We start from the raw sequence: 60,948 nt of genomic DNA on the forward strand, positions 1-60,948 counted from the left end.
ATTCGAACGAGAATTGAAGAAGAGAATTCGAATTCGATATTTACAAAATTGACATTGTTAAATGAATTTTTATATAAAGGAATGTAAGAAATATATAAATATAGATAGAAAAGAAACTATCGTTCGATTGACATCGAAATCGTTTCGACATCGGGCTAAAAATAAACCATTCAGACTTTTGGCGTGAGCGTTAAATTTTAATGAATAGCGGTCGAACGGGCGGATCCGTTTCCCGAATTCTAATTTCAAGCCAGCCTACCTACAATTCGAAACGAGTTCCCCTCTTAATTATTCGCAATAATATTAATTAAATTCAATTCAATTCGAAGTGGGGAGTGGAGGAGTGGTGAAACATTGATTCGTCGAACGGCCTCGGATTAAGTTTACCCGTAATTTTCGTTTTCCCTTAACGAGGAACGATAGAGCTTGTTCGAACAATATCTTTTTGTCACGTTTCGTAATATAATAAAATTCGACTCTCTTGCGTCGATGTGTGTTTCCATTAAAATCAACCGAACACACGTGCGCGCGAAGAAAGGAGGAGCGCGCACGATGAAAATCAGAGGGGACAAAGAAAGAAAAAAAAAAAAAAGAGAGAAAAAGAAAAAAATGGAACGAGCGCTTTTGGTCGCGCGACGGATAAAATGAGAATACATACTCGAAATGTGGTAATAACAGCGAACCGGAAATATAATAATTTTCGACAGAAAGCAGGCCGTCAAAATCACACGGTTGGCCTGGATCGCTACGTCGCGATGTAATTTTATTTCACGAGATCACGAGAAACGTCGGAACGAACTATATATTTATCGTTTTATCAAATGAACGCTCGGTCAAAAATTGTCGAGCCCCTTCGATCGAGTGCGCAACCCCGATATTTAACCAAACAATTCGTCTCATCGTGCGCGTGCACGTGTTCGAAACGTCGTTCGTTTCTCCATATTTCGCCATTATATTTCCGTGTGACGATCACAATGTTCCTTTGTTTCTTTGATTTGTATTTGAATGTATCTAACTGCGATTCGATCAAATTTATTTCGAAAATTCAAAGGAAATTCAAAATACAAAGGATATTTCCCCTTTTTTTATTCATCAAAGGAGGGGGGGAGAGGGGGAGAATAACTATGAACGGAATTATTTCGTCGATGAATCCTTACATTGTGTTATGATGTTTACGATATCTTTTTCCTTCAAAGCGATTGAATTTATTTAAAAAAGAAAAAAAGAAACAATGAGAAATCGCGATAGGCGAACAAAAAAGCAAAATGAGTTTCCGTTTCGTTCGTTCGAAACGCTTCGAAAACAGAAAAAAAAGAAAAAGAAAAAACTAAAAAACTAAAAAATGACCGATTAAAAACGTAAACGTAAAACGTTTTTTATTCACGAGATTCGTACGAATTCTCGGGGAATGGAGGGAAGGAAGAGGTACAAAGGATTAAAAAAATGGAGAAGGTACGCAGTTTACTCTTTCTCTCTCTCGAGAGAGAGAGGAAAGAGAAATGAAACAAGCGTAGCAGTTAAAAAGTCAACGGAGCGAGGTCTATCGAGGCTTTCAACGATTCGAACAACCACCATCCAACTTTTCGAATGGCCTAATTCCATGAAAAACTTTGGGAAGAGGGATGGATGAGGATTATTAAAGAAGCGCGGCATCCTCGCTTCCCTTCGAGAAAATTCTCCCGATGGAATTCTTGACCGATCCACGCCGTATTTCGGGTGTCGAGACACGTGCTTACTCCCCCTCCTCCCCTCCATTAACTCGCCGAATGCGGAATAACCCGGTTCCGCAGTAAATTTCGATCGTAAATCCTCCACCGTGCTCGGATTGAAACGCATTAGCTCGATTTTTCATTCCCGGGATACGGCAACTGCAATACTAATATCGATATTTACCCCGATTCATCGGGATGAATTGGGTATCATTGGCTCACATTTTCATTCGGGTTTTTAATTAGCTTTTTTTTTTAATTAATGTAATGAATTCTATATATATATACGTATATATGGAAATTTTGTTGCAACATTATAATTTGTTTTTTAACGAGAGAAAATAATGAAACGTTCAAAATACTTTTCGAAAATTCCTAATTTTCTTAGATCGGATTGCTTTTAGCATTTTGCTTTGCATGACGCTGATAAAGATTCTCTTTTTTTCTCTCAGATCGAAATTCAGAAATTTCGTTTGGCAGTAAAAATTTTACTCCAGAAGAGAAAGAACAAGAGAACTGTTTCATGGGTTGGGTCCATGGGTCGCGCCAACGTATCGCAGTTGACCAGCTCAATTACCTTTGGAAACATGACGAATTACCGCATGAAGGGTAATTACCAGTGGGTTATGAATCATCGTCTTAATCGCTTTTGGTGGCAACATCGAGATTAATATCGGTGTGTCTCGGTTAATAATAATTCCGAACGGGTAAGAAGCATTGTTTCGCCGCGTGGCACGTAACTAAACGCAGCAGCCGGGCTGGCGAATAATAATTAATTCGGTGAAATAATATTTCGCTGACTAGCCGTTAATGCTTGCCTCGTGAAACTTACAGGAGCTTTTATAAATTATCGCGCGATAAATCTCGTCGGTTGCATGTTACAGAGAAAAGTACTCTATCTTTTTCGTTTAGTTGGAATAAAAATTGAGAATGGCAAGGGGGGAGTGAGGAGGTGGAAGGTAAAAAAGAAAAAAAGAAAGAGGAAAAGAGAGGAGAATCAGAAATGATCGATCACTTTCGAACGATTGATACGAGAAAGTGTACAACGACGAGGAATAGCCACGAAGCCAGGATGGAAAGAAGGTGTATTTGCAAACACTGAAAAATGATCGCAACTCGATCGAACTGGCCGGAACTTGGTAATAAATTTGGAGAAATATTACGTAAATATAAAAATGAAAAATGGTATATTCCATTTATTACGAGTGCATTGAACGAATTCATCTTTAACAGTGTAACTAAATCTATAATTACAATTCTTATACAATGAAATTGTGAAAATATAAACTATGTCTTTTATAAAATAATATAAGTTGCAGGAAGAATAATAATGAAAATTTCTTTGCTAAATTAAATATTAGATAATTTATCAATAAAATATTGGTATTAAAATCTTATTAATGCATTTCAAACTCGTGAGAATTACTATCAACAACTTCTTAATATTCACTCAAACACAATTGGATTGCGTTAAACAGAAAATTAAACATAAAATTCTAAATCGATACCCAAATATCATTATTATTCTTTGTCTCCGTTATAAATTATTTGGTGATAAATTATAAATTTATTCGACTGTTCCCTTGCGCTAAAATAACAAAGAAATTTATTAATATTTACTGACATGACGCGCAATCCACATAAATTTCTCTAAAATCAGATTTTATTTCTCGTTAATTTACAAAATAAATCTGTAAATCGATCGTAGATACAATTTCCTCGAACTTTCCACGAATTCTTCCTCTTCTCGTCAAATTATCAAAAATATTCATGGAACATTCTAACATGATACGAGGACGATAATATAATATAGTTTCGAAAATTCTACATATACACTCGATCCAAGATTTCATCTCGAATAAATTATTGAGTAAAGAGAAAATTTTAAGGGGTTTGGCGATCAGGCCAGATTCATAGGGTGACACGTGTCCCGTTCCGGCGAACTTACGAAATTTCGGTTTCTCGGTACACAATTCTGGATCATACTTCCAGAAACTATAATTCCCACTTCCGCTTTAACAACTTCACCAACTTCTTACCGAACAATGATCTGTCCGGGGAATTGCAAATTTCGCGTGCTATTAATATCCAGAGGTTTCGGCAATCAGCCGGTCGCTCGTTGTGCACCTATTCGCCAAAGTTTTGATATTACATAGCGTATTTAATCGGAGAAAGGAGTCGCAAATTAGGGGCGAAAACGAGATATGTGCAATTGGTTCGCTAGCAACAGTCATTTCCAACGTGTTAATATCCCATTTCTCTCACGTCGAAATATGACTCTTTACGATTTCTCGACGTGTACGCTCGAGATATGTACAATTATACTGAGAATCGGTTGAATTTCGATCGTTATTTATCGCTGATTAACGGAAGTTGACTCGCCGTGAGGAGAACGGATCCAGGTGAGATGATCCAGATGAATCGTCCCACGAAATGAAGACCACGGTGTAAAAATTGTCACGACTGGTCTGCGGATGTTACAGTTACGAATTGCGCGGGCGAAACAGGATCCTATGTATTTTTAAACGTTCCATGAATTACATATTATACGTAGGATGCGGTTGGCCAGCTCAGTATTGAATATTTATGTAATTAAAATCGTTGTTTATCGGGGACCGGTATAAATAATAAAGATTAACCTGTTCGTCGTGGATGCGTGATGGGATTTTGTATAATTCATGCATGCACGAATGGTCGTGCGTTTTGGTTTTCGAGAATGAAATTTGATCAAAGATTTGCTCGAAAAAGATATCTTTTATATTCGTGGAATTTGAATTTATATATGTTTAAACAGGTATGAAATTGTTCGAGGGAAAGTTTTGTAATGATGTTTTCTCGGAACGAGAAAAGTGGAATAGGTGTTTGAAAAATAATATTTTTATGTCGACAAAGTAATGAAAAAAAAATCTTGTTACGGTATTATTATTATTATATCGTTTGTGCAAATTTTCGTTTACACGATGGCGTATCTTGCAATAGGAAGGAAACTTCTCGAGAAAAGAGTTTATTGTGATTCGCAAAGAGTAGATGGCTATTTGCAATCTATTTGGAAGTAGATTCGAATGCAATAAATATTAATGAGCCCGACAAACTTCGATGAATTTATTGCGCACTTGCTGAAGAGAGTACTAACTTTGTCATATAATGTCATCTTTTCAATACGATGAAAGGCAATCGAAAGATTCGTACGCAATGGAACGTGTTTTTGGATAGTTTTGGTCAATGCAAGTTTTATTTTATCAGTTACATTAATTATGATTACATTTATTGTTACATTGTAACTGTATAATATTTGATGAAATACAAAATCCATGGTTAAATTACATTTTTCATGATTTCTTTTCGTTGGTTAATTTTATTGCCCGCAAGAAGAGTGGAATGTACATTTACCAAGAGTTCCAATTTAGCGAGTTACGTACTGAACAGCGGAAAGATTTCAAGAAACACGATGTCGAGTACCATGAATAAACATAGCATTTATTTAATTCTTCAACGTAGTATTTCTTGATAAATATGTACCAAAATTATCTGAGTTAATAGTAGTTTAATATTTTCTTAATTTATATTAGATTGTAAATAATTAATATTTTGAATTATGTTATTTAAATTTGATTTGTATTTTACATATAAGAAATAATCATATTTATTATGTAATAAAAATTAAAAAACATAATTTAAACAATAAAATATAAAAATTATTTATTTATTTATTTTTATTATTTAAGAAAAGAAAATTATTAAGATATAATATTTCATAATTCGTCAAAACAAAAAAGGTATACGATGTTTAATGTTTGAATTACGTTTGAATTATCGCGGCTTAAGTAAATGGAGATCGTATATTACGTATTGCTTCAACCAATAGGAAAGCTCCTTACTAAATTTGATGCGCGAGGCGTCATAGTGGTGTCAAAAATCGTGGTGAAAGGACGTGTCGTGCGGTCCAGTGTAATTTCAACTGCGTAATTACTTTTATTAGTGTTAATTTATCGTTTATGAAGTACTACCAGTGTTATTTGAGTAATCCACGTCTATTTAATGATTTATTGGACATCGCCACAACAAAATCAAGTAATTTTTTCTTATATTCATTGGTTATTTGTATCGGTAGCTTGTATCGGTAGCTTATGTTCGAGATAGATTCTTTCGTAATATAGATTCGATTATTGTTTTATTTTAATCTAATTGACTTCAATTCCGTGTATTTATATTAATCCTTCGATTTTTTTGTGTTTTTTTTATATATTTAGATATCAATTGGCTTTGAAGATATTTTGAAACAATAGAGGCTTACATTATAGACGCCATGTTAATTAATAATGGACTCTTCCAGATTAACGTTTGAAACTGATGTACGTATACCTTTATATTATATTTCTTTATACATTGGATTATTGATAATATATAAAATTAATAATACAAAATTACATGTATATATAATATAAATTACATATATTTCCATAGTTTATTAAGAATATTAAGACGAAAGTAGGAAAAATTTAAAAAATTGAAATTTTTTATATCGAATATATTAAATTATTTCTCTATTTCAAACAGATTAAAGTTATAAATAAGTGTAGATTCGTTAGATTTTGTTGTATTTGAATAAAAAAATCGAAGAAATATTCAAATTTTAGTGCATTTTGCTCGCGAAGACTCTATAATATCATTTATATCTTGTGTTCATAATTTTCGTTATTCTTACGAAAGAGACGCCATGACACATTTTTATCTCGATACGTTACACTTGCCTTTCGACACGTATTTACGTATATATGCTCGAGTATCAAAACAAAAACATTTTGTTCGTAGTGCAAAAAGGTAAAAAGAAAAATAAGAAAATATTATTTTGTTTCTTTTCTAGGACAATTTCACATACGCAATACTAATACAACGCATATTAATAACAAAGCAGATTCTTCGCATCGACTGGTGAGTCACACATTTTTATTTTTCTGTTATTCAATCATATCATAGAATCAAAGTCGATAATTGGTATACATAGAATTTTATGTATAGTGATTATGAATATTATATTCATGAATAGTAATTTCATTTTTCATTATATTTTATTCATTAATTTAGATAAAATTTTCTTGCATGTATTATAGTTATAGGTTATATATAGATTGTATATAGATATAACATATTAATTTTCTAATTTATAGTATTAATGTAATATTAAATACAGAGTATGAAATATAATATTCATTATTAGTGATTATGATTTAAAATATATTCACTGTAATTAACTAGCATAAATTTTGAGTAAAGTTAATGTGTATAATCAACATGCATTCAGTATGAATATTTGCAAAATTAAATATTCATATAAATATTTATATGAATATATTTGCTTGTTATGATGTGAATGTTAGAATAGATGGAAAATCTATTCTATTATAACATAATTGAATTATTTCATTTGAATATTTTAGTATAGAAGTTAGATGTTTTTTAATTCCTTTATAATTATTATGTGACTTAATTAATAAGTCAAAATTGCATCATTTTATATGTATATATTGTATAATATATAATATATAGTATATATATATATAATAAATGTGATATTCATATTAATATATTAATATATTAATATTAATATATTGAAAATCAATTGTTATTAAAACTATTTATTTCTTGATAAGTAAAAAAATATAAAATAATAATAATTAATGATATGTATGTTAATAAAAATTCAGTTCATTTTTCTTTTTTTTTAATTAATTATATCTCATAAAATTTTACTTTAAATCTCTACGTAGATAGGATTTATCAATTTTCAATATTCAATTTATCAATTTCTTTGTATAAGAAGGATTTCATTATATGAAATCTAATTTTTCTAATTATATTTAGATAATTAGGTTTTAAAAAAATTAGATTTTTAATAGATAGATTAAGTAAAATTTTCAGTTTAAATAGGATACGTTTTTAAATTAAGTTAGATTTGAAACTAGATAGGATTTTTAAATTATATAGATATAAATTAGATAGAACAAAATGCAATTATGAATTATATAACAAATTAAGTTAATTAGTAGTCTGCAATTATATTTTTAACAAAAATTTATTAAAATGATTTATTACTTTGGATAAAATAGAATAATAGATTTTTAATCTGTTTTTTGAATAGAATATCCTTTTATAATTTATAATCTCTCCTCTTCCTTTATCAATGAATTGATTAATTTAATAGTAAATCGCATAGTATATCATCGATTTTCAAATCGTTCATTCCCGTCTTCTTAAAATTCAATTCCTGTCAAACAGCCAAAATCTAGAACGTACGAAAGTAAGTTTAACTCGCAAAATTTTATACAAACCTCCATGAAAACAATTTATCTCGCAACGTTTCGAATAACTTTTCGACGAGAAATCGGCCGGTTTCCATGCCAAACCATGTCAGTATACTATGCGAAAATGACGCCGTTGGACGCGTTCACGCTTGTACAAAGTTTAACGAAAAATATCCACCGACAACCTCTCGGTAAAATTCCCTCGGTTTGCTGTCCGCTCCGTCAGAAATCGTTGCGTATTCTCCCTATCTCCTCGTCGCACTGACAGCCCACGAGGATTGTCCCGGAAGTTGCGAGAAACGTGGTTTCCGTGCGAGGTTATACGAACTGACCTGTAATTTTTTCATGGAAACGGTAAATTAGAGGCGACGCATTGTCTGATACGTTGACTCAGCAACAATTCGGTGTTCCGTATATTATATTGTATTCTATATATTATAATGCATCGCGCTTCGTGAATTTGCATTTTACGCGATTATTTTTCGTGAAATATCGTTCTGCTTTGGCCGTTAATTCCCCGAGAATACGGTTTGACATTATAAAAAAAAAAAGAAAAAAAAACAACGTGCCGATGATTTGTGAATTTTTTTCATCGCTGACATTTCTTTACATCGAATCATTCCTGGCGTGGAAAAATCAAAAGATCAATGGGTTTATTGCAACATTGATAAAAATATAAAAGTATTCTATATATAAATTCCGTGTATCAATAGCTCTTTCTCTCGATACGCGATTCAATGATAGAAACATATTCGCGCGTGTATGAACCAAACGAAAGCGAAAAGAAATCTGAATTGTGAAACGTTTTCGCGTGTGTCTCGAGAGCGGAAAAGGGTTGAGTTGAACGATAGTTTTGCGAAACTTTTGAAGCGGGGGACCGTACCTGCGATGCCACGTGCAGAAGCGTTGCACGATTGTTTGTAATTGGGCAGAAAGCCAATAACATTCCGTTGCTGAAACCGAGTGAACTTTCGACTCGGTTTAGAATCTCGATTCCGAGTATAGTATCGGTGCATCCGCCAAGGTAATGAATAAGTAACGAAACAATGTGATCGTTGTATATCGTTGTTGTATTGTTGTTTCTCCCTTCGCGTACAGTCCCACTGGCCCACTTTTCCAATTTACGCGCTTAATTAAATTTTAATCCGATCGTTTTCTTCGAACGTGGCATATTTGAATGGAATTCGTATCAGGGAATAGTGGATGTTTTATTCTTGATTCACGAAAAGTTTCGAGATCGCGAGTTGCATTCTCGTTTCATCTTTCTCTCTCTCTCTCGTTCGATTAAAAAAAAAATTATACCGGCGATTATTGCGATTGATAGGAGTTCATTTACAAATTAAAAAAATCTCAAATATTATACCTCCATAATATCACATTCACGCAAAATTTGTACCCGTATCTTCTTGCAATTCTGCAGATTTTCTTAAAGTCCGGAGTTTTTAACAACAAGCTCGAGCAATCGAAATCTTTGTCCCTCCATTTTGTATTGGATCAGTTGCGCTTCTATTTGTTCGTCCATTGCGAACAGCTACGAATTAACTACGCTTCTTCCGATCCTTTGTCACGATAAATCGTTTGCCTCGGAGAAAATCCAAGATCAAACGTTGGACTGGAGGCCAACGATCGCGAAAATGTTTAAACCTCGTTGGCTCGAACAGATCCTTGTACCTCAAAGCAATATACTGTCTGGTGGAATTTCTGGTTGTCCTTGATCCCGCAGATTGCAGCACAGGGATTAATTGCACCTGGATTAATGGTTTCTCTAATCCCTTATTCGTACGTGGCAGTGATTTTACCAGTCCGTGCGGCTTTGAAAACCCGTTTCTCCGTCGTGTCTCCTCCCACCTCATTTTTCATTCTCTCACAATTAATTCCATTTCATACACCTGTCCATTTTATCTTCACTTAACGTAAAATTGTTATTTGAAATTTAACGTGATCGCACGTGATGAATGGATAAATGAGATTTTTTTTTAAAATCGTCTTAGTTAACAAAGTGATAACAAACTCGCTATCCTTTGAAACATATTCTTGTCGCATGCATATATATATATATAGGAAGATTACAGACACGTATCGTGTTATCATCCGTTCTTCTCCGGTATTCATCCCTGTTTCCCAAGTCTGTTTCGCCGACAAAGCACGATTAATAACAATGATTGACCATAGTCGAATTACGTTCGTGTGTTACGGGCATTCTCATGGTAAACAGCCGTATGTGTTTGTCAATCGTAGCGAAAATTGACCCACTTCCCGTCGCGCAATTATCTGCAGCTCCGTCACTTTGTGCCGCGGTCGGGTGATCGCGATAAAACACTCCATTATAGGTTGAAAGTAACGAACTGGCGCAAAAACTGAATAACTCTCTGTCTAAATTCGATACGCGCGACGAGGTCGCGCTATATTATTTTATAACGTAAAAAATTACTCTTAACGATATCCGGTTATTGTCTGTCGCGTTATTCTTTTTTTTTTTTTTTATAGGTTTATAGTTTGATGAATAAAATCGCTCTATATATCGAGATAAAACGTAGGTAGAATTTTTGTATCTTGGTAATTTTTTCTTTTAATCTTTTTTGAAAAAATATTAAAAAATATTTAAATTACTTTAAAAGGTATAAATATGCAAAAAGTTTTAATCGAAACTAGTTAGAATTTTAAAATATATTCGAAAATATATTAAATAGAATTGCAAATAGAATTTAGATAGAATTTCTCTTTCAAACGTTTAAATTTCTCTCCTTCTGCGTATATTTCTCCCAATACGACGTGAAATTTTTCACGAAAGGGTAGAAAGATATAACCGTATTAATCAATTACATGGAATATTTAGAATTCGTTCACCATATTACTCCGAATCCTCGAAACGAATCATTCCTAATTTTAATTTCAACCGCGCACTAACACCTCGTAATCTCATTAAATCAACATCGTTGAAAGCAGGCTCTCTATAACAGCACGCAGAAAAAAAAATTCTCAAAATTTAAAAAATTCTCAAATTATTTCCTCTTCGCCTAAATTTGCTAGTTAAATTAGAGAAACTTAAACCATTCCTCCGTTCCTTAATTTCATTTTAAACGCGAAAAATCCTCCTTTCTATCCCCGTAGTTTCCTTTTTTCCATCCCGGAAGTTCTTCCTATCTTTCATTCTCCGCCAGAAGCGAGTTGCAAAGAGCAAAGAATGAGAATAGAGGAAAAGTGAGAGAAAACACGACGTGGAAAACAGCGAACGAGATATCCGCGAGATGTTGCTCGATGCGACGTTGGTGAAATGAGCTTTTTAGAGGATGGTCGTGAACGGGTATGGAACCGGACAAAGAAGCCGGCGGGGGCGGAAGCTTTGAGCAGATGAAAGAAAACGTCAGTTACGGCGCCGGCCGCAAGCACCACTTATTCTTTTTTTTTTTCTTCAATTTCTTCTTCAACTTCTTCAACTTCTTCTTCCCGAGTTCTCTTCGTTCCCTTCTTTTCCACTTCTTCTTATTGTCGTCTATTCATATTTCCTCCATTTTCACCTACATCTTGACCTCCCACCGCATTGCTCTTTCTCCACAATGCTGTTGCCTGTTAGAGTTTTTCTCCCTTATTTCTGCTATTCGCTGGTGTCTTTCATCTTCTTCTCTGTGCGTTATTTCATTCTTCTTTTTTTTCCTCTCTTTTCATTTCTTTTCTTCTTTTTTTTCTTGATCATTCGATCCTTTTTCTTCCGTCTTTCATTTCCACTTTTGACTTCTTCTCTTATCAACAAGCACGTATACCTTCGATTCGCGCTTCACCTCGCTTCTCCTTGCTCATCCTGCTGTACGTATCGCGGTTATTAAATCAAGACGCTCGCTCTCGATGTTTGCATAACAATTTTCCGAATAAAGCGGAAGTCGTGTTTGGTATTTGGAACGGGGTATTATGATATGCTCGTGGCTCGAGGATTAATTGTTATGGAATTTATGTAATTTTGATAAATGTTTAGAAATTACGAGTTTCTTCTCTTTTAATAAACTATCAAATAAACTATTCAAATTTTCATTTATTAATTATATATTAAATCTTTCATTTGCATATTTCATCACATTTCATCGCGATGAAGTTTTTTTTCCCTAAAACTAATTTGCATTTCGATTTGGAAAGAAGGATGATATAAAGACGATGTGATATACTTCATTTCAATTTTGCCCTTCGTGTAACACGAGTTGGAATCTTAATTTTCAAATATACTCTCCTTTCGATCATTCGAGCGCCCTTGAGTTCCAGTTTTTCGCTCTGTGTCCAAGTTTTAAATGATTACAGACCCATCTATCTGTCCGGGTCGAATATCGACCTGCCCTTTGAACTACTTTCGCGATTCTCAACTCGGCCCCCTTAAATTACACGGGTTTAAAGTTTGAAAACTTGGATGGCTGCGAATCGCGTGGATCTCTCCCTCTCTAATCCGATTCTTTGACATTCGACGCAAACCGTTGGAATCGAAACACCGCCACTCGATTTTCGCGTCTTTTATCAATTCTCGACTTTTGCCCTCGCCCTACCTTTTCGACGATCCAACTTTCCAACGACAACTCTTCACTCTTATTCCCCTTTAAGCGTTCCTTCCTCCGCGTTTATTGATAGACTTGAAAACTCCATTAGCCTTCCCTATCAATAACCGAACGATGTACTCAGCCGCGGTGAATAATGAATTCCCTCGCTCCACCTTCTTGTCCGTGCACTTAGCCTTGAAACTTGGCCGAGCAAACAGTGTATTCGCACCACCTCCTGCATCCACCATCCGACCATCCTGAAAACCGTGACGTCGATCGACCAAAATGGTGTTCCAAAGTACGCGAAGAATAGAACGGATCGTGGATTTTGAGACAACAGTTTCTTGTTTTCCTTTCCAAAAGATAAACTTGGGTCCTTTTTTTCTTTTTTCTTTTCCCTTCTCTTCCTCCCTCCCACTTGGATGCTTCTAAAGGTTGTGATTGACAACAATTTCTTATTTAAAGATGGACCTGTGTCGCTTCTTTTTTTCCCTTCTCTTCCTTCCATTTGGATATTTTTAAATTCGCCGTGGTGATTGACAACAATTTCTTATTTCGCAAAAGATACACTCTTTTTATTTTCTCTTCTCTTTCTCCCTCTCACTTGGTTTAAACGTGGTGATTGACAAGAATTTCTCATTTTCCTTTCCAAAAGATAGACCTGTGTCCCTTCTTTTTTCCCCTTCTCTTTCTCCCTCCCATTTAGACATTTTTAAACGATTCACCGTGGTGGCTGAGAACAATTTCTTATTTTGCAAAAGGTAGACTTGGGTCTTTTTCTTCTTTTTATTTCCCCTCTCTTCCTCCCTCCCACTTGGGTATTTCTAAATGCGACGATTGACAAGAATTTCTCATTTTCCTTTCCAAAAGATAGACCTGTGTCTTCTTTTTTCTTCTCCTCTCTTCCTCCTTCCTGCTTGGACATTTCTAAACGATTCACCGCGGTGGTTGAAAGAGGTTGGCGTAATTTCCTCGGGCACGAGCTTCGACTTCAATAAGCAATCTCGATGGGGGGAAAAAAGTGTAAAGCAGCGGGGGTGGACATGCCGGTAATTAGATGTCGCGCTCGTTGTCGTCGCGATAATTAGCGCGAATTGTTTTTCATCCTGTGGCAATTATCGGAGTTGGTCTGTTCGTTCCTTCCTTGGAGGAGTGGGGAACATAAACAGGGACACGTCGCCTTCTTCTCACAGGGGGAGGGGGTGCAAGAAAATCGGGGGAGGCGCGTGTACATGTGTACGACACAGGCGGTGATAATTGTTGCCGGTCGAGAAAAAGTTTTCATGGAGATAATTATAGTTTTACTGGACCTGGTTTCGACAAACTTCCAGAGAAAGAGTTCTTCTATTTTTGTTTCCTTACTTATTATTTTTCTTTCGATCTTCGAGGTGAAAATTTGAGGTGGCGCGAGACTCGCGCGTTCGAACACGTAATCGAAGAAACTGTGGAAATTTTTGAATTTTCATTCCCCAATCTTGAGTAAAGTAATTCCGTTAGATGGGATTCGGTGAAAATAGAATTATTCAATAACAATTATCCTTGATCTTTTTTTTCTTATTCAGAAAATGAACATTGATTTTCCAATATCAAACCAATTCGATTCCTCCACACAGAAGAGTATCTCTAATATCTTCAATAATACGGATACAATATGTTTTTCTTTTCTTTCTAATGGAAAAAAATTTCAACTTCTCACGATATTTAGGGGAGAGAGAGAGAGAGAAGGAGAAATTATTTTTTCCAAGTTTATTATCTCCGAACGGTATTCTCTTCATCCACTTTCGCAACAAATAACGATTTATAAGCCGCGTTATCGAACGTTTTACGAGGGTGTTGGTAATTTCTCGGGAACAAAGATTAACGGTGGTTCGATCGTTCAGACGAGAAGTTTTTCTCCCTGCCGCGTTAAGGTAGTTCTAAAGTCGTCGATGCTGTTATTTAAGTTTTAAATTGCCCCCTCCTCCCCCCTCCTTTCTCTCTCTTTCTCTCTCTCTCATTCAAACTCGATCATTCATTCGCTCTCCTTCTCCTCTTTTTCATCCACGGGGCTTTAATTCGAAGGGAAGTTTTTCGATTATACCGAGTCGCCAATCGACGTAACACATTACGCTCAATAGGGGGTGGAAAGTTTTACGCGCCGCTGTTTGCGAGTGTCCTGGAATAACGATATAAAAGGGAGAGAAGCTTTCTTCCTCTTGCTCGGCCAAGGAATAACATTGTTTCCGTTGACGCGGTCACTTTTGTTCGTTTATGCGTGGATATTTCATTCTTTGATTAAAATTATCGAATCGACGAGGAAACGAAGATAATTAATTAATTGATCTTAATTAATCTGTTAATCTGTTATCTGCTTGATCGATTAAATTGGAGTTTTTGGAATTTTCCTTGAATTCTTGATATTGATTTTTCAAACAGAGAAAGGATATTTAGAATATCGAATGAAATTATGAGAAATAAATTAACGAAGGGAGGGGAGGAGATTATTTTTAATTAGCATTACATGTAAGTTTCGCGAAGATGCTTTAATTGTGCAAAGACACAAGAAGTAATTTTCCTAAGAAAACCAAATTCTTGATTTTTTCTGCAATTATTTTTTTTACGGTATTCAAAAGTTCTACGTGTTATCTTTTTTCAAACAGAAATAGATTTTGGAAAACTTGATCAAATCTGTTCCTTTAAATCGAACGTTTTTCTTTCTCCAATTGTCTTTTTTACGGCGTTATTCCTTTTATTTGTTTACGTTCAATTTTTGTCCAACTCGAAGATTTTTTGATCTCGAATCATGATCGAGTAAGAATATTAGGATTGTAACAGTCTTCCGAAAAGATAAATGGACTGTTTCGTAAACAGCCCGTGAATCGGTAAGCTTCATTAATTTAGTTTTTCCTCTTCCATCGAGATAAGCCAATAAAACAAAACGACCGCGATCCAATTCGAGGGGCCGTAACTCCTGTATTGTAATTGCACATCCAACCGTGCCAATTTGATTGGATCAAGAACGTAATCCATTTGATAAACCAATATATCAATCCGAATCCTCGGTTCGTTAAGAACACAATTTTTTCATGCGCAAACATCCCTCTTTCCAATATCAATATCTTAATACTCGAATCGACGAGGAACCCAAAATACTCTTTTACTTATTTCCATCATCTCGTCGAAAAACTGATGAAACGCAACAAGCATTTCAAGACTTTCGTCTCTCGTTCAACTTTTCGTATGCAATCAAAATTTCCTATCAATTTGAATTCTCGTTTCGTAAATTCTAAATATCATTCAAATATAATTCAAAAAATAATCCAAACTCCCCCTTCTATCCATCCATTGTTCAACTTCACAAGCTAAATTCTCCATAACGCGTGATACAATCAGTTCCCGCCGAGCCATTTTTCGAAGTAACTCGAAATAACCGTTTCTCCTCCTCCTCCTCCTCCTCCTCCCCGATATCAAGTTCCACGAGCGTGGAATCTAAATCGTGGCGTCCATTACACCCCGAGATCCCGATCCTGCTGCACTATCTTCCCTCCGACAATCGCGAGGGGAAACAATACGAAGAAGCTACTAAAAACCTATCTCTCCCCAACCCTTGTCTCCCAAGGGAGGAGACCAAGATCTCTCGAACCTGCTTCCTTCCTGAATCCCAGGTTCTCGATGTTGGAAGGAAAACGTCGCGGGGACGTTCATTCACTCTTCCTAACCTTTCTAAATCGGTGAGAGAGAATTAAATGAAATCGAGTGGAGCAAGCTTTTTTTGCCGAGAATTTTCATTTTCGTGGTGGTGTAATGCTTTTGTGGAGAATGGAAGTTGTGTAAGAAGCGTCGATTCCTTTCCTTAAGGCCCTCCCCTAAGTAAAGAGGAATTGTTTAGCAATCGGCAACTACCTGATCGGATCGGAAGGCTTAACTTTTAAATCCTCCTCCTCCTTCTTCTCGTCTTGGCTTTCACTAGGACAAACAAGGGAGCGAAATTTTTCTCTTCTAGATTAATTTTGATGGAATTTTTTGAAATCGATATTCAGGTTGAACTTCATTGATTGTATCAATTATTTTTTTTGTATTCTTGTATTCTATTATTCTTGGTACAAGAATACCTTATATAAGTTTTTCTCTTTCCGTTTCTCGTCGTCGTATCAATCAAGGTGTTTAATTATTTTTTCTAAGAAGATTTGTCAGTTAATTGAGATGGAACGATGTGATTCTTGGAAAAATATGGATTATACATATTTTTCTTTGTTAGTCATCATTCATGGATGAAGACAGCTCTCAGAGATATTTCAAAGATTAATTGTACAAATATTTCTTTTTTCGCTAGAAAACATTACGAATTTAGAATAGAAATAGGCTTTACGAAAAATTTCAAATAGTTTAAACCTCTATTCACCGTCCTCTTCAACGAGAATATCAAATCATCCTGTTAACAATAACAACACCGAAGTTGACGTATTACAAACTAACCAAAGCTCGACTTTAAACTTAACGCTTCCTTAAAACATCTCTTCCTTCCTCTTATATTCCTCCCCATATATTCAAATATTCAGCGATCGATAATTAAACGAATCGAACCGCGCAAAGGAACTCGATTTTCAAAGAGTCCCGAATTAATATCACGTTGGGGATGCGCCACCCCCAGTGATATCACCACCAAGTAGGGGAAGGAGAAACTTTCTCCCCTACTTGCCGTGAATAATTAAACTCGAATAAGGGAGTGGAGGGAGACGAATAAGGGATGGAAAATCGGTACTCTCGCCGTCGGAAGCTATTAAAACGTGGGCTAGCGTGGAAGAGTATTCAAAATTACGGGAGCAGCCGGCGGCACGCGAGAGGAAAAGAGAGAGAGGAAGCCTGTTCCAATGGTGGACGGGGATGAGAAACGTTTCTCGATGGGCGGCAAATGCGAAATCGATGGGCAAATCGGTTATCGCGGCCGACTCGAATATTCGATTGAGAGGGATCGGGCGGGAACAAAAAGGAGGAGGTTATATTCGTCTCGAGGGGCAGCATTGCGTGTGCATTCTCGCGCCACGGGGACCGGAAGTTCGCGTTATCCACGCTTCGTTGCACGATTTCACCCGTTCGTGGCTCGTTCGTTGGAAAAACTTGAAATCCGGCCGGGGATCGATACCCTCCCCCTCCCCCATACCCACCGCCATCGTGAAAATCTGCCACCGACACTGCCGTTCTCCGAAGAAAAAAAGAGAAAAAGAAAAAGAAAAGGGAAAAATCGGCACAGATGGAGACGAAGATTTACGTGTTCGTCGGACGGGTCGAGGGAGGGGATGAAGTTTCCGATAAGAACGCTCGCGGCCAACTTTTCACGCGTCGACGTTTAATCGTTGCGCGATAAAAAGAGGACAGATAGGGGGAGGGAGAGAATAAAGGGTGGCGTGATAAATTTCGAGATGATGATGGAAACGTTGTCTCGATACGCCGCGAACTTTGTGACGGATAAGCAAACGTTGCCTTTGAGCTTGGGAAGGAGGGGGGTTGCATCGGTGTTTAAAGTTGAACGGAACAACAAGCCCTCCCTCCCTTGTCGACTGTGTTGAAAGGGTGGCGTTTCAAACTTCGACTCGATGACAGACGCGTCGTCCCTGCCGGGCGGATTTTCGTTTCCTCGTGGAAAATCGTTTCTCTCTGGTGGAAGTTCTGGTCAATGGTCTGGTGAACTGTCACCGGTATTGTTGTCACGCGCAAACGGATACCTGTTGATCCGTTTTCGTCGAAAACGGAATTCCCCTTCCTCGAATCGATTCCTTAATTCCTCGTGCTCGTGCTGCCACGCCTCCCCATTGAAACATTAAAAAATGCATGCCTCCGTTTCTCGTGTATTACTCGCTGTAACGATTCCTCGCCCTTCGAGTTTCTGTTCGCGTCTCGAAACGAGCGAGCTTACTTGTTGCACCTTCTGTGCGTCTCCTCCTGGAAATCCGTGCACGGTTATGAATCATAACCACTATGAATTACGAGAAAGAATGTAATATGCACGTTGCAGAGATAAACTGGAGCACCGGTTCTCGGAATCTCGTCGCTTTTTCTCTCTCTTTCTCTCTCGAGAACGGATGTCGAACGTCGTTGCCACACCGTGTGACGAAGATTGGTTTGAATGAAAAATTTATTACTTCCTCGAGTTCTTTGAATATCGACAGAACCACGTCAAAACGGGCAAACATATTCGATCAAAATTGATCCTTGAGTATTTGAACCAAATTTTAAATTTTTCTTTTTGGAATATACATACATATCGTGGAAAGAGAGGAAAGATATATATATATATAAAATAGGAAAGATAAATGTATATAATATTAATGCACGAGTCTCTCGACGCAAATTCATATCGGCGCGCTTTTTCGTGCAATTTTACATGGCGGGCCTTCCATTTATCACCGAGGAAAAGACTTCCGTCGCGAAATCCCATCTGTTCATACCTGATCATCATCGATCCCATTTCGAACAGGATAGAGGCTGTGCTCGATTCGATAGTGTTTCGTTAATGAGCTCGCGAAATGAAATGGGGTACCCTTCGTCTTTTTATTCCGCACACGTTCTTATGCATTCTTCCACGCGAATTTCGTGATAAAAAGAGACGAAACAACTAGACGCGTTGCTCTTTTCGCGCTAAAGCTTTCGTCGGAGATTAATCAACCTCGAGCAAGCGAGCGAGAGAGAGAGAGAGAGAGAGAGAGAGAGAGAGAGAGAGAGAGAGAGAGAGAGAGAGAGAGAGAGAGAGAGAGAGAGAGAGAGAGAGAGAGAGAGAGAAGAAAAAGAGAAAAGAAAAACCAGAAGAGATTATTCGATGGAATAAATCCTTTTGTATCCCTCGCCTTTTTTCTCCCCTCTTCGTTCAATTAGCGAACAATTTCCTTGGCGAACACTGGATCCACTCGTTATCCCTCCCTCCTCCCCGAAACGAACGATTAAACGTCCTCCTCCTCCTCCTTCTCTTTCCCTCCCTCAGACGTTCAATTAATTAATCAGCGAATTATACCATTAACGAGTTTGTCTAATCGGTCGACCGACCGCGTCGACCGCACCTGGAAAACTCGTTTCCAGACCAGGAATAATCTCGGGGAGGAGGAGGAGAGGATGGATCGCGGACGAATTTTTGCCGGATTTCCCCGGAAAAAGAGATTTCCCCGTTTTCCTTGCCAGATCTCTCGAAAATTACTGTTTAAACCCGGCTCGATCTCGCGAACGAGGGATTCTTTTATCCATCCCCGATAGTCATTTTTATTCTCCCCCTTTCCCAGAAGCTGGATGGAAAATTGAAAGAATGATCGTGAAATGAGCGCAAGAATGTATATATGAATTTGTAGAAAAAAAAAAGAAAAAAGAAAAACATTCGTCGAGGCTGTTTCAAATTGTAGAGGAAAATGAGAGGATAAGACAAGTTTTGAATCGAAGAAATTAAATCGTGATTAATTAAACTAGTATCGTTCTAATTGTACAGATTCTCAATGAATATAATTGTTGGATATTCTAGAAAAATAAAAAGATAAAGTCTGTCTATTCTAGCAATTGAATTGAGAGTGAGATCATTCTCTCTTCCTCGAATTTATAAATTTCTCGTAATTTAACAAATAGGGAATATTTCGATTATCTAGAATCTTCAGAGAATTCTGCGAATACACTGAACCTATTATTCTTGTATGATCCGTTCGTTTTCCGTTTCAATTTAGAATAGAATTTCACTTATACCAAAGTTTCTCCGTTCCTTTTGACCGCCTGTTTACATTTTCGTTTTTTTCCGTCCGTTTCTTCGTTGTTCGAGAAAACTTGGAGAGTCGGTTCTACAGTCGATCAACGAGGATTAGAGAAAGCAGAGGAAAGAACGGAGGTGTACATTTTTCCTGGCTTAGGACGAGCTTTTCCACCCAGCCTTTTACACCCGGTGTCCCGTGCAAATTGAATCTTTGGGCTGATCGATCATCGTTACAAATTGCCAGAGGAGAAACGGCGGATGTCGGGGATCGATCGATCGATCGTTCGTTCGTTCGTCACAACGTTAACGTTCGTTTCCACGCCCAGATTTAAATGGGATGATAATTTGGCGCAACAATCCGCTGTTGTTGCTTATATTTCATTCACGCGATGGAATTTGTGGGATTGATAAGCGACGGGGAAACGTTGGAACAGTTCGATCACTTTCGCGAAAAACGTGAAGATCGGTATAATTTTATGCAGATTTTTATCAAGTTTAGAATTGTTATTCCAGAAGTTTCTCTTTTGTTTGGAGAGAAACCGAATATGTGCATTGAATGCGGAACAAAAGTGGATAAATGATACTCATTTTAGGTGTTAATACGAGTTTAATTAAGGAATTAATGTTTCATTTGTGAAATAATAGAGGATGATTTTCCGAGTCGAGGTTTCAACAAGGAATAAATAATTCGTTCAGCATGGAAATATATAACGATACGTATAAGGGAAACTATTAAATTCATTCAAAACGCGTGAATTTTGAACTGACAAATTATTTTGCATCGATTCGAAGTAACATTATTCGGTTGATTTATTGTCGTTTCTTTTGTACATAAGTCACGTTCTCTTGATCATATAGGGTAATATATGCGAATTACAGGAGCAAAACAAGCTTTTAATTTGAGTCGATATGGAATATTCCGTATCGAGCAAACACTTTCAAGCTTCACGATTCATCCGATTCTATTGAAATTCGCAAAATTCAAAATTTTTATCCTTTTCCATCCCTTAAAATTTTAAAAGTAACCCAATAATAATTATTCGTGTTTTTTCAATCCCAAACTTGCGAATCGAAGTCTGTTTCGGACGAGAAACATTCTCACAATGAAACATATATCTCGAAATCCGATATCCCGTGTTCGTGAATTTTAAATTGATTTAAATCCAATTCCAAAGGATCTTCTTAAGCACTTATGTCCTTAAATTTCCAAATCCGTTCAAGAGTAAGCCAGCAAGTTTCAATAACAAATTCACTCTGACTCTTTCCCTCCCCCCTCCCCTCATGTACGAATCCTAGAATTCTAAATTCATTTTAAAATCGCCTCTTTCGAATTTGCGGGGGAATCGTTCTTATTGTTTCCATCGTTTACCTTCTAAAGTTTTAATTTCTTTCTGAAAAGTTCTGAGACTTCGGTAATTTCTTCGAATAAACTTGCAAGAGAATCATTCTCGATCCACGTCAGACTTTGACGCGTTACTCGAAATATACGTATATTGGAAATCCTTCCAAATAATCATTCGAATTGAGTCTCATAAAGTCGTGCTTCTATGTCAATGTGGCACGTTTTAATTGCTGCTGACGCGGTTAACCGATAAATCTAAGCTGAATCGATTTAGCTGACTAACACGTTTTTCATCATTAATTAATGGCACGAAATACGTTCCGTATCCGGGCCAATTGTTAAAACGAGTAAATTAAATTATATATGATAGATCGATATTAATTTGTAATTTAATATTCGTTATAATTCGTTAATTTATTCGATTTTGTAAGGATTCTATTCTGCGTTGCTCTTTCTTAGAATACATGTTATTTTAAAATTTTTGAGATATCGAAAGCTGTATTATATTCTTCGTCGTGGAAAATTTCAAATGTATCTTTAGATAGATAGGTAGGTTGATTTTATAACCATCATTTATAATTCTATTTTATAGTCGCTGAAGGAAAAGTTGATATTATTATTTTTTTTTTTTACGTTATCCAATGGGTTAAAAAAAGAAGAAGTAAATACTGGAAGAGAAAGTCTTGCAAAGCAATTTGCTCCATTCATTCGCTCAATTCGCTTTTTCTCTTACAGAGAAAAACCCCTTTCCCTTTCGCTAAAAGCTCCACAATTGTATTTCAAACTTCTTCTTAATTCCATCCTGTTTTTTAATACTTTATCTCGTCCATTCAACATCGAGTTACGCTGAAATAACGAAAACTCTTCTGCGTTAAATTTATGTAGAACGAAATAAAACGCTGAACTTTCGTGCTTGAAAATTCAATTTTACTTTCTCCTCCGATTCAATCGCCTATATCCTTTACGTTTCGTTCTTTTTCGTCCCGTTCTTCGTTACGTTCTTCTCCCTTCCCATCCTCTTCCCCTTTGCATCATTAATAATTCACACACGATTTCGAAACGATTTCGAAACGATTTTTCACGTTTATTGTAACTAGAGAGCCGTAGATTCATTTATGAAAATCAGACGAAAGGGATTGTATCGTGGAAGTTTTACAATAACAGAGGGAAAATTTCAACAAACGCGGAGAAGTAGCTGCAACAAATTGGGATCATTTTCTCGGGCGGGAAAAACCATCCCCTTCGCCAGGGCTGCCTCCGCTCTCCGGTCAAAGCGGGGCTCCTCAAAGAGAAATCGAATTAAAGCAGACGAACGACCATTTTCTCTTGGCGTGTGAAACGAAAATAAAAAGCGAGCATTTTCTTTTGTGCGCTAACTTCCCCTCCATCGACGATAAACTTTTCCATCCCCGTACGACCGAGTTCAAGTTTCACCCAGGTTTTTCCAGGGTGAAAAAGTGAATCTCGGCCCTTCGAAACGCATCTTTTTACCACGTGATACGACTTTCTCCATCTTTCTTCGTACAACGACGTACACAGTACAGCCTATGCACCGTGGCTGAAATTATACGCGCACAGCGTCCGCTCTTCCCCGCCGAGGACCACGTTTTGCGAACAAGCATCCTTCTCGCGCGCTCTGCACCCTTTCCCTCCGCGCTCGTTTCACCACCGCGTTCGTTTTGCTTGTCGAAACGTCCTGAAGCACCGTCGTCGGCCATTAAGATCTAATGACACCGTTGCGCCAAAGAGTGGCTCGGATACTCGTCCAACCCTCTCATGCCACCAGACTTGGACTTCTCTCTCTCTTTGTCCACCCCTTTTTCGCCCTCGATGAGCGTTACGGTTCCGTTGTACCTGCTTCTTCTTCTCCCCGTTACCCTTGTTGCTCAATTAAGGCTCGTTTTTTTTACAGTGGACGACATGTTTTTGGTGGACTTTGTCGGGTCGTCGACATTTCGCTAATTTCGAATCGAAATATGTCTTTTTATGACTTCTCCTTCCTTTGTTTTTTTCTTTCTTGTCTTTCTCGTCCTTTCATTCCCTTTGGTTGATGAGATGATACAAGTATTTCGTGTATGTTGTTCAATCAAGATTCGTTTACGTTTTTGGAAAACTTTTGGTCGATGATATTCGAATCAATAAATGGAAACATCATATAATTCGGTAATTCATTAGATCTGCGCGGACAATTTTAATTGATTGACAATTTTCTGGCAGAAAAATGGGTTTTAGATTTTTGAGGGTTATCGGGAGGAGGGAAAATTTTCGTCGGTATTGAATTTGTTTGACAAGCTTTTAATTTTTCTGCCATTCAAATTTGATTTCTCCTCGATCGGCCGATGTCCGACAACGTTGTTGCGAGTGACGGATATCTTGAATTTCTTTTTTCTTTTCAGGATATTCGATTCAACATTCGTAAGAAATTGGAAAAAATGAAGTTATTTCGATTTGGTGTATCGATATGATATTTCAAAGTGATACAATGGGAGGTAACATAACAGAAGAACGGAGATTAGATTACAAACTGCAACGCGAGCGTAATAGAAGGGTTAAAATTACAGATCATCGAGCCGATTTGCGGTGTTGTTAATTTAAATACACGTGTTTTCGGGGGAATTGAATTCACTGAAGTGCGCTCGATCGAAGTAATCGAACGAAATTATAAAAAGTATTCTATATTTTTTATTTTTCCTCGTATAATTCTTTTTTTTTTATATAATACTCTACAACGATACAACGATATTCTATATCAAACGACGTACGAACAATTAACGGATAATCCATATATCGAAGATTTTTTTTTTTCATCAAGCAATTAACCAATTTTCACTATCGAATACCTCGAATATTTTTTCGCTTTTCCCTGAATTCGAAATACGATATTTCTCGATCGATATCGTATCCTTCGCGATGTCAAGTATCCCCAAATTTTTGTACGCATTGACGTACGTTTATCTAATCTTACCACGGATTTCTCTCAAATATTGACGTATACATACGTGTACATATAAATAAATATTTGTACCGTGCGAGTATCGCCGATCGAAGCATCGCCGATTTTTCGTAGGCAACTACCCGTATACTTTCGTTGGCGGCATTATGGGGGTGTGTGCCTTCGCGGTGTCGAGTATCATCGATTTTTCCATGCATTGATACGCGCCTTCGTCGTTTCGAATATCGTCGATATTTCTAAGCGACGTCGTATCCATGGTGTCATATCGCGCTATTTCTCTAGACGTTGACGTGTGCCTTCGTAATAACCGAATATTCAACGATTATTTTACTTTCTTTAGGTTAGTGAACGTATCTTCGTTCGTTTTAATTATAGGCTTGCAAAGGAAACGCGTCTCGATGCAAGCAATTTCGATATTCTTCGCAGGCAACGTTGAACAAGGCAAGTGGCGCGATAATTTGTTACAAGCGCGGCCTCTGCAATATATTACAGAGTAAACTGTGTCGCGAAACGATATCGTAAAACTGGTGTTTAAAGGGGATACACGTCGCGCCAACTTTCGTTTCTTTTTCGTGTCGTTCGAGCCGCGATAACTGCGAATTTTTTAACCGGTTCCGTGTTTGTTGCGTGAATTTTCGGGAGACAGCGTCGTTAACGGGTAACGATTTAAGGATTTTGATCAAGTTCGATTCACGATCGATTTTGCGCGCATGATTTTTAAGCGTTCTTTTTTTAATCCGTGCACTGAATTGAATTCGTACGATGGACAAATGAAAATTAATTTCGACAACTTTGACGTTAACGTATCACGTGTTATTTATATTCAGCGAGGGATCATCGATTTTTCGATCGTGAAACTCAATATTTAATTGTTACGCGTATTCTTCACTACTCGATGGAATGGCGATCGTTCAATTTTTACTTCTCTTCGCAATTTTCTTCTTCGAGCATCGATCTCCCTTTCTCGAATCGAGGATAGATCGGTATCACCGACATCAAGTGAATTTATTTATCGTTCTGTCGACGCGAGGAGGACGATTAGATTATTCTTTTCGAATCACCAATTGCGACGATCACTTCGCGCTGTAACCCAACCCGACGCAAAGCACTAAAAACCCACTTACGTCAACAACCCTTGCAACGGTTTAAACCTGGAACGTTTAATCTGGCGGAGGGAATCGACGCGATGCGACGGGAGAAACGAAACGAAAGCTTTGAAAGCTCTCAAACAATTTCCCCGATCTCACGGTCACTTTGGCAGCGCGATGGCCGGCGTGGCGCAACCCCCCGCCTCTTTTCGCCCTCTTTTCGTATAAAACATAAACCAAGTCGGAAATGGTTCCCGCTTCCCCTTTCATTTTCAATCTCCCTCTCTTTTTCTCTCTTTTCCTCTCCTCTCTCTTCGTTTTCCTATCCGCGATTTTTCCGCTTCTTCGTTTGTCCACCCTTGTTCTCATCTCCCTCCTTCTCCTCTTCCCTTCCCTCCCCCGGCAATGCGTCGTAATGCACTCGAAAGAGAACCACTCGAAGCTTTTGGGGGGAAGCGGATTCAAAGAAGCGAACGCCGTTTGACACGGTGAAAAGTTTCGCGCCGTCCACAACCCTTTTAACCCTCTCTTTCTTCAACGAGTAAAGGGGCGAAATCGAAGACAATTTAATTTCTCTTTCTCTCCTTCTCTGCTCGACGCCTGTTCAACTCACTTCCCTCCCCCCAGAAATCTCGGATTCGCTCTCCTCTTCAGCGAGTAATCCCTTAGCTAGATTGGAATTTTATTAAGCTCTGCCTTTTTCCTCGTCTCGTTCGGAGTCGGCCATCGTCCAACGAAGATTTCTCGTTTCGTTCGACGTACGCGAAACTTGATAAGCGATACAAAATGACAAACGAATTTTGAATTCGATTCAAGCTCGCGCCACAATTAAACCATTTTATTTCATTAATCTCGTATCGTTTTCTTTTGTCAAATGTTGAGAGTATCTTTTTCGAGCATGCGGTAATAATCCCGCGGCCACAAAAGTGCCAATTATATCCCGACGTTACGGCCACGTTCTTTTTTCCAATTCCCTCCCCCCATTATGCGGTTAATCCCTTTTTCGTCGTTACCGACCGACGAAATTCCCTTCGAAAGCGGCCGCGAAGGAAGAGAGATCTCTTCGAAACATTAACCCTTCGCGAACTTCGGATCTCCATTAAAAACTTTCCCGCTGATGGCGAATACAAACTCGTGAAATGAATACTTGGAATGGAAAAACAAAGAGAAATGTCCACGAATGGCCACCTTTCCAGAACCTCCGATTCGTTCTCCACGCCACCATTGAAGAGCGCGAAACTTCGCCCCCCTCTCTCGACTTTAATACCTTCCTCCGCTCGAGGATCGATAAAATTAAATCACGTGGATCACGTACTCGTTGGAGAAAGGAATTGTTCGCCGGGACCAACCATTCGATCGACCATCGCGATACCACCTTTCCTCCCTTCTTTTCCTCCCTCCGGCCCGAATATCTATTATTTCGTTTTCACAGCGGAGACAAAGCGGAGCCGGGACGTAAACGATCGAACCGTCCGTTCCACGTCCCTCCAACCCTCGGCCAACTTTTCGCCGCGTCTTCCAGAGGGGTGGCTTGCCTAAACGCGTCGTTTGTATGCACGGGGAGGGAGGAGGAGGGGAGGAAGGGGTTGCATAAGAAATTCGAATCGGGTGTTTGCGCTGTTCGAGATTGCAGGAAACGAAAGGACGGACGGAAGGGCGAAAGATGGTTGGGGGGAAGAGGGACCTGTGGACCGGTGGCAGGGGATGGAAGATTAATGAAGCTAGCACCGGTTCTCTACGAAATTGTGCATGTCCAGAGTATGTACGTGCATACGTGTCGATTCGCGGTAGGAAATAATGATCTTGGAGGATCTGGGGGGAGGAAGATAGGTCGGTTTAAAATGGTAATGGAGTGGGGGAAGAAGCTCGTGAAATTGGACCGTAGTTTATTTGTCGGAGATCTAAACAGGGATTCGTTTGCGTGGAAAATTTGTACGATAATTTAAAATTGAAAGAGGATTAACAAGGCAAAGTCGATCGTTTCGAATAAAAGAGTAACTAAAGAACTTGTAGATCTTTATTTACAAATTGTAGAAGAAGAATTCCTTGGAATTTATGCAGATTCGATACAAACGGAATTAACGCGGGTCCAAAGCTTCTCTCGGATCCATTTGAACTTAATTCCGCGGATTAATTGTTCCGTTAAGCGATACGATTGGTCGAAAAGAAGGAAGAACGTTTTAAACAAATAAAAGTACATACGTGACGGTCGATAAATTCGATGAGGAAGATTGCCATTCCAAGGTGTTAGTTTCGTAAGAAGACGCGAGGGGAAGGAAGGAAACGATCGTGATTAATGCAGAACCGTGAATTAGATCTTTCCAATTCCAATTCGGCGATTCTTTCGACTATTTTATGTATGAGAAAAAGGATGGACGGATGATTCGAAAGGTTAGATGCGCAACGGGATGAAGGATGAGATGATTGGGTATCGCTGGGATTAATACGAGTCTTTCTATTTTATCGAAGAAAGAAAAATCAATTTCAAGAAAATAATGAAAAAAAGAGAAGAAAAAAGAAAATAGGAAGAAGAAAAGGAGCGTTGTCGATGAAAAGAAAGATACATTTCTTCGCGATGTTTCCTCTGAATACAAACTATAATGATGAAACTTTCTATCGAAATATCGCATATCCACGTACGTATAATCTCACAGATATATTTCCTCCTGGAAGAATATATCTATATATAACATATAAAAGCATCTAAGGCTAAGGTTAAGAAGCATAATCTTACGTAACCATCTTCTTCTCATGTTCTGAGAACTTGCAATTTCTAGAAAACATCTTCATCTTCAAAACTCTTTCTTTCTAATCGAATGGAAACGATAAAAACACTGTTTGCAAGATAATTATAATGAATTATCGATTTTGAATTTATCCCAACTTTGTATTATTTAAAAATAAAAATAAAAGCGACGAGCATTATTCGTTCGTGCTTAATAAATAGCAAGGATTTAAAAAAGAAAAAAAGGAGATAAACGTCGTTATCGTGTATATTTGTGCACGAGTCGAGAGCAAAAGGGCGAAAAACGTGGAGTCACAGTTGGGATGGACAATTTTTATTTTCAAAAATAAAACGAAAGGGGGAGAGAGGGAGGATATACGCCGGTTTTGCTCGCGTCCATTCGGCGTGAAATCGGTCTTTATTCGAGCGGGCCAGTCTTAAAGCTCTGTCGCGCTAAAAAGCTCCGTATTAGGCGTTCAACCACGCATCCGCTCTCCACCCGGAAATTCCGCCATTGAAATCCGACCCGAGCGAAATATGGGCCGCGCTCCACCGTGTCAATTATCCACCCATCGGCCCAATTGATTCCATGCCGCCTTTTTCACATCCCACCACCTCCAGCGAGGAGCTTCCACTCTTGTTTCGAATTTTCGAACAATTTGCATATGAACGATTCGCATTAAACGATTGTTTGTTTCGATGGACAAAGATCATCGAGCGAGTCGATTCTCCGGGCGTAATTTAAAAAGCGTTGAAATCTTTTTCGATGTAAACTTTCACTAGTCGCGAAGAGAGAAAAAACATTTTGGATTCGAACAATTCGTCGAGAGTTTTGGAAAGTGATTAAAAACGAAGAATCTTGGGATTTATGTTTGCAAGAAGGATCCGAAGGATTTTGCGCGGATTGAAATTTTTAGAAAATCCGTCTACAAACGATAAAAATTTTTGGAAAAGGATTCGAGTCGTGGCCATCGCTGACTGGACGCGGAATAATTATCGATTCTGGATGAAAAAGAATGGAACTCTTTTTCGACGGTTCTCGGATTACAAAACGGATGAATGCGCGTCACGAAAAATATAAATAGAAATATAAATCGACTTGCGAGTCTCGATCTCCAATCCGAAATTATTTTTTCCTCTAATTGTGAAATTTCCCCTTAAACTCTTCGATTCTTTGAGCCACAAATCGTATACACGACGCGACAGAAAATCGTCATTTGATCGTAATAAAAATCGAGACTCTAATATCGATTATTCGAAAAAATTCGTGGTAGAAATAATATTTTTTGGTGTACGACAAATCACCTTCGATTTCGCTTGAATGAAATTTAATTTTATTCGTTGCTTCCATCTATATGAAAGGAAGATGAAAAAATTCCAAATTCGATATGCGTTAAAAAAAAAAACTAAAATAATATGGTCACAAGGAAGAATTTTTCGTGAATACTTAAGCTTAAAAATATTGTATCGAATGGAATAAATATCCGTTTCTATCTAAATCGTCAAATATTTTTTTAGTCGAATTTTCGTAGTATAAATCGAAACAAATTCGATAAAAAGAGATAAACAATCGAACATATTATTTCTCGTTTAAACACACGTAACATTCGTAACGTATAACTTATTTCTCATAGAAGAAATATTCGTATGACAAAGTTCTAATATTCGACAACTTCAAAACAAACCGAAACGTAGATAACATTATTTGTAAATAATTCACCTCTACGACGAATATACGAAACACATTTCGACATTTCCCCACCATCAAACTCGAACTGTATCGGTCACGAAAATAAGTACACGTTAGTATTCGAATGGGCGGCCGTTTGGAAACATCGTGCGTTGTTGGTTAGAAACCGAGTTTAATTAAACGATCGAAAGTTATTAATTAAATAACGATATACGTTGGGATAAGTGTAAAGTATATTTGGAGGCCGATTAAAACGCCATCGTTGTTTGCTCGAAACGATTCGAGGGATCGTAAAAATTCCGAGAAGCTATTACTTGGACCTCGCACGATAAACTTCGCAAGCACGAGGAATAAAGGTTGGTCGAGCAACAAGAATCACTTGCCGGGGGAATTCGACTCGCTTCGTAAAATCCTTGTAACTTAATAAAGTTTTCGAGTTCATCAAGAGTTGGATTATAACTGTAATGGTGGAAAATGCTCGGATACCTCGGGACTTGGAATGATTTTAAAATTTGGATCCTTCCCCCTTCCCCCCATATTTTTCAAGACGTTCTATAAGGAAGGAAAAATTCACGCGAGAGAGCACGAACATGGAGAGAAATTGGAATCGAGGATTCGTTCTTATCGCCATCAAACTTTTTAAGAGAACCTTTGTGTCTAAGGCGATCATGGAACTTGAGGAAAGACTTAGACTCGTCTCTCGTGGAGGAATCTGGATTTGTCCGTTCTTGGTGTATGGCCAGTTATGTGGGTTATGTATTTTAAAGATCGTCGCGTTTTCGTTTCGATCTTTAAGTAAATTCGTTGGAAGAATTTATTGAAATATATTTGGATTCATCGTGATCGTAGAATTTGCACAGGTGAGAAGAGATACTTTGTAATTATTAAGTGATATTATATTCTGAACTTTCAATGTTTTCAATTTCTTTCTTTCGTTTGTTTCCTCTCTAAAAAATCTGAAAGTTTCTTTTTTCCAACTTGGCGAATTGCGGATCTGAAAGGATCAGGATTTATATTGTAGCTGGTTGTTGGCAACTTCGTTAGGACTTTGTAAGATTTCGAATAGTAGACGGATTTCGTTCTTGGTCGACTTATCGTATTTCCAGTTTTACAGAAAAACGGATAAAAGAAAAATAGGAATAAAAAGAAAAGAAAAGGAAGTAAATAACGCTTCGAATTCGAGCATTGAATAATACAAATCATTTTACGAGATTAATTAAATGATGACGGAACGAACAAACGAGTTGAATAGATAATCAAGTGGGGAAGAGAAAGAGATCAACGTTATTATAAACGATTAATCGGACCACGAATAGAAATTGCATCGTCGAAAGGTGTCTTGGATCGATCTTCGGGCAAAGTGTATTCCAACCCTTTCCACTGAACTCCCCATATCCAGTGACGTACGAAGTCTATGGTGTTCTCTCGGCCGATATGCGTGACATTGCCATCAAAAGGTCCAGTGGTTGGAAAATTACGGGGAGGGAAAAGGGAAACGATATCGTGTCTCGTGTACCGGTGAAAAATTCGCGATTTAATCCGGATTTATATCCATTTGAGGGATGGCCATACGCCGGTGACAGGTTCGAGTTAGTTTCGGTGGGTAACGTTATTTCCAGCCTGTGTGTCATTTTATGGTGGTGAGGGGAGACGAGGGGAGTGTGATTTTCCAATAAGCCAAGCTCGCTGGAAAATAACAGGACGTCTCTTTTCGACAATGGGGTCGTTTTCGAGATTATAAAGAACGGTATTTTCGAAAGAGGAGCTACGAGTTTTGGCTTTTTTTCAATTATAAATGTAATTTTTTTTTCCCTTCATTTCTCGTAATCGATATTCAAAAAAAAAAAAGTTTGTACGAAGCGTTGCTCGACATTTTATCTCGGTTATTCACTATTTATATTACGAGGCTCCTTTTCTAACGAATCACAAACGCGGTTTTACCATTTGCCGAACATTCTGGCTTTCATTACGATATATTACCGCTGTAAATGCAAGTGGCACGGCACAGCGTTGCATCGTGTAAATATATATATATAGCATGCGTAGATTTCATACCGCGTCATGAATATGAAACACGCGTGGAAATCATCGAGAGAAAATGTGCTCTCCTGCTCTACGATACTCTTTGAATTAAATGCATACCGGAGATCGTCTACGCGTGACCAATTACGTGATCCGACTAATCGATGTAAAATCATTTAATGGAATCCGATCCGTTAATCGTTCGATCACGATTTGAAATCTTTGCGAAATAAACGGATTATAAAAATATTGATCCGAATTATGCATCAATCTACCTTTTCCCCCTTTCGTAATTGCCTTTCATTTATCATTCGTCTGAATATGTAACTTTATTTTCCGTAATTTGATCTGCTTGCACAACTATTATCTATCCATTATTCCATTCGTTCTTGTGTAAATATACATTCGTTACATCAATATCCAACGGAATATTTTTATATAGATATCTCGTGTTTTCTCGATAAATTCACGAGCTTGGAGATTGTTTCATTCCTTTCTTTTTTCTCTTCACGGAAGATTTGTATTTGTCGGGAGGGGAAGGGAAAAAATCGGCGAAGAAACCGCGACCACCGAGTTTTATCAATTACTCGATATTCCGTCATCAATCTCGCGAAACGGGAGAAACGTGTCGCGGATACGCAGATTACAGTAGTTGGCGGACCGTTAAGGGGTGACGGTGAGGATGAAGAAACGGGATTTTGATTGCGTTTACGTGACGCGGTCGCGTTTAGATGCTAATCGAACCGACACTTTATTGCTCGATCTTTTTATGCCTGGTTGAAGAACGAGCAACCGGAAATGAACGGTCGATAAAACTCGTGGTGGCCGCGTTTAGAGATCTAGAAGGGGAACTGGCAAGACATTTCTGATGTGGAACGACGATAATTCGGATCGCCTGGGGAAAAGTTTGCGAGGAAATAGAAATTGAATCGTTCGATTTTTAAAGATTTTCGGATCGTGTATGAAATTTCGAGCCGCGCAAATAACTCTCCTATAAATAACACGCTGGGAGACTAAATCGGACGACTCGATTAAAATAAATCATTGTGCTAAATTCCGTGCAAATCCTTTTTACTATTTCCACAGGATTTGGGGGAGGAGGGGAGGTTTCCAAACTTCTGGAATTTATCCACGAAATCCCTCGAACCACCTGTAACTACTCTCTCCGCAACCCTCTGAAATATTACCTCGACTATTCGATTGTGCATGGAAAATGTTAATTCGGCGACCGAATTAAAAGCTAAAACCGAATGTATCCACCCTCGAGATAGAGGGAATCCCTATCGAAATCGGGCGTGGAACAGCACATTTTGATCGAATTAAATGCATCCCACTCCAGACACTCGAGAATTCGATATTTCAATCCTTAGGTATCTCTTATCTCGGGTAGAAGCCTCGAGAAGCACACTCTATCCTGTCGTCAAACGTTGCATACCTTTGAAATTACTCATCGCGATTTCTATTATCCCCATCGATTCCTCCATCCCTATTTTCCTTGTTTTAATCATTCCATTTTATTTATTTTATCATCCGTGCCCTCGACAAAAAGTGGACGATAAATTACGAAACTATTTTTTAACGAACCGATCTTCTTCCACTTGTTCACCGATGATGAAAACCACTCGCCGGAAATAATGGGTCGTTGCAGTAAACCGATCGGCGGATATATAATCGGGATGCGGGGATAGATCCGCCGGGGTTTCGCAGTTGTTTCAAATATATATATTCAGGTTTCGCGGCGGGGTTTCGAGGCGCAAATGGGATTTTTTTTCTTTTTTTTTTTTTTTTCGGCCCGTATACCGTGTCGTTTGATCGCGCTTGTAATTGCGCTCGAAAATTACTGGATTGCAACGGCGCTGATACTTCACCCGTCTGGAAAATGAGGCTCCCTCTGATCCCCCGGCCAGACATTATCATAGAGAATTTTAAATCGTCGTGATTGCGCCGTTTCGATTCACAATCTCCCTCTTCCCGCCGCGTCGTTATCTCTATTCCAATTTTAATCCCTTTGTCGTCCGAAATTGAAAATTTTTATTCGTCAAAACGAGTGTATATTATACACTTTCGAGATTGATCGTTTGTACCCGCCGTTTTTCGACGAAACGAGCTCCGCGTGGAACTTGAAATTCACTTGACGCGAATATGAAACAACGCGTACCATACTTTGTCTCTTCGAATTAAATGCATCGTTTAAATTTCGCGTGACCAATCACTCGATCCGACTAATCGATGACGATAATTCGAAATCTTTACGAACGTGTGAAATAGATCGATTATAATATTCTTCCAATCATAGCCGATCACCATTTACACTTGCTTTTCGATACGACGAAACGAACTGTACGTGGAACTCTACGTAGATATCGATGCCATCTTCAAATTCACTCGATGCTCACTATTACCTGTCATTGGACACGCTTCTTCCTTCCACGAGATACCCTAAGAAAGGCCCTCGAATTTCCGCGAACGCCACTTCCGCCACGATCCCCTCAAACGGAAACTTACTTACGTACTCTCCTCCTTAACAGCCGTGAGAATGGATCGCGCGTTTCGCCAAGATCAATCCCTTTTCCCACGATCCCACGTCGTCGTCGTCGTCAGCCTTTATCCTCCCATCGAGAGATCGACTCGAGGGGATTCGAGGGGGCGTCGTTTCGCGGGTCCATCGATTTCTCCGTCCATGGTCGCAACGCGATCGTCCATTGTCGGGGCTGACGCTCCCCCTCGAATCGGATAATGGATCACCGGTGTAAACGGATCGAGGGTCGATAATCCGCAGGTTTCACACCGGAAGAACTCGAAACCGTTCACAAAATGTCGGCCCACCAGATAACCGATCCACGGTTTAGTATCGATGGATCCTCTGTCGATGGATAGAAGAGTTATCGCGATCTTCTTCGAGGTGATCGAACGAGTAGTGTATCCCTTATCGGGTATGACTTTTGATTGACAACAATCCCCGTGGCAATCCTTTTTTTTTTTCGAAATTGAGGGGGAATCGAGGAGAGTGTTGGGAACTTTTTTTTTTTTTTTGATCGAGGTATTTAGATATCACGTTTTAGGATTCTTCGATGTTTTTCTTCGAGATTCTTTCTTTGGATGAGAATCGATCATTCAGGATTTAGGTGAGGATGAAAGGAAGAGTGTGAAGGAGAATGATCAAAGTATCAAGTTTAATTTCGTTTACTTGTGTAATTAAGTCGGAGAATAAAATTAGGAGGAGTAAATTTTTATTGAAATCGGTATTTGTAACAATTATAATGGAAGAATTCAAATTCTATGCCAAATTCGTGAGTAAACGAAATAGATTGAATCCTATAGATTGTTCTCGTTCGTCGTTTAAACATATTATCATCTTCAATGAATCATCGGTTCCTCCATTTTCCCAAAATTTCGATAAAACTTTTGTTCGACGCGACACGACATGAAAATCCTTTTTAATCGAATGAAAGGAATAAATAGTAAAATAAAAAAACGGGATTCTTCTTTCGAATCGAGAAGATTTTCAGATCAATACACGTGGGAAAGATACGTCGAATGGGCTTATAAATACAAGCCTGGTTAAATTTACCAGAAAACTCGTTGCCTTTATCACGGATAATTTCCTTGGCTCGCTTATCTTCACCTCCGCGCGTACAGACAAGCGTTTTCGAGCGGTTTAAGCATTCTTAAGCGCACGTTTGCTCTGGTCTAGACGTCTGAGACGCGTTCGCGGATCATTTCCTCGCCTGCTCTCTCGAGGAAAACTTCTTTGAGCATCTGCGTGCCACGGGCGAAACAAATGTTACATCAACCGTAGAAAAATACGCGTCTCTCTTTCGTGTTTTCTTTCTTCTTCTTCTTCTTCTTCTTCCTCTTTTCTTTTTTTAGAAAGAGGAGAGAAAATTTTATATATAATTTCAATAACAATAACGCGATCGATCATGGTCGAATAAAGAAAGAAATGAATATTAATTAAAAAGCGAAATTTAACCAGAAGTCGACAGTCTGACGAATAACTGTGACAGAATATTTGCAGTCTGGTTCATAACGTGAGATAAATTATGTATTATTTGTAGCAACTTAGTTACACGAAACGAAAGAGATTGTTTTATTAAAAAGAACGGATAAAAAATGATGGGAGGAGGGGAGAGGGAATATGGCGAATAGAAATTACCTCGTTTCGTATGCTGTTTGTATTGCTGCAGGTAATAACCATTTCCAGGTGCAAAGAAAACATCACTTTCTCCCTCTTTCAACTCCCTTCCTCTTCTCTTTCCTCGTGCAAGATTTAAAGGAAGCGAAATTGTATTTCTCCTTTTTTCTTTAAAGAAAAAAAGGGGATAAAGATGGTTAATTTATTTTGATGATCGGTACTTGTGGCGAAGAATCCTCTTAATTACGATACTTTTGGAGACTTTCCTTCTTCTTTCTCTCTCTTGCTCTCTCTCTCTCTCTCTCTCTTCCTCTTTATCGGTTTTCTCCACGGTAAATTCTCTGAGAAAGGAACTTTGAACGCTATTCATTACCGTCTTTCTCGATTTCTCGGGTTCTTGGGTGTCTATCATCACCGATTTCTGTCCGACAGTCGGTAAAAAGATAGCTTGAATACGTGTAATACGATCACGAAGAAGAATAGTAGATCTTTCGAAAATTACAATGAGAATTTTTATCTCTCGCAAGTGTCTGCTCCTCTAATTATCTTACCGATCGGATAATACACGAGCGAATCTTCTGCTTTCGTTTCCCTTTCATTCTCGATCTTCTTTGTCTCGAAATCCCTTTTAATTCGTGACTTGAAATTTCCATTGTCGAGGTTAAAATAAAAAATAAAATTTTCACGTGGATAATAATAGAGTGGATGGAACTTTGCATCTTATCGATATTGAAAAATATCTAATATATAAGCGTATCGATACTTTAGACGATGTATCGAAATACAAAATTTATATTTACGTTCCTCCTCTTTTCTGATTCCACGTTTTTCAGCTTAAATGAAATATGTAAAATCAATATCTCTTATTACAATCCTGTATTCTAAATATCGTGAATCTTTCCCGTGCAATCTATTTTCCTTTATTCCATCTTATTACCTTGCTCGTCTCAAAATTTAATATTCCTTCATCGTCCTTGCGTGAACGTATAATATAACGATCGTTCCAATCCTCGATCCAAATCTTTTAATTTTCCAACAAAGTGACGATTCCGATTTTCGATAAATTCTGATTTAACGACGCGTTTTTCACGTTGATCTTACAACACGAAGCCACGGTCTGATCTTATTTAATTTCCAACTTTGAATCGATCAATTCCGTGATACCATCGAGCTACGAAATTTTAGTCAAATCCCAGAGATGCGAGAATCCAAGTAACCATTTCATCTTTCGTCGCCCATCTCGCGTTTCCTCGTTCCCGTCCACGTCTGTAGCGTAATAAAAGGGACGAGAATTTTGTTTTCATTTTCTCCTCGAGAAAGTACAAAGAAGTACAAAGAGGCAATTTTTCTTCTTCGTGACATTCTTCTTTCCGGGGTCGTCGCGTATTTCGTGTATTGCGGAAAACCCGAATTGGGTGTTTTCGAGACGATCCAGCGAATTAAATCAAGATGGAATTGACTGAATCGCAGCCGCACTCGGGTCTAGCTGAATTATGATAATTCGACGCTCATCGATTATTCATAGGTGTGACACCGCGTGGAACAGGTCGTCGTGGATCTACTCCTTTTGCGGTGGAAATGAGAAAATTATCGCGATGGGGGGTTGCTCGAGGAGAGACGGCGAACAGCGCGGATTACGGAGGGAAGAAAAACGAATGTGTTTAATTTAAAAGTTGGTGGAAAGAAACGAGCGTTGTAATTGGATTAATTCTTCCTGGAAAAGTTAAGTTCGTTCGTTTCCCTATGGTTTCTGTCTTCGGCCTCGGCTTTTAGCAAGTATCGCGAAACCATATATCCTTCTTTATTTATATTCAACGGTTAAATTAATCTCAAACTCAGGCCAGCTAACTCCAAGAGGCAGACCAACTTTAACTTTACTCTCCGATGCAAAACATAATTGCTGCGTGCCCTCGTCGATGCGCCCTTTCTTCCTGCTTTCTTCCTCTTTTCTTTTTCTTTCCTCTCTTCTTCTCTCTCCCTCTGAGTCACAGAATAGAATATTTTTACGCGTGTAAGAAGAAGGAAATGGATGGTTTTTATTTATTTTTGGATTACCTCATTCGTTCTTCCAATCGAGCTTACGTAGAAAGATTCCAATGGAGAAGATGATCAGAACGTTGGCGAAGATGGCTATGAGACAAAGGCCGAGTATGTACGTTGTGATCCACATCAAATCCAAGGTTATCGCGTCAAGGCAGCCCGGTAACGGCGCGTTCCTCTTCTTCCCATGGTTGTTATCGCCTTCGTCGGCGCTGAAAGAAGATTCGAGGAGAGAATGGAGGGGAGAGAAAGAGAGAGGACCAAACGTCCCAACATCCCCTCGCTTTCTTCTTCCCCTTTTTCCACTTGACGAGAAGATGAAGGAGAACAGTGGCGTAAGCTAAGACGACTTGTATAACACACCACTCGAGTCGAAAGATTTGCATCGGGTAAACTTTTACGAGAGATTGATCTTACCTTCTTCGTTTACCTCTTCTATTCTTTCTCGAGATTTAAATTGTACGATTATTCTAAATTACAGTTTAACGATTAAACGAAACTTTTCATACGTATACTTAATCTTGTACACTGTTTTTGTAAACGGCGGAGGATTTCGCGAAGAAAGCTCGTATTTTAGTTTCTTTTTTTTCTTTTTTTCGCCCCTAAGAATCCGAGTACAAATCTAGTTCTATTCTAAAGCTCAAACTTCGTGCAAAAGTGGCAACTTCGTTAAAAAGTAGAAGCAGCTAAATTTGAATTGCGTTCACTGTGTTTAATTACAAGCTACAGTTTACTTACTGGAAGATTTTTTTTTCAGTGTATGAAAACTTTTTCAAGGGGAAGAAGACGCATTCTTAGAGATTAGTATATTAGTGTTGAGATAGCGGAACGTTATCTAAGAAATATTACACTTTGGGGAAACTTCCTCCTCGACCTTAAGAATTGTAAGCAAACACGCTACTACGAAATCGGCTCGCTTTTCACTTTTTTTGGAATACTTTCTTCGAAATTACTCTTCAATTAGAACATTAGGGATTTTTATAAAAGTAATACGATTATTTGAAAATTCTCTCTTCTATTGACCACCTATCTTTCTTACAAGATCACGTGGTGACGAACTCGACTTTTCATTGTCACTTTCCCTATTTTTCAATTCTTTAAAATCCGGCTTTCATTTTTTAAAAAAACGCACGACGAGTTGTTCTCAGTGTTTCAACAACGATCGTTGGTGCACGAGATTAGCTCGATCGAGGCAGCCGCCGCCAATCTCGATTGAACGTACTTACGAAAACGCGGGTCATCAAACTGCTCGAATTAAATCCCTGACTACGCCACTGTGAGCGGAGGGGGTGCAAGTGGGTGAATGTGAAGTGGCGCTGGCGTGGCTCCTCTTCGCAACCCTCTCTCGGTGCCACACTAATGAGACGCAAAAGCTTTTGCGCTTAAAGGGTGACGATGCTGCGGCGTCGATTAATGAATGTCGCCCGTTTCGCGCGCTGTGTCCCTACGCCGTTATCAACGCGATAACGCCCAACCCTTTGCTTCCGTTCCGCTCTTTCCAGACGTTTCGCGTGTACTCCTCTTTTCCTTTCTTCTCCTTTTTTCCTCCCCCTCCCCCATCTGAAAAACGAGACCCGAGGGGGACGACGAGACCGTGACGAGTGTAATTATGCCAGACGCGGAATGAGAGTGGAGAAAATACGCGGCCCCCTTTGCTGCTGATGGAATCACCATCTTGGATCTCGTCTAAGCGACAAGGAAGGTCTTGGCAATTGGTCGATTAGGATGATTTTTTGATGAAATGAAAAAGGGTTGAGATTGAAATCGAGGGATCACGAAAGAAAACTCGAATCGTTTTTTGATGTGTGTTTCTCTCTCTGTCGAAAAGAAGTAAGAAATATCGTAGGGATGGGAGAATAAATTTAGAATTAGGGGAAATTGCTTGTAAATAATTCTCTCTTGGCTATGGGCGAATAAAGGAAGGTGTATATATATATATATATATCTCCAGCAGGCGAAAGAAAGCTTGGGTTTTTGTTGGTAATAATCCACTTAGCGCGATCCCATCAGCCGCGAAAATAATATTAATACGAGGAAATTTCATTTGCTTAGATGATCGAAGCTATCTGGATTACGAAAATTGCTCGCAGGATTTAAATTTGAGAATTTTCTTGCCAATTATCTTTGTACTCGAATAATAAACAGAAATAAGAGGAAGGAATTACGATAATTATGAAATAACGAAGAGTAAATCGTGGCATCCATAAAAAGCCATTTTTTCGTGGCAATCCTATTTCGCTACGTCGAACCATAATTGTCTTCTATCACGTTGCGTCTGCACGCGGTGGTCCATCGTTTATAATTACCTTCGTTATTGAATCGACCAAATTGCAAGACATAAAATTTGAATTTATACGTTTTGAAAGCTTATTTCATCGAAATTTCCCGAAATAACGTGAAAAAAAAGATAAATATTCCAACCAATAATTAAATAAATAAGTTGAACGAACGATATTCATTTTTTGATGAAAAGTCATCGCAGGAATTGCATTCTTGGTAAGAGAGAGAGCGCGGCTCGTTTGCAGCCACACTCGAAGCACAATGAGCGTGGTGAATAAAGGAGAACGAACTCGAAAAAGAGAGAGAGAGAGACAGTAAGCCAGCACGCGTGCCAATAAAAAGGTGCAACGCGTCACTGAAACGGTGGCGAAGTGCTCGCCAGAGTGAAGTGGCGAGGATGAACGGACTGGAGATGGTTGTGAATAGATTTTTCTTCTTCCTTCGCTTGCCTCTTCTTCCCTTTTTTTCTTTTTTCCTTTCGCGTGTTACCACGGAAAGGGCCTCGCGAAGGACGAATATCGCGAACAATGGGGCAATTAAGACTGGAGGAAGTGGAGTATCTCCGAGCGGATGGGGTAATAAAGATGAAAACGGAGGATGGAACGTTCGAAATACGTATGAGGTTTGGAACATTGCCTTTTAATCCTTTTAACGTGGTCGGCCGTATTTTGTAACGAATTTAAGACTGTTTGTAGGGGTATTTGTATTGTTCGAAACGTACATTCGAAAATTATTTTCAAATTCAATTCCGTGGAAAAATCTTTCGTGAGAAATGTGAATATTTCTATTGTTTATGCTCTTCGCTCCATTATATTATATATACAATCGATAAGATAGGATGGTAGATATATTGGTTATTCTGGTGTCGTGTGAACAATACTTGTAAATATACGATATTTTTTGGTTCGATACAAATGTGCTTTTCTTTTTTTTTCGTCGATAAAATATAGTTGCGGAAAAAGTGACTTTACCGAAAATATCCTAAATTGGGATAAAAATGATCCACTATGAAATACCACTGGGATATATGTTATCCCAACAGTGATAAAAAAGAAACGTACACGCGAACATCTTTTATGAGAAGAAATGCCATACCGTGTTTGAAAGGGTTAATAATACTATTTAATTTCTATTTATACGATCGTCCATCGATATTTCGTGTGTGTCGTGTTCTATTAATATATTGTTGGATTTTTTTTTTGGACTAGAATTCTGCTTCGTACGAAAAATATAAAATGTAAAATTTCGATTCTTTCGTTTTAATTTGTAGAGAGTCGGGTTTCCGGAATTAATCCTTGAAAGCAAAAAACTGTCGTAGTATTCATGGAAACAATTTTGGTTAATACGATAGAGGTGGTTACACCTCGTGCATACCAATTTAGATGCTGTTAATTATAACGAATCGTTTCTTTAATTAAAAGTATGTTACATATGAATGAAAATAGTAATAATTTAGCTCTATGGAGGCCGTAATTTTCAAATGTAATATTTACGTTTAATCTCTAAAATTTGATCTCTGAAAACGTGTCTCATTGAAGGGTGGGTATTCATTTTACAAATGAGAAACGATGAAAACCTTTTCTAACTTCGTTACCTTCTATCGTTCTAATTTTATTTCTTACTCTTTGATCAAAAATTAAAATTTGAGACGCGTAAAAATTAAATTAAATTCCACGCAAACAATCAAGAAAGACAGAGAGAGAGAAAGAGAGAGAGAGAAATATATAAAATTCCAGGGAAAATCCTTTGAGAGTTACGATCGTTCGAGGAATCGGTCAAGTGAAACTCATATTTATACAAACTCTTTCCTTATTTTTCTTATCCGTCTCTGTTACGAAATTCTCGTGTCTTCCACTACTCAGACGAGTTACTTCCGCAAATCCAATTTATTAAATCAAGAATAACACGTTTCTTCCTCGCTCCCACTTGTTTGATACAATATCACTTAGAATTATCAACGAAAATGTATCGTCGATCCCCCTTTATTTATTCGACGATTCTTACCTAGTGGAGAGAACGACAAATTAGAGAAAGGATAGCGAAAGGTTGCCTCATATCTGGTGCGATCTTTCGTCGAGATCGGACCGTTAGATAGACGCGTTGAAGGATAGCGAAAGAGTTGGTGGATAAAGGCCGATATATACGCGGTCGAGATATCACCGTGATAAGCAGGATCGATACGATTCTTATCAGAATGTAATCCTGGAGGAAGGAGGGAGGGGGGAAGAGCGGTGAAAGCGATGAACAAACGTCTCCCGATTTTGGAACCTTATATCGGAAACCTTATATTTCCTTTCGTTTGGATTGAATCGAGAGAGCAGAAGTCAACCGACGACCCCCTTTTCTGTTTCTCCCAAGTAAATGCCACCGATTTTTCCAAGCAAATGGGAGCACGACTTTGCTCTCCGCAAAGTGTATTACGTTTCGTGGAAGATTTAACGCGGAGTTTCTTTCAAAATGCAAAGTTTTAACTGGTTACGTTGGGAAATTCGTTCTCGAGAATTTTACGGACCAGAGAGAATTGATTTCTCTCCATGTTTTCACCCAATATTTATGACAATATAAATCGTATTTAATATTTGCAAACTCGGCCGACTTTTTGATCGACGATCAAAGATGCTCCTTTGATCCCGATATGACAAATCTTATATGGAAAATATTATTCTTCGTTAACTCTATCCCTGAAATTCTACTCATTTGTCATATCTCTCTCTTTCTCTCTCGAGAGAATAATCATCGTCTTTCAGATAAGATTCTCGATTCTCACCTTTCTCTCCCATTCCATCCTCCTATTCCTCGATTTATCTCATCAAAAATTACCATCCCCCCTCTCCTTCTCGTTCATTCTCGACGAATCACATTTCTCGAAAAATAAGAGGATTCTCAACCGCGTCCTCTTTCCTCCCCAATACCAGTTATCCGTGTATTTTCCCTTGTATTCGCGTTAATCGGCCCATTGTTCGCCGCATCGGACGTGGTGGTGGTGGTCGTCGTCTTCGGTAAGCCTCGTACGAATGTACCCGCCTAAGCCAGCCCGTACATAAACGCGGACAATACAAGGGACAAGCCGAAGCCGATAGACACGGGTGTCGGGGTTGTATATCGGGGCTCCTCAAGGCGCCTCTACGTTCATCCATTGCCGCGTATCCGTGCGACACACGGGTGTGCACCACCTGGAAGGAGCTTAAACGGGAATTACAGGGGGCGGGGAGAGCGTGTGTGTGTGTTCGGTGGTGAACTAAATTCGAGCGGCCCCGATCCGATCGGTGTTTAGACGGATCGCGTTTCTTGCGGCCACGAACGGGGGAGGGCGGGGGTGTTTTCGGGGTGGTATGGCACGGTGCTGGAATGCCGAGGGTGCTGGAAACGGCTGGCGGCACGGAGAGATCGTGTAGCTGGAAAATATCTGTGTTCGAGGATGTTGGAAATGAAAGGATATCGTTGAGTTCTTGTTTGTTGGATAGAAATATTTAGGATCTGGATTGTTCTGAATCGATCGATATATTTTGTTAATATGGTAATTGTATTTAGATTTAGGATAAATGATGATTAAATTTGTGACGAATGATTGACTGATATCATTCAGATGTATCTTTTTGATTAATTGTGTTATAGGGATGTTATTTGGAGTGAATAAAACTCAATAATAAATAGCGAATTTCTAATTTGGAAAAAGGATGAAATTATGAAGTTTGGTAGAAATTCGAGGTAGATGAATTTGCTTGTTTGTTACCTGTTCGTCTACGATTGTATTTGTTTATAAGTGAAGAATAGATTTGGGATTAAATCTGTGAGCTTGACGAATGATCGTGTATCGTTCTTTATGGGAAAATTAATTTAGAGCGAATAAAAAGAAGAAAACTGGACAATTCAAGATGGTGAATTTTCTCTAATTTTTGGGAAAAGGGCGAAATTACGGAGTTTGAAGTAGAAACTCGAGTTAGATAAATTTAGATTGAATTAGCAATTCGTAGGAAAGTTGACATTTTTTTTGGCCACTTGGACCTTTTTTTAATTTAATTTCGAGGGAGAAACGTATATGGATGGGGTAACTGGGGCAAGTAGTTAATGACATTCTTGCATCTGTCGGTAACACGTGCACATTCCAGTTACATCCGCGCGCTCGTTGAACGCACTCGACCGTCCCACTTTGGAGTTGTAGTGGTGTTCAGGAACTCGCCGTCCCCGATGCTACTTTGATCTCTGGTTGCTCTTTTGCTCAAGGTCGCGCCAAGGTCGTGTTGCCATTTCGCAATTGTTTTTGCAATTGTTGCAACGCGACGTAAAAGACTAATTTCGCAGCTCCCATCGACGAACAAGTCCATAGTTCGCAGACTAAATAGAAAAATTTTTAATTCTTTCTTCTCTCTTTCTTCCCTCTTAATGCAATATATTATAATTTTATCAATCAATCGATCAATCAATTTTATCAATTTTATCAATTTTTTCTATATAATTCATCCAAACATTTGTGTATACATACATATATATATATATACATGGAGGATAAGGAGGTAAATAGATTAATTATTGTCGAGAAAAAAGAATAATGTATTTAATTCTACAGTCATTCAACGTAACTGTTTTTACGAGGATCAGTGAAAATATTTTTCGCGTTTCCCCGCCAGGAAAAACGCATTCCGGTCTACGAGGCACGATGATACTCCATGACAATTTCATTCGTTTAAAACCAGTGATTAAAAATACACATAGACGGATGCAAACAATTCCCGCGCCGAATTCATTCGTACCTGTTTTTGTTTCGTAATAAAGAAATAAAATCTGTTTTTTTTTTCGATCGCGCCTAGTTGATTGACGCGATAAATCCTTTAAAAAAATAGAGGGGCGGACGAATGAGCGCTGTGCCAGAAATAAAGGAAAATAAAAAAATTCGAAAAACAATGCGAAAAAGTGAAAATAAAACAAACACACGGACGGCAACGTTCGAATCGTCGAAAGTTATTTCAACAAGGATCCCTATTTAACCACTTTTTTGTTGTTAAAAAATCTCGTTTCGTTGTTGTTCGACTTTGGACGCAAAATAGTCGGGTGAAAGAACGATCGAGGAGGAAGGTAAAGAGAGCGATTGAGCGTCGTAAATTTGTAAATTTCACGCAAGATTATTAATCGGGGATGGCCGATATCCGTCGTTCGATAAAGAGGGAAATAAAGAGACGAGGGAGAGGACTCGTTATCGAGAATATTACGATGTAGCGAAGTGAAAAAGCGACGAGGGAAGAGTTACAAACGTTCTTCCTCGCCGCATTTCAGGATTTGCCGGGGAAATCGGATTTTCCAACGCCGACGGCGTTAACAGGAAATTCACGCGAAAATCATGGCTAAGCATTCCGCGCATCGGGACAAATGTTTGCCAGTCCGCCATTCACGCCCTATGCATCCGGTTATATAGAGTAAATTGAAAAATTGACGATATATTTCGTCCAAATCAAACGTGTCACATGGTCGAGTAATTAAAACAAGGATCGAGCGAAACCTCGCGAAAATTCTATATCACGTTTCAAATTAGATTTTCGGACGATCGAATTCCCCCGCCCTCCCTCACCGGTGTCGATATCGTCTCGAAACGTTTTAATCATTAATAAAAGCAATCATTCTTTTTTATTTATTTATCTATTTATTTTTTCAAAATCAATTTTTCCACGAGAAACGAGAACGGCGTAAAAATTGACAACAATGTCAATCATGATTTAGGTCGGCCGACAATATATCACCGCGCATTTAATGCAATAGCCAATAATCTGTTGTCAAAGCGACGCGAATCAATTTTATCGCGTCACTGATAATCCTCTTTACCCGCAAGCTTGCTGAGAAAAAAAAGAAAAAGAAAAAGAAAAATTTCTTCGACGCGTAACGTTCCTTTTTACACACGGCTGAAAAAGGGTGAGAGGAAAAGAAACATAGAGAGCACGGAATCGAAGAGGATGATATTTCAAGGGACAAAGACATATATATATATATATATTCGTAGAGAGAGAGAGAGAGTAGGATCGTTCAAAGAAGTAGCAATTTTAAAATCGTCGCGCGCGACGCGTAATAATCTCGAAAATCGAGTCGGACGCGTTTTCACGGCCATTAATGCCGATTCGATCGGGGCATCGATCTCCTCTTAATCCGCGTTAAACGCGATCATTCCGGTCGATCGTTCGCGCTGCGTCATCTGGTTGAAAAGCGGGGCAGATCGTTACAGAAGAAGGAGGAGGAGAGGGGTTGCTCGTGGTTCGGTTCGTTTCAACCGTGATGAACGAATTAAAAAGAGCGAGAGAAAGGAAGGAGAGAGGAGAGACAGAGAGAAGTGGAGGAGCAAAGAGAAGGAGGAGGGGGTGAAAAAAAAATTACAGCGAATAAAAATGCCAGGAGGGAGAAAAAAATAGGTACGATAAAATATAAGAAGAATGGGGAACAAAAGGGAAGAGAAAAGGGACTGTGGTTGATTTTTCTTTTTTCTTTTTTCTTTTTTTTTTTTTTTCTTTCGCCGACACGAGCAGCCAGCTCTACACTCGACGATGCGCGACGCGCTCGCGGAGAGTCCTCGTGATGAATTCGCATCGCCGCTTTTCCACGCCGCGCTCTCCGACGCCGACGGCTTAGCTTTCGAATCAATTTCGTCCTCGGCCAACTGCCACCTGACGCACTCGTGTGTCCTCATCGCTCTCGAAAATCGTTGGATCAACGTCGACGAACAATCCTTGCCAATTGTACTACTGTACTGTACGATGGAACTACTGTACTCTTCGTTGACTTGGTCGAGCGATATGAAACGAACCGAATCGAAAATAGGGACTCGAAAATAAGTAGGCAAGAAGGGAAAGGGGTGAGAGAAGGGAGGGACAGGTTGGAAGGGAAAATTGCGCTTCAATATTTATGACACTCGGTGTTTTTCGAATTCCCTTGTTTTTCTTTTTTCTTTCTTTCTTTCTTTCGCTCTTTTCTTCTCTCTTATTTTTTTCTATTTTCTTTTTTTTTCGTTTTTTTCTCTCGTGGCTTCTCTTCTCGTTTTTTGAACACGAACAGGTCATGCAGAAACGGAGTTGCATTTTAACGGACACTGGCCTCGATCCGCTCGTTTTCCAACCCCGTTTGCCCGACAACCGACCTCCACGCTCTTTTACAGCCACCCCTTTACACGTGCGGTGGATAAAAATAATTTACCCATAAATGCGAGGCCACCCGCATTTTTGCTCGTGTCGAACTTGCATTTATCCGAGAATTCGACGCGAGAATTGTTGTGTTAATATTGTGTTAATATTTTCTTACGTGCTCTTTTCTTTTCTTTTTTTAGTTCTAACTCGTCGTTTTTCTCCATTATTTCACCCCTTCTCTGACAAAATTTCTCCACGATATGATAACTTAATTGTTACTTTTTTTTTTCTTTAAATTTAATTCAACATCTCTGAATCATCTCCTCTCGTTAAAACAAAGTAGAAGATTTAATTGGCATCTTTTTCAAACGAGCTACTAAAATAAATCCGAACGAAGGCCAATTTCAATTGCTAATTTAAAATAACCAAAGAATTAATTAATGATGTGAAATCCCTTCAAACGAATAATTCCTCGATTTGCGAACGAATCCTCATTAATATCCTCCTCTCTCTCTCTATCTATTGACTAACCAGGAAACTATTATCTAAAAAGAGACACGGATTAACAGTAGACGCGAAGCAATTTTCTTATCAAATGGTCAAAGGAATTGTTGGGGAGGGAATGGTTGGAAGGGGAAGGGGAGATTTCAATGGGAAGAGAGAATATCACGGGCCGGAAGAAGGATCGATCGGTTAATCGATTTATCCGGGACAATGGGATTACGGGACGCGATGAATATTTGCATTAATGAATTTCATTCCGCGAATCATATCGAATACCGATTTGAAATGAATTCAGGATAACGACGTTTACGAGTCCTTGGTTGACTGGCCCCGCCGGTTTACTTTCCATTCTCGTGCGTTTAATTGCAAAATCGTGCGCGCGATCCGCATTTTCAAATCCGTGTTTTCGCCGGCCGGAATCTCGATTCATCTTGGAATTTTAAAATCGTTATATCGCGTTGGAACTTGGTGAAAAATTGCCTTATTAGAAGAATTAATTATTCATCCGTGTTAAATCGTTTCCATAAATGTTGTTGCGAGTTTTCAGTTCTGGTTCTGCGTTTTTAAAAATTGTTATTAAATTATTCGTCAATTTTTTTTTTATTTAAACTTGCATTCGATATCTTTGATTAATAATAACAAAGGATAATTAATTTCTCTTTCCATCCGATATATATTTATCGCCGTGTGTTTATCTTATAACTTGTTTTCGTAAGTCATGGCAATTAATTTTTTCGTTATTCCCGTTAACTACTGTACGTACTTCCGCTCGGTTCTTTTTATAAACGTTTCTTTCCATTGTTATCATAATTTTGTATTCTATTTTTATGATTCGATATATCGTATAAAATAATCTAGAATTTGTAAATTGTTCAGTAAAATTTAACAAAGAAGTATCATTTCGTAACAATTGTTCATTAAACTACGTCATACGAGTCATACGATGATATAATGAGAGAGTTACAAAGCTTTTTAATTTTTTTTTCTCTCTCTTTTTTTTTTTTTTTTTCTTTTTTTTTTACATAAAAAAAAAGATTGCCTCGAGTTTAATTCGTTCGCAAGGATCACTCGATTAAAATGAGATTCCATTTTAAGAGGGACTCGGGTTTTATAATTAATTTTCTTCGAACGATTCGATTAAAATTAAATTCCATCGAAGGAAAAACTCGGCTCGAAGTCTCGTTTGGGAAAGCGATTCAATTTTTTCCCTTCAAAATTCAATTTACCATAACTCGCCGCGCCTGTAGAAACCTACGAGCTTCAACTTCCGTCTACGTTCGAAACGTTTTAACTCGAACCGCCTGCTTTCCAAACTTTCGATTTAATTTTAATTCACTCGCGAGAGAACGACACTCTCGAAATTCCAAGTTCCACGCTACAATTCTCGTTTTGGGAAAAAAAAAAAAAAGAAAGAAAGAAAGAAAGACAACTCGAGAAATTCGAAGCTTCTCCAAATTCAATTCGAACTCGAGGAAGAAGAAGGAACGATTAATTTCTGCGAATTCCAATCGCAACTTCTACTTAGCGCGAGGCAAACAAGTCAACGGATTCTACAAACCCACTATCGTATTCAACCAACGAATTCCAACTCGTTGTTTTCTCTTCCGGATGAAACGAAAACTTCGATCTTTTCGGAGGAAAAATAAAAATTTCGTACTATTTCGATGATTTACTTCGAAGGAAAAGAAGAGGAGACAAAAGCTCGAAATTTTCTTTTTTTTTTTTTCAAAGAAAGAGAAAAAATCTCACGCTATTTCAAAGACAAAAGATCATCGCGGATTTTCGAGCGAAATAGAAGAAGCACAGAGAAACGAAAACTTCAATCTTTTTTTTTCTTTTTTTGAAATGAAAAACAAAGATGAGAAATCAAAAATTCAACGCGATGAAAGGGAGAAAGAAAAATGAAAGGAAGGAAGGAAAAAATAATTTCCAACGCGACTTGAAAAGAGAAGAGGAATCGGAACGACCTTAAATCGGTGATCCTCGAGAAGATCGAGGTCGTGGCCGTTCCAAGATGGATCGTTCGGCTTGTAAACCGTCTTCGCATGGGAGACGCTCGTAACATGGTCTACAACGTATTAGTCCTAAAAGCCGGCCAGGATCGATTAAGTGGCACCGAGAGGGTTTCTTTAAAAGGGGAGGCTTGGACGCTTAGCGAGCTTGTTCGACTCTTCTCCGGGCAACTTGCCGCTAAATCTGAAACTTGTGTTGCTCGTCTCCCCCCAACTACTTTAGCCTGTTCACGGGGATGTACAGACCTGGAGATGCGGCAGGTCCACGGGGATGCCGGCGTGGTCGAGTTCCTCGTCTCGTCCTCGATGCTGCTGTCCATGCCGCAACATTGTAAACGTGCCTTGAGAAAAAGAATAATCCGTGAAATTTCGTGTACTAGGAGGATTCGTGGTTGGATTTATCAGTATAAAAATTGGAAAAATCGAGGATAAGGAATAATATAGGTTGAATTCGTTCCGAATTATCCAAAGGATTGAAAAATTTAAATATTAATCATTGATATTAAATATTAAATTTAAATTAAATCTAAAGAATCTTGAAAATATATTTTGTATATTCTTATTCCTGGACTAAATTCTTACTGGAAGTGGATGAAAAGAAGTATTGCAATTTTTAGAATAATTATCCTGGTGTCGTCGTTGTAGAATCGAAGAATACAGAATTAAGAAAAAAAGAAAACACGTTTAATGCACTACTGGGATCAATAGAACGGGAGGAGGAGAAAGTAGTAGCTAGCCTAGAATGGGACCATTCTTTCTACCCAAGATCAAACGGACAATGATCATGGCCTCTGCGACGAGGCGTCGCAAAGAAAGATAAGAAGCTTGAAAGGACCCGGACACACAGAGAAGATATGCTTCGCGTCAACGTTTATTAAAACGAACTTACGAAGGTCCCAGAGCGAGACGCGGCCGAGTTAAGAGACAATATCAAGGAGGAAGCGGGCCGAGCCTCGTTTCTCGCCACCTCCCTCCCTCCCCCCTTCGTCCACGGATGTTTAATACCCCCGGCTACGGTGGGAGGAGAAGAGACGGACAAAGTTCAAAGACCTCGTCGGAGAGAAAGTTCATTCGAAGAGTTTGAAGAGAATTTTTTTCTCTCCCTCTCTTCTGTTCCCTCCCCTCCCCTCCCCTTCAACGTGTTTGACGATGATGAAAAGCTCGCGCGACGCCGCTCGAAATCGCGAGGCGGGCTCCCTAAATTAACGACTGGATTACGAAAACAGGGGAAGAGAGAGAGAAAAGAGAAACTTCACCTCTCCGCGTCGAGTTAAGAGATTATTATAAATTCTCTCGTTTAATTGAAAGCTGTTAAACGCTCGAGGGTGTTTTTTCCCCCTTTTTTCTTCTTCTCTCTTTTTCTTCCTCTTTCTCGATTTCGTGTTCGTTAACGTAACCACAGCGGGGAAATTAATTTTTCCTCGGCGAGGGGAGAAAAAAAAGAAGGAAAAGAAAAGGATAAAAGGTGAAAATCTCTGTTTTTTTTTCCCGTTTTTCCAGGCATGACTCGAGGGTTTGGCAACGCGGTCGAAGACAATCTACCGACGAAATTTCAACGGCACGGTGCCAGCGAGGCCTTGTTGACGGGGGCCTCTCCACGCTTTTTTTCTCTTCCTCCTCTGGGGTGAGGTAGGGACGATTTATTTCGCGTTACGCGGCGACGGAAGCACCGGAAGAGAGAGAGAGTCCATCGACCCAAGCGGAGAGGAGCCAGGAGTGGTGGGAAGGAAGGTGCAGTAGTGGTATGCTCGTTGCAGGGAACGAGGAAGATTTGATCGAAGATGTTAGGGGAGGACTCTTCTCGAGTTGCTCGCCACGTTGTGGTAGGTACGCTGTTGGGGAAGGGGGGTTTGTCGATGTTACACGAGCGTGATGATTAAATTATCGCGTACGTGTTTGTACGTGCTTCTTAAAACGAGCCGTTTCGAGTCAACGAGCCGGAGATTCATGGCCCGGCTGGATTAAAACACTCGGCCGCGAATCAATACCTCGCTTTTAAATTTCCTCGCTCGAGAACAGAAACCGGATAACCGGCTCGTACGTATGATAAACCTATACCATGGATCCTCTGAAAAAAATTCCATCAGGATTCTTCTTCTGTGAATCCTTCGAGCACGCTCGCTGTGTGTGACTGACCGACAACAGATATTCGAGAATCGCTCCCCGATCATCATCGATATTCCATCGGACGGATCCCATCGACGCGAGCATTTAACCAAGGATCGAATCGTGAGATAAAATAACGCGATTGTAAACGAAATGCCTCGTCGAACGATCCTATAAAGCGTATAAAGAAAAAAAAGAGGGGAGGGGGAGGGGGTGGCAGCAAAACGGAATATCAAAACGGAACATCAAAACGTAACGATGCGCTATTCCACGATCCACGAGGATGAGGATTCAATGTTCAATGTATCGGGAGTTGTATCGGTTGTAGGGTGAAATCGTAAACGCGGGGACGACAAGCTCGATCGGCAAAAAGTTGGCAATCGATTAAGTTAAGCGACGGCGGTGGGTTGAAAAAGCGGCAATTACGGCGCTAGGATGGGAAAAAACATCGTGATCCAGCGGGTATGCAGGTCGATAACGATCTCTGGTTAAATAATTTGAACGAAACCCGGCCAAGATCCTGCTTGCTCTTCGCGTAACGTTATCTCTCGCGTAACAACGCTTTATACGGATTAATTCGTCGATAAACGCTCACCCCTTTTTCAACTTTATTACCAACGTTTCCCTTCCAATGATCCTCCTCCGCGTTCCTCTTTCCCTTCCCCCCCTTTTATTTCATTACGTGGCACCCCGATTCCGCTCCTACTCCATCCCTTTGGTCTCCCTTTGCTTTTGCTCTTTTTCGTTCGATTCTTTCGTCCTTTGAATTCTTTCGTCCCTTTCATTCACCTCCTCTTCAACGGATTGTGACTATCCGTTCGATTCCACCGATCTTTGACCCTTTGCGTTTTTTCAGTTTCATTCTCTTGGTCCTCTGTAGATTCGCTCCTTCATTTTCTTTTTCGAGCTTCCAAGCTTTTTTTCGTCGAGATCTTGGAGATTCGATACACTTTTCTCCGTTATATGCGTTATCATCTTTCTTTGTTTACTTCGAATTCAGCATTTGTTGAATTTTTAACAAGATTCTTCGAGTTCCCTTCAGCCGATTCTTCCATATCGTTCTTTCTCTTCGATACTTGCTTTAATCTTCCTCTGGATTTTCCCCGCTCCCGCCAGTTTCACCCTTTTTAACTATTTCTCTTGCACTCTTTTCGAGATTCTTTTCAACTCGCTGTTCTCGCTTTTTTGTTTTATCCCTTCTTTTTCCTTCCAACCCGTTCTCGTTCTTTAATTTCTAACTCTTACGCTTGACCAATTTTCTCTTTTTATATCATTATCCCTAATTTTATTCCACCTTTTTCTCTCTTCACTATTCCACTTAAGTCTATCTTTATTCTTCTTTTTTCGTGTATAATCTTTATTTATTCTTCTTTCTACCTCATTCTCGTTTTTCCAATCTCTACATTTTCCAAATTTTCTTTTTTCTCTATTTTATATAACACTCACTTGCACTATGAAACGTGCATTTATCATTTATCATTTAATTTCCGCATTGTTTTTAAATCTTTTTATATCTTCGACTGGATTTCTAATTCACAATTTGACAATGTAATTAAAATTACAGAGAACATTTTATGTACATGTGCTATATTGTCGGTTTAGGGGAAATCCAATCAGGTAAAATCTTGATTTGGCATGCATTCTTTGTCCAATCTCAAACCCTCTTCCTTACCATTCTGGTTCAAGCATCCTCAGTGATACGTCTATCGCAGCAGTCCATACATTTCTCTGACCCATTCCATATAAATTCTCGTCGAAACTATCGTAAAATTCTTCCTCTCCGTGCACGTGAAGGAAAAAAGCTCGTTCCTTCACGTTCCCAATACTTTAAATCGAACATTCACAAATACTGTGTCGTACAACGTATAATAGCAAGATTAAAAAATTGATTATGATCGTGTATTTTATCTATCAAAGTGTAAAAATCGAATTTTGATAAACCATATCCTCTTTAAATATCATAAGGAATACCACATCTTGGATATTACATTCAAATAAACATTCTCAATTTAATTATAGTAATTTTTACCAACTAAACACTTTTTTTGATTTGAAGGAATCTAAATAAACTCGATCGAGCTACGTTGTCCCCCAAACGTTCACAGTTAATAATAATTTAACAAATAACCGTAGAATAAAATCTATATAAAGTTAGGGTTCGAAATCCTCTTTTCTTTTTCCTCGTATGATTATTCTCCCCCTATTTATTAATATTCTTTTCCTCACCATCCCTTAACTCGCTTCCTGGTTACATACCTGTATCAAATCCCAGGTGGAGTAATCGGGGTAATCTCGTAAGCGAGAAGTGAGCGCTGTGTTAATCCGATTGCGGAGCGTTCCAAATAAAAGGGCGGCCCGTTCCGACCGCGATATTAATAAATCGTTGTCCTGCGGGAGAATGGTCGAAGTTAGAGTAATTCTGGATGCGGAGAGAGATGCGAATGGGCCTCCACCACGCGTGCAAACGTCACTGACCACGTGCTGCGCCCATAAAACCACCCTTTCGTGTGCGAAAGGGCGCAGTTATCGCACTTGCGTTGATGATCGCACACGCGGGACGCGTAATCTCCAACTTTTTTCTTTCCAATTGCGTCGATCGAACGATAGCAGAAAATGGAGAATTTCGATTCAGAAGCAATCGTGGTGAGGGAGAAAAAAATTCTTTCGAAATTTTGAATGATACGTAAATATCAAGCGGAAGATAATTGGTCGATTGCAGTGAATATAATTAGAAAATCACGTGATATGATACTTTAAATTGAGTAAACAGCTCTTGGAAATACGATTCGTCGTGCGATCCATCGTTCTTTCGGCGTTATTTTTCATGTAGAGAATCTGATCGATTAATTAATTAAAGTCGAATACGATAAACGGTTCTCTTTATCGAAAATTAAAGGAATTAAGACGCTCGTTTGAAATAAAAAGACCTCGATGCACAGTTTTTACGTGGCTTTTGCGGCTTCATTAAGAATTGTTGATAGGACGGGGGCTGGCAAGGGATCGCCAGTAGAGGGTGAATGAATCTTTTGTTCCCTTCGCGTGAATGAGGTTGCGCCGTGTTCTTTAACCCCTTTTAATCGATGCTCCTAGCTACCCTTTCAGAATTATATTCTACTCTACGTGTGTAAATGGGTTTGAAAATATTATTATAGCAAGTAAAACTACTTTTCAAAACTATATTTCAAAAGATACGCTTCTAATACAATTTCCTAAGATCACCATTATATAATTATCTACAATTCACCCCGATTATTTAAATCTGCAAAAATCTGGAATTCCAAATTTTTCTCTCCTTACGCAACATCGTGTCCGACAATCGATCCCAACACTGGCCAATTTCCTCCGCAAGAGAGCAAAAAGGAAGGGATGGAAGAGGAGGAGTAGCTTTCGCGCCCTTCGAACCAGTTTCGTTCCTCCGCCGAACGAAAAAGAATTTACGAGACGACGTGACCGAGCCGCATGAGCGGATGCGCGGACGGGGCTAATCCGGAAATCCGGAATGCCCGCCGATTTACGAAGAGCAACCGATTTTTATGGACCGTTGCCGGATATCCGGAGAGGAATCCGCGCTCGAACTAACTCTTCATCTCGTGATCGGCCTCGCTTCTTTCCTCTTCCATAAATTTAATCACACGTTTCTCCGTCGATAGCCAGGTCTTATACTCTGTTTTCCGAATTGCGAAAATTTAACAACGGCAATTAATAATTGGATAATTCTTCGAGAAAATTATTCGTAGAAAATTTCTGCATGTTTCTCGTGGTGTTGAAATTTAAATCTCCATGAAGGTAGCTTCTTCCATTCACGATTCTAAAAATATATATGAAAGGATGGCGAAACGGAAGCTCCACCTCCATCCTGCATCTTGAAGGTTTCCGTTTAATCCGCCAAAGTTCGCGCGGCTTACTATTTACGTATATCGTGGCCCCTTGGAATTATGTTTCAACCCAGTTCCGCCCCTCCTCCGTAATTGTGCTTGGTGGAAGAAAGGTTTACGAGACTCTGTCTCGAGACCAGGCTCGAAAAGAATTTGAGGGCCGAGTCGCCAGTTTCAGAATTTACGTGCTCGAACTATGAGTAAAGTTTCTAACTTGTTCCTAGCTGGAACGAATAAATCCTATCTCGAGTCTTTCTTCTTTCTTTCTTTCTTTCTTTCCTCGCTTGTTTGTTGGGTATAATCGGCATGTTCGACATGTTTATCACTTTTGATCGGAACAACGAGCTCGTAGATGGAAAATCGCGGAATGGAAATCTCTGTGAAGAGTGTCTTGAACTTCTTTGGTATATTTCCTCCCATCGCGTGACGCTTTCCTTATTCGAGCATAAATTTTCTAATATCTGGCTTTTAATTAGCGGTCGGCCGGGGCATCGTGCAGATGTTAATCACGGGGCCGCCGATATAAAAGCGCGGCCTTTAAAAACACGACACGTTTCGCCATAATCGGCCCTTACACGACATTGTTCGACCGATAAAAAAAAATCATGCGCGAGGCTCGACTCTTTTCCACTTCGCTAATCACGAAAGTGCGAGCATTCGATCGTGGGGGCCGTCGAGTTGACACGAAATTCACGTTTACCAGATACGCGTTCGTTGTTTCAATTTGTTCTTCTTCCGTTTCGGGGATTATTGAGTTAAAATTCGGAGAAATATTGGGGATATTTATCATTTTTCCTGAATTCTTCTGATACAATATTTAAAGTGGATCTCTCTAATTTTTAACTTTCGATTCTATTTTATCCAGTTTCGGCCTCTTTTTTGCTATTTGTTTGTTGAAAGCTTGGGTTACAATCGTTGTAAACTAATGTGACAATGCAAGTAAATTACCGCTCGAACGCAGTCCAGTTAAAACGAATTCTCGCCAATTATCCTCCGAAAGTCCGTTTCAGCCCGTTTAAACGTCTATCCCATCTAATTCGAGCAATTCATTCATCGCGTGACAAACGGCCGTCCAAATATGACGGCACGTATCAATTAACAATCGAATCAAACTTAGTTAAACGTGATCGATCGATGCTTTCAGTCGGATGTTCCATTATTTTCCTTTTTCTCCTCGATCATTGTGTCCAAATAATTAGGAATACACGAAATAACGATGTAAAAGGAGAATAAAAAGGAAAAAAGAATCTTTAACCGTGCGGAAATGATTGAATTAAACAATAATTCGTGGTAAGAGAAAGAAAGAAAGAAAGAAAAACATAGAAAAAGATCAGTGGAGAAAATTTCCTCGTCCTTGGACAATGCAAGAGCAATAAGAGAATTAAAACTAGAAACCGTGAACACGCCAAGAAAGGAAATCCGATTCTTATCATCGCGTGAAATGCAGCCACGTCTTAATGGCCACTTAACCGGAAGTTGGCTGGATTCGGTCAACTTCGAGACCGCGGGAAAATTTGTGGAAAACCACGCGACAAGCGTGTTTGTACCGCGAATGTTGTTGGCACAATTTCTTCCGCAACTTTGTGCATTCGATGACATCACTTTACCAGCGAGGATTAAAAATTACTCTTCGTAATTTTATTTTCGAAAGAAGATGTAAGAAATAAATAAAACTTATATTTTTTCCTTTTTTTAGAAACAATGTAATTTCGAACAAGATTCTATCACTGAGAAATTTTATTTTTTCGAACAAAATTCTACCACACGAATTTCTCGAAACATCTACGTCAGAGACATCCTGCTGGAAGTTAGCCGCGACGATAGAGAGAAATAGAGGGGGAGGACTTGTACGAGATACAAATTTTTCGTGGCAACGAGAATATCGGGTACGAATGGAAAGTTTTCGTCGCCCCCTCTTTATCTTCATCCCTGTCCTCCTCCCGGTGGCGCATGCATTCTTTCGTTTGTTAAATCCCTTTCGCAGACGGGGCTGGTGGCGTCTGCATCTGCAGGAAACGATGTCAACGATACTCGTCTTAATGCCTGTTGAACCGGAAGTGCAAGGATAAGAGCCCGAAGGCCACTCGAGTCCAAGTCGAGCAAGCGTAATGAAAACGCGCAGAAAACAAGGGCTCGTCTGGTAATTCGTGTATTTTTCCTTCCTTCTTTTCTCTTCTCTTTTTCTTAATACTGCTCTCCTTGTAAATTCTCATCTTTGTTTTTTTTTTTTCCCGATATTTTTTTCTCTCGTTCGTCGATTTCAATCAGCGTTTCTTTCGATGAAGCAAATTAGGAACGAAGCTACTTTGATAAAGCAAAGGAGAAGTGGGAAACGACGGTGAGAGGTATTAAGAAAAGTTCTTTTTTTTAGCCACTCGTATTTCCAAGCGCGCCAATTTTTCGAGGAAAGGAATCCTAGCATCGCGATACTTATTAACGATCGAAAGAGTAATAATTGGTTCAACGAGCGCGGAAGTGAATTGATTTGTAACGCTAGTCCAAATTTGAAATCGTTTAAATGATTTCGTTCGTTCATTTACGAATGTCGATAATTCGATCGTCTACCCTTTAATAACAACAACCCGTCAAATTTAACTCCCGTGACTCGAAAATTCGAAACGCGAAATTTCGTAAATCAATCACGATCGCTGACACGGTGCCCTGCAATATTTACATTCGACAATTCAAAACGAAATTTCAACAATATTTTTCACAAGGAAAATAACGAAATAACCAAAAACACGAGATATTTCACATCCAACCGATATGTAAAAACTATACGTTCGAGCACCATTCTCTCTCTCTCTCAAAAAAAAGGATCATAAAATTTGAAAAAAAATATTATAAATCACAACTCTCTCCGCTGAATCCAATAATACTTAAAGTTCATCTTTCCACTCCCGATTCCCAATTATCTTCCCCCGTTCAATCGTGAAAAATAATTAAGGAGCGTCGTTCCATCGAACGTCGAGCCGAATCTCGAATGGTGAAGGGGCGTTGAAGCGTGTCGAATTGTTGGACCGTGTCTCGCGCGTGTCGATCCCTCTGCTGGAACACCGAATTCCAATTCGGACTTATACTTGCGGATGATGTCGCCGAATCCTCGAGATCAGAGTAAGCGGATTTGCGGTAGACGATTGCGTGGCCCGCGCAGCAGGTCAGGAATACGGTGCATATGGAGAGCAGCACGATCACCTGGAATGCGATGGATTGATTTATCGGTCGCGTTTCTTGCTCCACTGAGCGCACACCAGCTTATATCGCGTTTAATCCGCGAATCGTTAATGGAGCGATTGGCTATCAACGCGAATTTACAACGCGGTGTATAATAATTTTACTTTGAATTCGTGAGAGATGAAGAAGGAACAATGGACGGAAGAATTTAGACAATTTTCAATCTTTGCTTGAATAGTTAATTACTTGGATAGTAATTTTGAAATTGAAATCGTTTAAGGAGAAAGGAAATGTGATGTTTGATTATTGTTATTTCTCGAGGGATAAAAATCTTACTTTGCAAGTTTCTTTTTTCTTTTTTTCTTTTTTTGGTTGTTGATTTTCTTCAATTCAATCCTCCCTCAAAGAATCTTTGGAGGGTCATTTGGAGAGTTTTTCGTACGAAGAGATATTGTTAAACAATTTGATAGATACGCTGGCGTATAATTTAAAATGAAAATCGCGTTTGAAAAATTGTATTGAAAGTTGGCTGTGGAAAAATTTTCCCCACCTTATAATTTATAATTTAAAATTGTTCGAAACGAGTGAGTGTTGAAGTTTTTGACAGTTATTGTACACTTTTCACGTAATAAGAAATTTATAATTCTGGTGTCGCGTGTCTTATTCTTCCTGGCATCTAAATTCGAGTATGTGAGAAACGACACTTAGATAGAGCCTATAAAACTGGTTAGAACACCTGGCGTGATTCGCAGGTGTCGGAACATCTCCCTCTTCCACTAAGATTACGTTTCACGTAGACGAGCACACCCGTCTATGAATTCTGTACAAGATTATCACTGCTGCGATCCATTATATTCCACAATTAAGATAGGATTTTAGAAATTTCGATATAAAAATTTATACATTCAGAGAACGAGGGTCTCAACGGTCAAAATATCGATATTTAACCTCAAAGTTGTTAAATAAATAAAATCATATTTCTTAAACGACGCGATAAGAAATAAATTACTTAAAAAACTAATTACTTAAAAATAAAGTTAAAAAAATTCCCGATGAAAATTAAAATTCTAAACCACCAATGCCTGGAATAATAATAAGAGAATGTTAAAAAAGGGAAAAAAAGGAAAGAAATTCATCGATGTTTGTTAATCGATAAGTTTCAGGTGAAAAAGTGCCATTTTCACCTACGATATTCTTTCACGGCTAACATTGAAATACCATCCGTAAAAGCAAGCTTGACAAAAAAAAAAAAAAAAAAAGAAAAATGTCACGTTTCCAGCCACACGTGTCCAGGGATCGAGACACGTCAAAAGGGAAAAGTGATTTTGCGAATGTTTTAACGGAGGGGTGAGCAAATATTTTCGAGCCGTTTGTCCCGGTCGTTTGTACAGTTACAAGCAGTGAGGGAGGGGTATGTCGAGGCGCCACTTCGCGGCCACATTTTTTTCCTTCTTTTTTTTTTCTCTCTCTCTTTTTTCTTTTTTTACTCGATGGAAAAACAACGGAGAACAACGCGTTCGAAAAACGATGCGCGCGTTATGCGTTGGTATGCGTGAACGTCGGTTGAAAAATGTGCGGTGTCGCCGGTGGAAAACAAGAGGGATGAAATTGTTATTCCACTTGATTTCCGGCGAAATGGCGATCCTCATCGCTCCGCGATCGGATGAATTGAAAA

The 60,948-nt window shown here is 38.9% G+C and overlaps 1 long non-coding RNA gene across 1 annotated transcript; it reads left to right on the top strand.

Annotated features, from left to right (window-relative positions):
- The first annotated feature begins 5,606 nt into the window (after positions 1–5,606).
- LOC114577516 (uncharacterized) lies at positions 5,607–60,538 on the top strand. Its single transcript, XR_003697661.2, has 4 exons — positions 5,607–5,780; positions 5,960–6,061; positions 6,574–6,641; positions 51,619–60,538. It is a non-coding gene; the product is annotated as an uncharacterized LOC114577516 (long non-coding RNA).
- The last annotated feature ends 410 nt before the right edge of the window (positions 60,539–60,948 follow it).

This window comes from Apis cerana, linkage group LG5 (assembly GCF_029169275.1).
Source record: "Apis cerana isolate GH-2021 linkage group LG5, AcerK_1.0, whole genome shotgun sequence".
In the NCBI taxonomy this organism is placed as follows: domain Eukaryota; kingdom Metazoa; phylum Arthropoda; class Insecta; order Hymenoptera; family Apidae; genus Apis; species Apis cerana.